Consider the following 72,089-nt stretch of genomic DNA (forward strand, 5'->3'; position numbering starts at 1 on the left):
TTTCTTTTTTTTTTTAAATACCTTGCTAGTCCGTCAACTTGAATTGACCCCCTTCCCATTAAATTATCCTAAGGGATTTTAGAGACATTCTAGTAAAGTTTCTTGAAGGTCTCAGTCCATGAATCTAATATTATTATTTTTTTGCCCCCCTTTCCGGCTCCCTATTAATGTCTGTTTGTGTCTCTGGTTGATTCAGTAATCTCCTGGAGGTAGGATTGGGCCTGGATTTCAGAAGTGAAGCTGCGTGTGACACCCTTGAAGTTAATTTTAAGGCGTGCTGGATTTTGTAAATATACCGTTGCTCCCGCTTGTTGAAAAGGGGTGAAGAGTTGTCTTAACCTCCACCTACGTTCCACTGTAGCATGGGAAAAATCGGGTCTGGTAAAAAACGTGACTCCATTGAATTCCCTCTTACTTGTTGGCCTTGCTAGATCAAAAAGTATCTGACGTAGTAGAAAGTTTCCAAAAAAAACTAGCATGGTGCGAGGGTATTGAGTTGGAGCTTGTGGGCGTTTGGGTATTGATAGTGGGAAGCGATGTACTCTCTGTATCTCTTTCTCCAAGTCCCAGTGCTGAATCTCGGGAAATGTGCCTTTCAATAGCGAGATCATATAGGACCTAGGGTCATTCCCTTCGAATCCTTCCGTAATCCCGAGAAAGCGTAGGTTATTGCACCGCATTCTGTTTTCTTGTTCCTCGACCCTCACCATTAAATCTTTGACTATTCCTTCATGTTCTCCCCCTTGAGTTTTCAGAGAGGAAACGTCTTTCTCAAGATTTTCTGTGCGTGCTTCGACTGACGTCATTCTGTCAGCGATTTCGGCACAAGTACGACCCACTTTCCTAATTGCGCCTTGTATTTTTTGTGTGGCTTGCCTATTTCTTCTATTGTCTGTTTTAACTTCTTCTTGGAAGCTCTTGATGGAATGTAGAACTTCTGCCAAGGTGGGATCACCCTTGCCTGTGACATTATTGGCCCCAGGAACCCCTTTTAGTGAAGAATTTACGCCGGAGCATACGGTGCATTCCGAGGGAGTCGTCAATTGGGACGATGAGTAGTCCCACCTGGGTTCAGAATTGCTTCCGTGTTCTGAATTTCCCCCACTCCTGCGTCTGCTTAGTCTTTTCTTTTTGTCCCATGATTTCTCCTTTTGCGCGGCAGTTTGCCAAACTGCCTCAGAATCCGTACTGTTTCCCCAATCATTTCCTGAGCCATCACTGGATGTAGAGAGGCCGGTCTCGTATAGCTCGGATTCATCGGTCACAGACATAGTTTTATCCTTCTTCCCCGGTGACTTTGACTGTAGACATGGCCCATCCTCGGAGTTCCCTTGTAATATGTCATCCGATTTTGGAGGTTCTTTAGCAATAGGTTCGGTTTCGGCTGTTCTTATATCTGGGTTTTGTAAATTCGCTAGAAGCATATTCTCTATTTGCACAGATCCACCCTCAAGAGTTTCTAAGACCGCTCCCCCAGCTCCTCCGTCTGCCTCTGAATTTTCTAATGGTGTAGAGTTTGTTGTGGTTGGATCGATGTCTAAACCTAATATTGTTGTTGAGTCTCCCAGAGGGTTCTGCAAACTTTCTTGGGGGTCCTGCGAGCTCTCTGATATTAGTCCCCCATTTAGCTCTGCGCTACTTTCTTTCCCTGCACTAGAGCAAAAGATATGGGAGATTAGAGGCTGAGAGCCATGCCCATGCCCTTGATTAACATTGTGGTGTCTCAGTTTTTGACTAGTGTTTTCTTTTAATTGTTTGAGTGCTGGGTCAGTCGTGTCAGGAGATTTCCTTTTTTCTACAAGCTCTTTGTTCTTGGCGCCACGAGTTTCTGGGCGCCTCTGCCTCCCTTCTGAAAGGTTTGACTGTGCATCAGAGGAGGAGAAGGGGGATGTAATATTAATATTCTTGCCTTTAACCGATTTAGTTGTTTTGCTCCCCCTCCCTGTCATTTTCTATTGCTTGCCTGACTTTCCCAGAGTCCGGTGTATCGGCTGTCTCTGCTTCCTGAAGGGGACCCGGTTGTAGAGGAGCGCGCCACTCTCGGTGCTTGCGCAGGTCAGGAGCTGAAGGAGAGTCGATAGGATCACGTTGAGGCTGCGCTCCGCTGCGGACCGCCGCAGGGTGATGTAGGACGGAGATTCCGGAGCCGATTGATTCTTCCTCGAAGTCATGGGCGGGCGTCCCTGCACCTCCCAGTGCTGCTGTCTCTCACCCAAAATCAACAATTGATGGACAGAATGCAGAACAATGTCATACATTCACCCCAGTACAGAGATCTGGGCCTAAATCCATCGTTTTTTTGCTCACCATGCCATTCCAGTTTGAACCTAGCCATATGCAAATCAGTCTTGACCCTGTGCCCCATGGGAACAGTCCAGCCCGAACTGCCAAGCCAGGTCCTCCCTGGACTGGAAACAAGCATCCTAGGACCGGTTTCGGGCTTTCAGCCCTCATCAGCCAGGATAGCCTGATTCCAGTGGCATGGAGAGCAAGGGACTCACGTCTGAGCATACCCTTCCCACTCGGGGTGACAAATGCAAAATCAACAATTGATGGACAGAATGCAGAACAATGTCATACATTCACCCCAGTACAGAGATCTGGGCCTAAATCCATCGTTTTTTTGCTCACCATGCCATTCCAGTTTGAACCTAGCCATATGCAAATCAGTCTTGACCCTGTGCCCCATGGGAACAGTCCAGCCCGAACTGCCAAGCCAGGTCCTCCCTGGACTGGAAACAAGCATCCTAGGACCGGTTTCGGGCTTTCAGCCCTCATCAGCCAGGATAGCCTGATTCCAGTGGCATGGAGAGCAAGGGACTCACGTCTGAGCATACCCTTCCCACTCGGGGTGACAAATGCAAAATCAACAATTGATGGACAGAATGCAGAACAATGTCATACATTCACCCCAGTACAGAGATCTGGGCCTAAATCCATCGTTTTTTTGCTCACCATGCCATTCCAGTTTGAACCTAGCCATATGCAAATCAGTCTTGACCCTGTGCCCCATGGGAACAGTCCAGCCCGAACTGCCAAGCCAGGTCCTCCCTGGACTGGAAACAAGCATCCTAGGACCGGTTTCGGGCTTTCAGCCCTCATCAGCCAGGATAGCCTGATTCCAGTGGCATGGAGAGCAAGGGACTCACGTCTGAGCATACCCTTCCCACTCGGGGTGACAAATGCAAAATCAACAATTGATGGACAGAATGCAGAACAATGTCATACATTCACCCCAGTACAGAGATCTGGGCCTAAATCCATCGTTTTTTTGCTCACCATGCCATTCCAGTTTGAACCTAGCCATATGCAAATCAGTCTTGACCCTGTGCCCCATGGGAACAGTCCAGCCCGAACTGCCAAGCCAGGTCCTCCCTGGACTGGAAACAAGCATCCTAGGACCGGTTTCGGGCTTTCAGCCCTCATCAGCCAGGATAGCCTGATTCCAGTGGCATGGAGAGCAAGGGACTCACGTCTGAGCATACCCTTCCCACTCGGGGTGACAAATGCAAAATCAACAATTGATGGACAGAATGCAGAACAATGTCATACATTCACCCCAGTACAGAGATCTGGGCCTAAATCCATCGTTTTTTTGCTCACCATGCCATTCCAGTTTGAACCTAGCCATATGCAAATCAGTCTTGACCCTGTGCCCCATGGGAACAGTCCAGCCCGAACTGCCAAGCCAGGTCCTCCCTGGACTGGAAACAAGCATCCTAGGACCGGTTTCGGGCTTTCAGCCCTCATCAGCCAGGATAGCCTGATTCCAGTGGCATGGAGAGCAAGGGACTCACGTCTGAGCATACCCTTCCCACTCGGGGTGACAAATGCAAAATCAACAATTGATGGACAGAATGCAGAACAATGTCATACATTCACCCCAGTACAGAGATCTGGGCCTAAATCCATCGTTTTTTTGCTCACCATGCCATTCCAGTTTGAACCTAGCCATATGCAAATCAGTCTTGACCCTGTGCCCCATGGGAACAGTCCAGCCCGAACTGCCAAGCCAGGTCCTCCCTGGACTGGAAACAAGCATCCTAGGACCGGTTTCGGGCTATCAGCCCTCATCAGCCAGGATAGCCTGATTCCAGTGGCATGGAGAGCAAGGGACTCACGTCTGAGCATACCCTTCCCACTCGGGGTGACAAATGCAAAATCAACAATTGATGGACAGAATGCAGAACAATGTCATACATTCACCCCAGTACAGAGATCTGGGCCTAAATCCATCGTTTTTTTGCTCACCATGCCATTCCAGTTTGAACCTAGCCATATGCAAATCAGTCTTGACCCTGTGCCCCATGGGAACAGTCCAGCCCGAACTGCCAAGCCAGGTCCTCCCTGGACTGGAAACAAGCATCCTAGGACCGGTTTCGGGCTTTCAGCCCTCATCAGCTGTCTCTCACCCAAGCATGCCGATATCACCACGATTCCCAGGATGTCCGACCCCACACGGTGAAATTCGTTCGACATTTGCATTTTAAATGAGGCTCAGCATGAGTTTGGCATATTTGTTTTGGTTTGCCATCTGCTTGGTGTCAGCCTGAGGGTCCGATCGGCGGAGCTGCATCAGGCAGCCAGTTACTCAGTCGCCATCTTTTTTCCGCACCTTCTAAAAACCTCCAGCGAGTCCTCTTGATGTTTTGGAGGCTCTTAATATTTTAATCCTGTGGTGGATACATCCATTTTCAATGACACCCAATAAATGGGGGAGGTGGGGGCACAGCAACAAATAACAGAACTTGACACCTTTGCTGAAATTACAACACATCAACAAACAAAAGATCAGATTGTAACATCATCGTGTCATTCATCATGTTAATATTTAGGTTCTACGTCATGGCGCCTGCGATATCATTTATGTAATTTGTGAAGTCATCTGTTAGGTCAAGGGTGACGTCAAGAGCATTGCATGCACAAGCCATATCCTCTGTCTCCTCAGCACAAACCATTGTTTGAAGTGAACTGCAATTTATATTCCTAAACTCAACGATGTGTCAGATGACGTCACAAATAGCATTGATGACATCATGAGTTGCATTCCACAATATTTAACATCTTCATTGTCAGTAACATTACTACAGAAACATCCTGCCTGCTGGGACTGCGCCCTGTAGAAAGGGAGACAAGCACGTACAGAGGTTTTTCGAACTTAAGTTGCATTTGCCCTACTTAAACATCAGGGGCATGGCCTGGAAGCCCCCCCCCCGCACCACTGGACCATCAATGGTGGATGCACAACCTCCTGAGACGTGCTCACGCTCTCCAGGAACTCTGGGGACGCGGGACTCCCTGCGCCGGCAGCGAATGGTGGGAAGCATTTTTAGGTCTCGCTGAGTCAGCGCGAATGCGCTGCACGGAGAGACATTTAGTAGGTGAGTTATCAAAGTGCTGGTGGCTGGCCTAGCGCTTGCGTTCACGCGAGCGTGCACGCGCGCAGCCGGCAGCTTTAGCACCCGAGGCACCATCTGGAGCTTTCACTTTTTCCGCTGTCGCGCACGCACCCCTGCGGAAATTGTTGGTGGTATTGACCATGCCATGTAAACATCTTGATGTAAGCGTCAGAAGCTATAAAACATGAAAGTGGTATTTTGAATTGTTGTGCAAAAATGTTGTACTCAAAGACGACTTGAAGCAAAGGAAAACACATTTTATGGCGCTATAATGTGCGAAGATCAAGCTCTGCAGAAATGATTATTGTGGCTCTAGCTAGGTGTTCCCGTGAGAACAGAGCCAACCAGGATGTCTCCAGAAGCGTGGGCAGCACCGGGTTTATGGTTTCCACCCTCGGTGGCTTCCTGGCATTGTTCTCGGCCGCTGCTCCAAACCTCCGGAGTCTTTTCTCTCTGTGCTCCGGGCGCCCGCGGTGGCCATTCGCTCGGGGAGAGGCCGGCCTCTGCTTTTCATCTGGCTCGCTGATTTCCCCAGGGGCTCATAAATTATGGCAACCACTGACAAACGGATCTGAGAACCGGAGAAATCTGTCTGCTCCGTGCCAGTGCATTCCTAAGCATGGAGTCCCACCCTCCGGTTGTAATGTATCCATCCTTATAGAAAGGGATATGAAATGGAGTAACTCGCTGTCTTAAGGTGGAGGGACTGATCTAAAATGCATGGAGCGCATACCTAGGCTTGACACAGGCTTGGACAGTCACACTTTGCATACAGTGCTGGAGCTGTCACCATTTTGGGTTGATAGCTGTATTATTAATACACCGTTCAGTAGAATTATCTTGCTCCACTGCGCACATCTTACATGGGACATACATTTTTAAGTTATTTTGCACTATAATACTCTAATCTGCTGCGCCTTCCTCCCTCCTGTGCTCTTGGTGGCAGATAGTAACCCAACATTAACTCACTATATTCAGGTCTGTCCAGTGAGGCAAAAGACTGTGCTGCATTAGCAAGCACTGTTACCTCATGCAGTGTCTCATGCTGTCACTACGTCATGAGTTTCTATCAACCTACTCCTACGCCTTTAGCCTTTTGTTCGCCTCCCCACTTCTAGGAGAAACGTGCCTTTCCCTACTAAGACCCTCGTGCAGTCCACACCATTCGAGTTCAAAGCACCTCCTTAAACTTACTTGTACTGCGCTCAGAAACAAAACTCATGTAGATGCTATTCACGTACATATGTGGCTTCAAGAGTCGTTGCACCATCGTACAGGTGCAAGGCAATCATTACAAATAAATATAATGAATGGAAGAAACTGGTGTTAATTCAATGGCTGCTTTTCCAACATTTATTGAATGTCCGTTGGCAAACGCCACATTACTGTACTGCGTGATGCTATATCATGCCCCATACGTTACCATACTGTTCTCAGTGTATTTTATACTAGCGTCCCGGCTTTGGCAATACCTGCAGAGTGCTTGTGAATCAGCTAGTAACTGTGTCAATTCAGTCACAATATGTCTCCTGAATTCATTGTTGTCAACTCCAAGATGGTGGACGCAAACTGAAACCAGCGCTGGCCATCTGATCAAAGTATTCAGCTGAGGAGAATGCAAGCGCAGGGCTACACTCGCAGGTTTTTCTCCCTCACTTGTTGACGTGAATAAACTTCGAGCAAACATGGATCCAGTGAGGTATGCATGGAGCTGCCGGATTGCTGCCCACTACTGTCCAACACTGGCTGCGACATAGCGAACGAGTCCAGCCACGCGCACGTGCCAACATGCTTAGAAACAGCAATCCCACAGCACGACCCCTGTGCTGATGGCGCCCAAGCAGAACACTGAGGGGCAATGGCGGCTCGTCGAGGGATTGCTGCGAGGCGGGGGAGGGGCAGGGTGAGGGGTAGTAAACTCTGGCATACGGCTGAACGGAGTTGAGTGAATAAATAAATAAACAAAAAGAATTACATTGCGCGCTGCATCGCCAATTTAATTTGTTTTATTTATTTATTTATTTACTCAACTTACTCCATTTGGCCATATTCCGTAGTTTACTACCCCCCACCCAGCCCCTGCCCCGCCTCACCGCCCCTAAGGGGTGCGCCTGGCTGTATGTTACTCCACTGAGCTCCGCCAGGACAATATACCACTACACCAGAGGAGCCAGTCGACTTGGCCACATTATATTGTAATTGACTACTGCCTCAACACATCACCTTGTCTTTACATCTACTTCTACCCTAAACTTAACACAAACTCTGACCCTAATATTACATCATTTCCTGAGCCTGAAACAAACCCTAGTTGTAACCCTAACCAGGCTCCAAATCTAACCACTCCAAACCCAACCCGCTTCCATAGGTATAACCCACATCATACCCCTTCCAGCATTAATATAAACAAGCTATGGCATAGCCAATAGGTCTCGCCTTTGGGACCTTATAAGTGTTTAGGCATGCAACAGTTGATTTTGTTGCACCAAGGATATTGTGCTGCATATCTAAATACTTATAAGGTCCCAAAAGCGAGACCTATTGGCTATGCCAATGTTTGTTAGTAAATGTGGAAGCGAAGAAGAAAACACTTCCTCCCTGAACCGACAATTCACTAACCCAACGCACAGGGCACACCTCGGTCTCCCTCTGAAACTGTCCAGCGTTCATGATCGCCCTCCCGCGGTGGCACTGTGCCACCCCTCGCGCTAGTCGGAGGTGGGTTCTTCTATCCCTCCCCCTCTGGAAACCTTGTTTGTTTTTTAAGAGTCCCATTAATGGTGAATAGCTTCCGGCCCAAATGTACGAGCGGCTCGTATTTTTTTCCTTATTTAAAGGCAGTAACACGACCCTTGCCACAAGCCCCGAGCCCTGCTTCACTCTGTGTCCCTGTGACTCTTTGGCAGGCCTGACGAGGTCTTTCCCCTGCTTGCCACAAGCCCCGAGCCCTGCTTCACGTGTCCCTGTGACTCCTTGGCAGGCCTGAGGAGGTCTTTCCCCTGCTTGCCACAAGCCACAAGCCCCGAGCCCTGCTTCACTCCGTGTCCTCGTGACTCCTTGGCAGGCCTGAGGAGGTCTTTCCCCTGCTTGCCACAAGCCCCGAGCCCTGCTTCACTCCGTGTCCCTGTGACTCCTTGGCAGGCCTGACGAGGTCTTTCCCCTGCTTGCCACAAGCCCCGAGCCCTGCTTCACTCTGTGTCCCTGTGACTCCTTGGCAGGCCTGACGAGGTCTTTCCCCTGCTTGCCACAAGCCCCGAGCCCTGCTTCACGTGTCCCTGTGACTCCTTGGCAGGCCTGAGGAGGTCTTTCCCCTGCTTGCCACAAGCCCCGAGCCCTGCTTCACTCTGTGTCCCTGTGACTCCTTGGCAGGCCTGAGGAGGTCTCTCCCCTGCTTGCCACAAGCCCCGAGCCCTGCTTCACTCCGTGTCCTCGTGACTCCTTGGCAGGCCTGAGGAGATCTTTCCCCTGCTTGCCACAAGCCTCGAGCCCTGCTTCACTCCGTGTCCCTGTGACTCCTTGGCAGGCCTGACGAGGTCTTTCCCCTACTTGCCACAAGCCCCGAGCCCTGCTTCACTCCGTGTCCTCGTGACTCCTTGGCAGGCCTGAGGAGATCTTTCCCCTGCTTGCCACAAGCCCCGAGCCCTGCTTCACTCCGTGTCCCTGTGACTCCTTGGCAGGCCTGACGAGGTTTTTCCCTGCTTGCCACAAGCCCCGAGCCCTGCTTCACTCTGTGTCCCTGTGACTCCTTGGCAGGCCTGACGAGGTCTTTCCCCTGCTTGCCACAAGCCCCGAGCCCTGCTTCACGTGTCCCTGTGACTCCTTGGCAGGCCTGAGGAGGTCTTTCCCCTGCTTGCCACAAGCCCCGAGCCCTGCTTCACTCTGTGTCCCTGTGACTCCTTGGCAGGCCTGAGGAGGTCTCTCCCCTGCTTGCCACAAGCCCCGAGCCCTGCTTCACTCCGTGTCCTCGTGACTCCTTGGCAGGCCTGAGGAGATCTTTCCCCTGCTTGCCACAAGCCCCGAGCCCTGCTTCACTCCGTGTCCTCGTGACTCCTTGGCAGGCCTGAGGAGGTCTTTCCCCTGCTTGCCACAAGCCCCGAGCCCTGCTTCACTCCGTGTCCCTGTGACTCCTTGGCAGGCCTGACGAGGTCTTTCCCCTGCTTGCCACAAGCCCCGAGCCCTGCTTCACTCTGTGTCCCTGTGACTCCTTGGCAGGCCTGACGAGGTCTTTCCCCTGCTTGCCACAAGCCCAGAGCCCTGCTTCACGTGTCCTTGTGACTCCTTGGCAGGCCTGAGGAGGTCTTTCCCCTGCTTGCCACAAGCCCCGAGCCCTGCTTCACTCCGTGTCCCTGTGACTCCTTGGCAGGCCTGAGGAGATCTTTCCCCTGCTTGCCACAAGCCACAAGCCCCGAGCCCTGCTTCACTCCGTGTCCTCGTGACTCCTTGGCAGGCCTGAGGAGGTCTTTCCCCTGCTTGCCACAAGCCCCGAGCCCAGCTTCACTCCGTGTCCTCGTGACTCCTTGGCAGGCCTGAGGAGATCTTTCCCCTGCTTACCACAGCCCGAGCCCTGCTTCACTCCGTGTCCCTGTAACTCCTTGGCAGGCCTGAGGAGGTCTTTCCGCTGAACTTTTCCAAACTCCGTGAACTAAACCCAGCCTTCGACTCGTTTAAAAGACCTCGCAGGGACAAACATCTGTATTTTCCGCCACCCGAAGGCTTTGGAAGAGTCTGCCCAGGGGTACCGCTTGATGCTGAGGCACGGGCATGTGTTTGGGTTTACAAAAGGTTAATGCCCGGGTGCCCACGCCTGATGGCAAGCGTCATGCTGGGCCTGCCTGGGCACACTTACATCAGAGCTGGCAGAGCTGAAACGCACCTGGCACCCAAGGGCCAAATACAACAGTCTGCCATAACCCACTCAGTCAAGCAGAAGCTCACGCCAAGAAACACTCAAGATACATGATTTTCCGTGCTTTCCCCGGTTTCAGACATATAGTATCGTCATTGGCATCCTTTTACACCCCTCCAACAATATATACATTTCCCAAGAATAAACACACAACACAGATATTTGTTTGGGTAAAATTGCTGCAGGTTTATTACATACACCGTCATGTAATAGGTGGGTTATCTTACGGGTGATCCAAGCGCAGGCAACCTACTGGGCCGCCTGCCCGCCTGATGAGCCAGGCAGCACCGGTGCGAACCCCGCATGTGCTGCCCTTACTAGTGATCCTCTCTTCAGATCATGTGACCGTTGGTACCTTCTTACTCACGCCCCTTTCAGGGTGGAGCGTCGCATAGCAAACCCCCTGGTTGTTCAGGCCCACAACCGCCCAAAGGACTAGCGGGGAACCGACACGGTTCCAAGGACCCTCCCATGAGGCTCCTCAGATTTGGCTCTGGCACCCCCTATGGTGCCGCGCAGAGGTACCCTTGGTACCGGCCTGCTTCCAGATCGCCCTGTAACTCCGCCACAGCTCTGGAGGTGGCCCCCGTCACCGCCAAGGCCCCCCACCACAGCTATGGTCCTACCTGCAACCTCTCCTGTCTAGAGCTTCCTGCAAATCTAGATGAAAGAGAACCATCCTTACTGATTATAGATGGCCCCATCTATATCCCAAAGCCCTTGACGCTAGCCTGGTCAGATAGTGTCTGATGAAACAAAAGGCCCGTTAGGCCTGAGAAGTTGTGCCAAGAACTATTCACCCCCATGCAGGAAAGTTCCACTGCATCACTTGCCTCAGTCCTGAGTCATGTCTGGGCGGGGTGGATGCCGACACCCAGGCTCACAATGCCCCATCTATTTGCTGATCTCACCTAGCTGCCGTCCTCCTAGCACCGAGTGTGCCTGAACACCTGCGTGCCCATCTATACGACAGCAGCCCGCTTGCTAGGTGACCACTCCCCTACCCGCCTGCCTACTTTGGCTATTGTGGCAAGGAGGAATATACTTAACCTTTGAACAGTCCCTGTGCTTGCCAAATGAAGGCACACAGGAATGTCCATAACTAGGCGTACTGTGACAATGAGCCAAGCTGCCCTCCAGCACTTGCCCAGCAACCCTTCTCCCAGCTGGGAATTTCACCAGCTCAGCTCCCTCTGGTGGAGCCCCTAGGCATGCCCGCATGGAGAATCGGTCTGATTCAATACAGGGCGCACTGTCTGTAATATGGTGCCTAACATTTGATGCGGGAGATGCCATGCACCGCCTAGGTCGTGGAAACCTTAGGGAGCACAGCATTTCCCCCCAGGCGTACCTCTAAATGGGCCTGGCTCCACCCAGCTGTAGTGCTCCTACTGGGCTGTGTAAATGCTGCCCAGGACGACCTTAAACAATCAGCTTGGTGCGCTACCACAAACCGTATTGGTCCTGAGAACCTTGGGAAGCACACAATTTTCACCTGGGCGTACCCCGCGATGAGACCGCCTCCACCCAGCTGTAAGGCCAGAGAGACATATATATTCCACCTATCTACTTGGTTTTTGCCCCTTGGTACCCGACTGGTTGCCGCTCAGTGGTTTTGTGAAGCGCGCGTGTGCCCCCTCACTGACTAGCCGGTGTCTGTTACCCACTTTGCTGTTACTTATCTATCGACAACTGCCCTTACTTGGATTGGCGGAATGCTGAGTGCTTCCTAAGGACTGTGGATTTAAAGCTCCAACCTGGTTTGACCCCCAAGACTTAGGGGAAACTCAAGTAGTAATCAGGCCCTTCTTGATACCTCTACCCCAGCATAGACTATCAACGTATTTGGGACACCGGAGCACGAGATGCCCCTTCAAGTCTCAGGTTCTGACCCATGGAAGGATAACCCTGGGGGCAGACAAGTCTGTGGGAACCAGACGGGAACATTCAGTGCAAATACCTGCCCTTTCCTGAATATTGAAAATGCTGAATGGTCAATAATACCCTGTTGCCATATGACTCTAACGTAGTGTTGACCAAACTTTTCTGAACCGCCGCACACTTGTTGGATGACAACTACACCGCCCACCTGCCACCCTGGCTAAAGCACGGGTGAATAGGTCTTAACTGAAGCAACCCGAAACCTGCCTTTGGTTGCAGAGGAATGCCCCCCAGTGTATATCTGGACCTGTTTCTATATGGTGCCAGCAAATGTGCCTCATAAAGGCCTAAGCTTTGGTTTGGTGCTAAGCTCAGTGTGCTGCCGGCTGGTATTTTGTGGCTTCTCACATTGCCTCCAGATATATAATAGAAGACCACACTACACCTACAACACGCCAGTACCAATGGCTTAACAATGCTTGTTAGTTGTATAAGATGACCAAAGCCAAAATTCTGGCTTCGCAGCGTAGCATCTTGAAAATGCTTCCATTCTGAAATCGTGGGACTGTCACCATACTGTGTTGAACAAGCATTAAGTGTCTCCCTTCAATGAATAGCAAGCTTGCCCATGGCTTGTGCAGCGGGCACTGCGTCGCAATGCAACCGATGCTGTACTAAATAATGTGGCATGTAGGTAGTGCCATGTTAATGTTCTCTCCCTGACACCCCACAGAGCGCTATGAGAATAGCCCACATCGTGCAAAGTTGTGCCTTCTAAAATTTCAGGCCGCATCCTAGACAGGGGTCGTCATGCAGTGCCCACTGCTCCTCACCGTGAGACCCCACCTCGCATGCAATAATACTTGAATCACAGGTTAATCTAGCGTCCGGTCGATTCCGTTTATACTAGAAAGTGTGGGAATGGGGGCCCTCCTATGATGACAAGGCTGTAGGCAAATTGTTGCCCGCGCAAGAACCGCCTGCAGGGAAACATATTCCCCAGTGATGGAGCATTGCAGAGTAATCGTAAGTAGGCCTGGGCGGTAAATTCCGTTCCGTTCGCAGAATTTGGGTAATTTCGCGTTCCGCGGAGAACGCGAAATTGCCCAAAAATCTGCGTTCCGCGACTTCGCGAAATGTTTTGCTTGTTTGCGTTCTCAATATGCGTGTTCGCGAGATATTTCACCGCGAGCACGCAAACAGCGATCGCGAACAGGAAAATAGTATCGCGAACAAGCAATTCCGCGTGTCCGCGGAATTTCTGCGTGTTCGCGGAGATTTTTTACCGTTTCGCGGAGATTTGCGTAACGCGATTCCGCAAATTCCGCCCACCCCTAATCGTAAGGCCAATCGGGTCAGCAAAGCACGGGAAGTGCAGTCCCTCCTGCCCTAGCGGCGCAGCCAATTCCACAGACATGAACGTGGTAGGAGGGGATGGGGTGGCGCGGCCCTCCCCGTCCTGCAACATCAGGCCTGCGCGGGCCCGAGCACAGGGCCCGCCCTGCTTAATGCTGCATTGCTTGGAACAAACCACAAAGCCAAATACATTTTGTGGGTTGCCGCCAAGCCGTGGTTGGTTCCCCTCACACGCACATCACGTGTGCAACGGCCGCCATTACTGCGAGCGAGCACATTGTGTTTAAATGCACGCATCGATATATTGCAAACAAAAGGATAGCCGACACAGCCGTGCCACATCCAAGGAGAACACGCTATGGTTTAAAGACCCCTGAGGGGAGATGTACAGTTCCTGCCTACTTCGAAACCCACACAACTAAAGAGAAGGTGGACCTCTCTGGAGGCCCCATCTTGTTCCCACTGACCTGCACGGGTGCTAGGGGGGGGAGATCAGGGAAACAATGACCAACAGAGTGGTCACTCGCGACCTGATTAGGTCAATTGCCCAGATAGAAATGGCATTGAACCAATTGAAACCTACATGGCCCACGATTTAACTCGGGCGCCATGAGGCAGTCTTGAACAAGGACCGGTGGACAGCGAGTCATCAGATTGTCACTGAACTATTGATGGATATGAGACAAAGGCACCGTCCAAACCACTAAAATAAGGTCGGCGAGAATAGTTCTATGAAGAAAAGCATTGAATGAATCGCTCCTCAAAGTCAAAGGACAAGTACCCTGTCCGGTTACCACCAAGGCAGACGTACCGCAATGCCAACTGAAGGCAGAGCAACACACAATCTCTGACCTAGAGCTAATCACGGCGACACATACATAGAGACACCCAAATTGCGCAAAACTAGAATCAGCATACGCCCACTCTACATACAGCAAGACAGTTCTACGGAACACCTGACAATTGTGCGACTATATGCCAGGACTCATGACAGGCGGCCACTTCCTATTGCACCACACCTTGCTCCTGCCATGCTGCCCATCATAGTAACACCACAACCAACCCTGATACCCGTGCAAGCGTGATAATTCCGCCTATTCCAAGCCCTCCAAAACTATACGAATGGCTTGGGCAGCTGGCAACAGTGATATTAATGCCAATTGCATTGATCCATGCCTGTTGGGTCCTCTCTACAATAGACAGACAGCGCCAACTCGTGGCAGACTGTCCCAAGTGCCAGTGAGCAATTAAGTCACGTGCGGCGCACCAGCAACCACTTGGTCAAATTACACCGTTAAACTTTGTGCTGTAATTTAGCCTTAGTGGGCGCTATGTAGTGGCCGCTTAGTATTTTGCCTCTATGTCATTGCCTGTATTCAACCCGATTGGGGCACTAAGCTACAAGTCCATCTTTTGGCATAGTCAATGCTTCTATTTGCATCAGATAAATAAGCCACAATTCAAGCTCAGTTGCGTAGCAAACCAAGAGCTAGCCGCCCCCCCTCCATAGCTGCCCCGGTTTCAGTTGGCTATGTGTGATTTTTCACCATATCAGTACAACTATAAGTGACAGTTAAAGGCCTATGACTGACACTTTCTTGCGAGCAAAACCAAACCATGAAGCTGCAAAAGACATATCGATATCAGTAATTACACAAACATACCCGTGTACGGTAGTCTATAGGCCATACAATTCATAGCTCTGACTAGTTGGACCATAGTGACCGTTACTGACAGGCCTGGCTAATAGTAGCCCCACAGACTGCGCCACTTGCCACACCCCGGGCTCATGGACCCCCCATGAGCCAACACATGCAAACGAAAGGACATACCGACTGTAAATTGCTCCATTACGTGGGAATCTCATCATAAAACCATGCTCAGATAGTGGCCAACATATGCACATTGGAGGGGCAGAGTTGCAGTCTTATAGCAAACCTCTTTTGGACTGTGGGCAGCGTTCCATGTTTAAACGTTTCTTAAACGTAGCCCAATGGCCGTTCTACGTTAGGACTATCCCCACTATGGTCCGCCCTGCCCAAGGACTAATGCAATTGGGAGCATGAGGCCTTGCGCAATGGGTGAATGTATGTGAAGAAAACAATAACTAGCCATGCCATGGACCATGGACATACCCTTAAATGTCTGAGGTGAGGAGTTGAGGAACACCAGACAGGTACTATGCAACTGGAGAATGTATGTACTTCTGCCGATGACCTGACAGCGGCCCAGCTGTGCCCCAAGACCTCACAGAATTCACACGTGAGTGCTTAATTGGTGGAAAACTGTATGCCAGGACTGACGCAGTTGGCCCCTTCAGTTTGCACCACATCTTACTCCTGCCAATCATAGTAACATTACAACTACTAACCCTGACAGTTGTGCAACTATATGCCAGGACACACCTCCTGCGGCCACTTCAGTCAGCTTCCATGTTGCTCCTGCGGTGCTGCCAAACATAGTAATTCACAACTACTGATCCTAACACTTGTGCAAGAGTGACACTTCAAGCTATTCCTGGCCCCCAAAACTATAAGGATGGCTTGAGCAGCACACAATAGTGATTTCCGTGTGTATGGAATTAATCAATAGCCCGGTCAGGTATGGCGCAGGCAAAATTGATGCTGGATAAAGCCTAGTTGTGGCTTCACTCCCAGGAGGCCACCTAAACCTCTGTGTCCCAAATCCTCTTACCTTAAACCACGTCTCCAACTGTGCGGGCCTGCACTTATCTCCTAGTGCCTGGCGAAGTGCCTCAGGGGGGAGATTGGAGCAGCTGAAAAGAAAGTGCGGGGTGAGGCAGGGCAAACAGGCATCGGGGGGGGCAGCAACCACCCCCAAAACCTAGGGATTGTGGCTAGAAGGTGAGCCAGCCAACTTGATAAATGCTGCTTCTGCCAGTGCATCAAGTTATAAGATACCCCTCACATCATAACCCAGGTGAAGCATGTGCTTTATAACCCTGCCACAATGTTCCACCTGTTACCCTCTGGCAGCATAGCACAGCAGTCAGGCTTAATTAGGAGTGCTGGTGCTGTACCCCTTGTTATTGTTTGCGCTCGAGGGATGCATGCACTGTGGGCCCCTCCCCCTTTGCTCATCGCACCACTGTTTCTATCGCTCTGAGTGCCAAATGTGAATCCACTAACATTGGGGAAACGACTGTTTTACATGTGCCCCCAGTCCATCAGCCCATTATTATTAGTCCAGCATATCCCCATCCTGGTGACTAGTTCTGGCATCCACCTGGTATTTCGTTTTCCAATCAGGACACCAGCTTGAAGGTGCCCCAACTTGCTCCCTCAGCAACCTGGACATTTTGCATGAACACCACAAATGCTTGCATGAGCACCAATGGCGTAAAAGACATGTATGTATCTAGTTCTTGCGTTGCAGGGGACGACTGTTATAGTGTAAAAATGCATCACTTAATCTGCAGAACTGCAGTGCAGCAAATCATGATCGCCCCGCTAATACATCAATGAGGTTAAATTCCGCGATTTGTACATGACCACCAATTGCGTCGCCGATGGGCACATACCTTCATTTTGTTGGGCACAGGGAGATTAAGTGATTTGCCCAGTATCACGGATGTAGCGCCGCCCTGCCGAGACTCAAACCCTGTGCCCAACCTAAGTATCAACCGCTCCAGCCCTTCTATTACCCAGTGTGGTGTGTGCCAGAGTAATGCAAGGGGGGGGCGGAGAGCCAAGCGACACTGGGACAGTCCTCGAAGTGGGGGTTTGGGCAAAAGGAGCGGTGGGGAAGTTAGGCGGCTCGCACATAGCATGCCCCTCGCAACGAGCAAAAGAATGAGATGCAGCGGAGGAGAGAGGAACCATCCGCCTCGCTGCCTTCACCCAACCCACCACTCCAGTCCTGCTCGCGGTGGGCTGACCCACCGGCACGAGGCTGCTCAATGTCACATCATCACAAGCCTTTGCAATTAAAAATAACTCACACATACCCATATTTAAATAAGCCATAATCCAGCAGAGACTTAACGGTGGCAATTGTGAGAAGGTGGCCTGATATATGCTGTCCACTAGTTCTAGTGGGCACCTTGTATCAGTCCAAACAACCCCTTATGGTGATAGGTTAAAGACAACCTTATGTGAAAGCTATCCTAGTGGTAGCTATGGAGAGCAGCCTTCAGGCTAAGTCTTGAAGGAATGTAAAGCTGCTTGTTTTACCAGTCTATAATCTCTTGAATAATCAAATGAAAAGACAACCACACCAGGTATATATTCAAAATATATGTATTTAAGATAAATCACACCCCTCTAGTCTCTTTTTGAGACTGGAGTTCGAAGTACTTCAGTTACAAGTGTTTAAGCATCAGTAAAAGCATAAATACACGTTAGGGCCCTAGGGGTGTACCAAACCATATACTAAAATAGTGGTATAAGAACCATGACTGAGATAGGCAAGGTGCCTATCTCCTCTAGAATCGCTGGGACCCCAAGGAACCACCCCAGGTAGGGACGTCGGGGACCCAAGGGAGCCGTATGCAGTGTGGAAACCCAACCGGAATTTTAAAGATTAGGGACACTTCAAATCGAACTAGGACCGAACCCTTTTGGACTTAGACAGTTCTAGGGCTAGCACCCTCGAGAGTACTGGAATACTGGAGTTACCTCACCCAGGGAAGCCGGGTGCATAGGTGTCTTTTGGTGTCGGGTTGCGTCATCGATTCCAATGGAAGCCTGCAAAGAACTGCTGCTGCAGAGAAGAGGACAAGTGTACGGAGAGATCCAAGCCTGGATCTGGGATGTAAGGAACCTGAAAGCAGAGGGGACAGAGTCTGGGTCACTTGCCAGTGACCTAGGGCAGGATGGACCAATGCCCACAGATGTCGGGTGCTTCAGGGGAGTTGTTGAGTGTCTTGACTCTTCAGCCATGAGGTCCAGGAGTCGTCGACGAAGTCCATGAGCCGGATTCGAGCTGTCCCACGAAGTCTGTCGAGTGCTGCGGTGTCGGTGTTGGCGACCAGAAAGGACCCAACAAGCCTTGGCAACGGCAAGTCTCAGGAAATCAGAGAAAGGACTGCGGTGCAGACCAGCAAGGTCTGATGGACTCACCCAGCAAAGGTAAGGAAGCACAAGTCTGGAGCAACCAGAAAAGCACAAGTAGAAGTGGAGTTGCCTTCGTGAGGACCTGCTAGCCAATGGGCTAGTGATCGCGAAGGAGCCTCCAGCGGTCGCACTTGAAGCTGGCCCACGGGTCACTCGTGGAGTGGAGGTCAACAATCTTCAGTGCAGGTAGGTGCTCAAGGCTGGGGCCACTCGGAGCCCAAAGCACAACTTCGAGGATGACAAGGAAGATGTTGTTGCTGCAAAAGTTCACGGAGTTCAGGGGTCACGGTCCCACGTTACCCACGATAGCCACGGGCCTCAGCTTTGCAGTGGACTCAGGGTAGCCTCGGGGAAGTCTGGAAATCCACCTCTGGTGATGCAGAGACTTCGGCATCCGGCGAGAGCTTCAGTAGTGCAGACCGGTCAGTTGCTTCTTTGGTGCCTGCCAAGCAGGGAAGTCACTCCTTGACCCTAAGGGAGATTTCTTCCATCTTCTAGTCGTGATAGAAAGTCGAAGGTCCAGGATATATGTTTCAGAGGTTCGTCCAGGGTAATCTAAAGTCCTAGGGACTGGGTTCCTATACTTATACTAAGTTTAGGGGATGGACTACCTCTAAGGCTCCAGCTATGGGTGGGCCTGGGGTGGGGGTGGTTACACCGCTTCCCGTTTGTCCAGTTTCGTACCAGAGCAGGGGCTGAGTGCCCTTGCAACCAGTTTAAACCGGGCTATGCACAGGGACACCTTGTGTGCCCCAGGCAGTGTCTCAAAAGCATTTACTAAATGCACCCACCCTGCCCCAATACGCATCAGCCTGTCTGGGGAGGTGGTTACACCTCCCTGCGACAGGAAACCTATTGTCCAGGCCTCCCCTGCCGGAGTTTCCCCCAGCAGCAGGCGGCCAGACCTCTGTCTGTGGCAGTGGCATCCATTTTGTGTTGCCAGGGCTTTGAAAGGATTTAACCGGGTTTAGTCAGTGTGAACATGTCTTTCCCTCTAGAAGGGTGGAATGCTACCCCTGCCGCCAGAACTGGCGGGGGGTAGTATTCCAAAGCGTTTGACATCAAACACGACATGTTTTGATGCAGCCATTCCAAAGTTGGCATTTACCGCGAGGTTATAAAGCACTTAAGAGTATATGGTATGGCTGCATCACAGAACAGGCATAAGGAAGTATTTCCGAATGCTGCAGAGGGGCTCAGCTCATGCTTGGGCACCCTCTCACATAAATCCAAGCACTCTGCCTTCAGGATTGTCAAGGCCTGCCATAGGAGTGGCTTATAGGTTTATATGTGTCTGTATAAGGTAGTGATATAGGTAGCCTATACCACAGTAAGGGGTGCAAGCACACCCTTACCCAGTTTGCAGTAGCAGACCTGTGGTGTCCTTTTGGAGTGCTTCCCAGGGGTGGCATACTACATGCTGCAGCCCCTGGTAGGCCTCTGAGGTACCTATGCCCTAGGTACATAGTATTCTGTATACTAGGGGCTTATAAGGCACTCCAGAATCCAATTAGATATGTACCTAATGTACATGGAAACCATTTTAGAGAGGAAGCAGCTAGGCTGTGGTCCTGATTAGCAGGGCCACAGCCAGACTAAAGTAGAAAAACAGTGAAACACCAGCAAAAAGTGGGGGTACCCATGTGAAGCAGATCCTACTCTCCTACAGCAATTAAGTACGCACGTGGTAGTGGGGCGGCTAAGCGTCCCCTTAGCAACGGACCACCAACCCGCCCACGGCGATCAGAATCACCCCTGCTCTGCCTTATTTCCCAACAGTGGAAAAAGACATGGAAATGCAGCGATTGTCTACGGCGGACAGGCTGCATTCTATTCACGCGTCCGCCTGGGACAAGTGCACCGGTAATTGAATCCCCGCCACATAAATTCAGTCTCTAGCACGAGTGTCCTGAAGCACGTGCACTGGGAGGATGCCACGCTGCCACACAACACGTGCACAGCCTCAGTGCCACAAGCAAGGCGAAGGCCTCCCAGTCACCAAGGGAAGAGCGAGGGAAGGGCGATCGGGAGCACATGCAGGCAAGTCCGGTACTAGCGGGGGAAGGGGAGTGAGTGCCCAGTGGTAGGCCCGGTGAAGGGCCTGCTACATGCGTGGCATGCGGTCCACCACTGCTGCATCCCCTTACAAGGAGCTGACAACCGTGGATCTAGAACCCCCCAACCTACCACGTTCACCATACTTCAACATGGCCCTGACCGCGGGCACACCCGGGGGGCCTCTGAATTTCCATGGACAGGGATCTACCCAGGTCGAGGCCAGCGTGGTGACGCAAGCTGCAGGGACGGGTGACCGAACGAGGCCGCAGGGAATGCCGCCACGGAATGCGGCCGGGAGTTGGACCCCCCCACCCCAAGTGCTGAAGCCGCCCCCAGTGGCACCACGTCCCGGGACGCACAAAAGTGGCGGGCCCCACACTGCCCGTGGCAGTATGGTGAAACGAGGGGAGAGGGGGGTGACCATTAGAGGTGTTGAGCTCACCTCAATTAACTCCACTCGCCGTCCGCACGACCTCCGAGACTCGGAGGAGTGGTTCGCAGCGGCTGCCAAAGGACAACCGCGAGGCGTGCAGCAGTCAGACGGCATGCACAGCAAACAAAGAGGTCACTAACATGGCGGGGGCGGTAGATATACCCTCCCCCAGGTCCAAGACGCCCAGGAAGTGATGCCCCTCGCATCACGACCAGACAGGAAGTAGGGGGGGACCCCAACCGGAGTCCCTGCCCCCCCAAAGGGGGCAGGGGGGTGTAGGGTGCCCAGGCGACACTAGAGCGCCGACCTCTCTAGTAGCCCCCTGTGGGTGCCTCGGTCAGCGGCATTTTCAGTACACGCAGCGCAAGGAACACAAAGCACTCGAGGCAGGAGCTAAGCTATCTAAAGTAAAGAATGAAAGATGTTAGTCTAGTAAAGACATACTTTTGGTTTCATTTCAGCACCAAGGATGTGGTCCGTCGGCTAGACTGCCGACTTTGGTGCTGGAAACCAGGGTTCGAGCCTCGGGGTCTCGTCCACATCCTGTGATTCTGGGCAAATCACTTAATCTCCCCATGCCTGAATATGTAATGTACACATGTACAGCGCTCCAATACCTTTGGGACGTGTTTGCGCTATATAAAAGATGCAAAAAAAAGACACCTTACTCTCCATTACGAAACAACACGTCTGCAAGAGATGCACCGTCAGCGGTTCAGCGTCCATGCGGGGAGGGTGGGGGAGGAGGGTGCAGCTGCTGGGAGTGCAGTGGCGTACATTCCCCCGTGATCCCAGGGGTGCAGAGCGCACAAACAAGCACCACACAGGGCCGGCTCCTGGGCCACTGAACTCAAAGGGGTGCTCTGAAACCCCAGGTGTGACCCCACTCTCCTCCTGGAACCAGGGCCGGTCAGAGTAAAACAACTACATTCAGGAAGAGAGTTTTCCTTTCATATAATGCTGACCGCGCAGGGGGTCTGGCTTTCGGTTTTATTGTGTTCTCAATAACCACATCTGCAGGGCTGGGAATCCTTAGCATGTATGTGCTGTGACACACCAGTAGTGAAGGCACTTATTCACAATCTGAGATACACCCTTCTTGTCTCCCTATTGGTGGGTTGTCTCTGCTCTCTCTTTGTCATTGGACTCCTTGTGACAGTCATCTGACTGGTTCAACAAGCTGCGTTTGGGATTAATTTCATGTGACCTATCTTATGTATTAGCAAAGACCATCACTGTTGCCATTGCCTTTAATGCCACAAAGCCAGGCAGCAGCTGAAGCAGCTGGCTTGGACCTCGGGTGTGTGCCTCCACGGTCCTCCTGTGCACAATGGTTGAAGTAGTAATGTGTATCACTCGGCTTCTCACCTCTCCACCTCATCCAGACACTGACACACAATCTGAAACTGGCAAGATGACCCTGCTGTGTGCCCAGGGCTCTGCCACTGCCTTCTACAGTGTAACCGGTTACATGGGCCTGTAAGATCCATTGTGGCTTCTAGAGTGTGACTTGTTACAAGGGCCTGTAAGATCCATTGTGACTTCTAGAGTGTGACTGGTTACAAGGGCCTGTAAAATCCCTTGTGGCTTCTAGAGTGTGACTGGTTACATAGGCCTGTAACATCCACTGTGGCTTTAATTATTTATTTATTTATAGAGCACCAGAATCGACCCCCGAAGGGGTATCTCTTTGCTGGAACGGGCGGCTTGTGGCAGGCAGTCCATTGTAGACTAGAAACAGAAGAGAAAGGTTTTGAGCTGCTTCCTAAAGAGGAGATGGTCCGTACACTGCCTCAGCTGTAAAGGAAGAGAATTCCAGTAGCGGGGGCCCAGATAAGAAAGTGACTTGCCCCCCAATCGGGCTCTTTTAATTCTAGATACCTCAAGTAGGAATTTGATTCAGAACGGAGAGACTTCCGTGGCTTAGAAAGAATAAATTTGTCCACAAGGTAAATAGGGACAGAGTTGACCAAGACCTTGTGTACAATACAGCACACCTTGAACTTCACTCGCTCCCGCATAGGGAGCCAATGAAGCTTGTAAAGCAAGGGGCAGGAAGCAGTCTTTGGAGGGGCGTTGACAATCAGGTGTGCCACAGTATTCTGGACAACCTGCAATCTGTCAAAGGCGGCATCGTTAGCGGAGACCAGCAGGCCGTTGCAGTAATACAAGTGGCTTAAGATAAGAGCCTGAGTCAATGTTTTCCGGGTCGAGTCAGGGAGCATAGGGAGGATACGGCGCAACAGCCCTACACTTGGAAACATGAACCAGCTGTCTGAGCGGCATGCTCTTTCATAGTGAGGGTCTGTTCAATGCGAACGCCGGGATTTATGACGCAGGTTTTCAGAGTGGGAGGGGAGCCCAAGTCAGTTGGCCACCAACTGGGGGTCCACAATAATTGGACCTCCCCGAAAAGCAGAATCTCCGTCTTTCCTACATTACACTGAAGTAAATTACACCTCATCCGTTAAGAAATAGTTCTCATTCCCAAGGAGAAAGTTTCCTGCACTGATGGAGTAAACTTTGCAAATGGAAAAAGCAGCTGAGTATCGTCAGCATAGGAGATGGGAGTGAACCCACAACTCCTTAACAGGTTGGCCAAGGAAACCACATAGATGTTAAACAGAGTCGGGCTTAAACAAGAGCCCTGAGGTACGCCCTTGGTCAGTTCTGTAGGTGCTGAACAATACGGCCCGAGAGTAACAGCCTGCGAACGACAAGAAAGAAAACTCGTCATCCACTGAAGGGCCAAATCTCTAAGTCCAATCTCCTCCAACCTCCGGAGCAGTATTTGATGGGAGATTGTGTCGAACGCGGCGGAAAGATCCAACAGCACCAAGATAGTGGAATGCACCCTATCTAGGTTCAACCTGATGTTGTCGGTGACCGCTGGTAGGGCTGATTCTATGCTGTGGTTAGGTCGAAAAGCTGACTGAGAGGAGTCAAGACTACCCGTCCATTCGACATAGTTGGAAAGATGTGTATTTATGTGCTTCTCTAAAAGCTTGCTCAGGAATGGGAGGAGAGAAATAGGATGGAGAATGGAAAACTCAGTCAGCGGGGCATTGGTGATCTTGCGGATAGGCATGACCTGTGCAGCTTTCCATTCTAAGGGAACATGGCCCTCTTTCAGGGAAAGATTAAGGCGATGCGTAATAGAAGGGGACAGAAAGCAGGCAAGAGAGGTGGTAATCTTAGCCGGAATAATGTCCCGGGGAGATCCTGATTTAACAGTGCGGATCAGTGACTCCACCTCTACCTGTGTAACCGGGGGAAAACTCTCCAATGGTTAGATAACAATCTGCACAGGTGTCTCAGGTGGTAAAGTAACCAAGGAGTGCTTCCCTGACAGGACTATTTTGTCTTAGATGAGCTCCATTTTCTGTGTGAAGAAGGTTCCATTGTCATTGGACAATTTTTGCGTGGGAGCTACTAGACTCTCACAGGCTATAGGCTTCTAGAGTGTGACTGGTTACATGGGCCTGTAACATCCATCGGGGCTTCTAGAGTGTGACTGGTTACAAGGGCCTGTAAGATCCATTGTGGCATCTAGAGTGTGACTGGTTACACGGGCCTGTAACATCCATTGTGGCTTCTAGAGTGTGGCAGGTTACCTGGGCCTGTAACATCCATTGTGGCTTATAGAGTGTGCCTGGTTACATGGACTGTAACATCCATTGTGGCTTCTAGAGTGTGTCTGGTTAAAAGGGCCTGTAAGATCCATTGTGTCGCGGACGGGCGCAGACGGGCTTGCCTTAGGCGCACCATCGGCGCGCTGCCGGCGTGCCCGCTGCGCTCGTCCGCTGCGCGTCCGAAAAATACACATAGTTATAGGCTAGGAGGGGGGGCGTGGCCTCACGTCAGTGGGCGTGGCCTGAGGGTTGATGGCGGCGAAGGATTTCCCAACCCGCGGCAGCGCTTACGTCCGCTGCGCGGGAGTATTCAAGGTGCTGTTGTTGGTGGGGAAGTGCCAAGCAAAAGAGAGCAATCAGGTAAGATCAGTGAGATCGAGATCAAACAATTTTAAAACACGGGCATTCTCTCCCGGCTTCCGCCTCAGGAGTGTCAATTACCTCGATTGAGATTGAGTGTAAAGAGGCATTGAGTTAGGATTCCATTCTCGGAAGAGTAAAGGAGTATATTGTGAGATGTTGGTCTAGAGAGAGATGCATGCCTCCTGAAATTCAGCCTTTTTGGAAAGTTGCTGAGGAACTGTCTATCGAAGATGGTGTCATCATGAGGGATGGTAGGTGTATTCCTCCTATGAATGTACGTATCAAGTTGGTTGATTGTGCACATGATGGACATCTTGGGGCGACGATGACCAAAAGGCGTGTCAGACTGCACTATTGGTGGCCTTCAATGGACAAGGACATTGAGTTAAGGGTCAAGGAATGTGTTGTCTGTTGTGGGGCAGAGAAAGGTTTAAAAGTTGTCACTCTACCTCTACAGCCTATCTCTTTTTCAGTAAAGCTATGGCTTAAGGTGGAGATTGATTTGGTGGGTCCGTTCAATATTCTTCCCTACACTTTACGTTTTGCGTTTGTGTTAATGGACTTTCACAGCAAGTGGCCTGAACTCAAGTTTTGTGCTTCTCCAACAGCAAGCAATGTGATTCTTTTTCTTAAAGAGATCTTTATGAGGGAAGGATTTCCAGATGTACTTGTTTCTGATAATGGTGTGCAGTTTCTTAGTCAGGAAATGAGTGTGTTTTTGAATGAATCTGGTGTAAAACATTTTAAGAAGCTCGGTTGGACATCCTCAAACCAATGGTCTGGTTGAGAGGATGAACAGGGTTGTGGTGGAATGTATTAAGTGGGCAAACGGAATGGTTTTGATATGAAGGGTGCTGTCAGATCCATGCTGTGGTTTTACTGCACAAAGCCACATTCTCTCACAAAGGTTGCTCCCTTTGTATCACTTAAAGGTAGAGTACCCACTTCTGCTCTATATCCAGCTTGGCGTTTAAGAACAGTTTGTGACAAAGTTTTGTGTTGGGTGGATCATGTTGCTTTGGAATCCTGAGTTGAAGCTGTGCAGAGGAAGATGTCCGACAGGTATAATCAAAAGAGGTCGGCTAAGACAGTCGATTTGCATCCTGGTGACTTGGTTTGCATCGGAAGCAAAAATTTTGTCAAAAAGGAGGTATGTCTTTTGATGAACCTATCTGTGTCGAGAAAGTTTGTGGTGGTGCCATTATGGTACGTGGTGGGCATTGATGGAAAGCTAGTAAAGTTGTGAAAGTTCATTCTGCTGCCCATAACTCTAATTGTACAAGGAGTGATTTTGTTATGCCTTCTGGACCAACTAATGTGCCTTCAGGTAATGCTTCTGAAACCTTTGTGACAAGTGAAGGGCCAAGGAGGTCTACTCGTGTTAGACGTGTTCCTTGGAAGTTACAATGATTTATTCTATTTTCATGCATTATTTCATTACACTAGATATTGAATTGTACTGTACTAGATACTATTCCTGTACCTCCATGTTCATTCATTTTTACTATTCTTAGTTATAGTTTCTTTGTTGTTTTTCTTGCTAGGTTTTATTTTATTTTTCTTTTCGTTTTAACCCCTTCTGTGCCCATGACGAGCTGGACTCGTCATGGGCCGCGGTTGCGCTGTGCCCATGACGAGTCCAGCTCGTCATGAACCCCGCCCGCTAATGCAACGCCCGGCACAGGGCGGGGAAAGGGCGTGGCACACAAGGGGTTAAACAAAAGGAGGTAATATGGTGTACTTAGAAATGCTTCTTCTAGGTTCTATACAGAACCTCTATGTGTTGCCATAGTATTGATATGTGGGGAGTTCCATGAATGTCAGTTGGTGCCTCTCTTCTGCCCTGAGAGGAGCGGTGGCTCGTTGTACCTAATAAATAGTAAAGTCTTACCAGCTGTCTCCTGTGATGTTATCCAATATAGGGGGACACAACATAGAGTGTGACTGGTTGCATGAGCCGGTAAGATCCATTGTGGCTTTGTGACTGGTTACAAGGCCCTGTAAGATCAATTGTGGCTTCTAGAGTGTGACGGGTTACAAGGGCCTGTAACATCCATTGTTATACACTGTGTTATTAAAATCCTTGCAATCCTCTGGCATTACTGGCACAGCACTTGGCTGGCTCGTGTCTTTTCTTGCCAAGCTGACATTTCAAGTTTTTCATCTAGAGCCACCTCTAAAATTTACCCCTCTTCGTATGGGGTGCCGCAGGGCTCTATTTTGAGCCCTCTTTCATTTAATTTGTATATTAAACCCCTGGCAACAATAGCAGAGGAATCAGGGCTGTTCCTGTTCTCTTATGCTGATGACACCCAGATCATTTTTTCCCTTTCTTCGGGACAGCTGTGCGGACTTTCGGTGCTTCAGACTGGTTTAAGTAATATTGCATCGTGGATGCAAGATAATCTCCTTAAGCTCAACGGCAAAAAGACAGAGGTCCTCATTTTGGGGAAGAACAAGGGTCTCTGGGGCCCTCAGCATTGGCCTTGTGAAAGGGGTGCTCTCCCTCAGCCTTCTGCTCTTGTCCGTAACTTGGGAGTTTTGATTGATGATAATCTATCTATGAAGCAGCAGGCTGTAAAAAAGAGTGGCATAGTGTAAAGTGGCATAGAATAGAGTCACTTCAAGTGCAGTAGAGTGGCATCTTGTGAAGTTGAGTGGCATAATGTAGAGCAGACTGGTGAGGAGTAAAGTGATGGGGAATGATGTAGAGTACTGTAAAATAGAGTGGCATAGAGTAGACTGATGCAGAGTGGAGTGGCGTGGAGTGGAGTTGCATGGAGTAGAGTAGAGCAGCATAGAGGGGCATAGAGAAGAGTGGAGGGGTGTAGAGTATAGTGGAGTAATGTAGATTGGCATAGAGTATACTAGACTAGAGTGGATTGGCATAAAGTAGAGTGGTGTAGAGTTGTACAGTTATGGGTGTAAGTAAATAAAATATCAAAAGAGCCAACAAATAGGGGGAAATCAATTTAAATAAGAAGTTGTATGCCTGTGTTAAAAGTAAGAAAGGACATTGTACGTCAGAATAATGCCAACACATTTACAAAAGTTAAAAACAATAGAGCATTGCAAAAAAAAAGCTTGGAAGATGAGGAAGAACAAATATACTTGGTCCATGCTGCAAAGAGGAGCTAACAGAAGAAAGAAAGGAAAGCCTACCAGAGCTAAGCAAGCAATAGATTGAAATGAGAATGACAACAAAAACAGCCTCTGGTATGCTGTGGGCAGGTTGTAAACAATTGTCTCACAGCATAGTGCATGCACTGTGTGGGTGAGAATTTAAAATGTACACTATGGTAAAAAAGAAACCTCCTGAGACCGTAAGGGTAATTTACACAGTTAAGTTAGAACTCAGTTTACTTAATTTTGTTGTCAAGGCCATCCTACACAATATTTCAAATAAAACGCTTTGTGCCCTTCAGTTTTAACATAAATTAGCAAGATGGTGTTATGAGGCATGGACAGACCACCACTGCATACACTTCCTTGTCAACGAACACACACCGCCCAAACCTGCACCACGCTCTCCACAAAGAAACTGGAGCAAAGTCACCGATGAGCAGTTCAACTCCACCCTCAACCGTGATGCCCCCTCCACCTCGACCGACACCAACCTCGCAGCCAAAGAACTTCACAGATGGATCTTCCACTGCGTAAATGAGCTTGTACCCCAACTTAACCCCGACAGCCAGTGCCCCAGATAGGCCACCTGGTTTACCGCCGACCTCCGAGAATCCTGACGCACTTGCTGACGTCTCGGGAAAAACTGGAGAAACAGCAGAATGGCGGAAGATCACACCACCAAACAAAAATGCCATGAAGGAATACCACCAACGCATCAGATTCACCAAAAGGACCTTCATCCAGAACAAGAGCCTTGCCAACTCCAGCAACTCCAAGAAACTCTTCAGCGTCATCCAGGAATTCACCAAGCCCCCCAGCGAAACCACAGACATCACTCCTTTCCAGGACCTCTGCAATAAGCTCAGCTCCTACTTCCACCTGAAAATCAAAGGCCTCTACAACAACTTTAAAGGCCAGACACCTGACTCTGAAATCACTTTCTACTCCAGCAACGTCAGTCAGCCCACCATCTCCTCCTGGACCACAGTCATCACCGAAGACACCACATCGACCATGAAAGGCATCCACTCAGAAGCCCCCATGGATCCCTACCCCCCACACATCTTCCACAGAGCCGCCGCCGCCATCGCTCTGAAACTACGACACACCATCAATGCCACCTTCGAAACCGGCATCTTTCCCGATGACTGGAAATGCACAGAAGTCAGACGCCTTCTCAAGAAGCCCTCAGCAGATACCACGGACCTCAAGAACTACCGACCCATCTCCCTCCTCCCCTTTGTGCCCAAAGTCACAGAGAAGACCGTCAACGCCCAACTAACAAAATTAATCAAAGGAAACTCCATCCTCGACCCTTCCCAATTTAGATTCCGAAGCAACCACAGCACCGAGACCGCTCTAATCACTGCCACAGATGACATTAGCACCCTCATCGACCAAGGACACACCACAGCCCTGATCCTTCTTGACCTCTATGCAGCCTTCGACACCGTCTCCCACCATACACTCACCACCAGACTCAACAATACCAGCATACAGGGAAACGCCCTCGACTGGCTCTGCTTCTTCCTCACCAGCAGAACCCAAAGAATCAGACTGCCTCTCTTCCTCTCGGAAGCTATGGAAATCAACTGCAGAGTACACCAAGGATCGTCGCTCAGCCCCATGCTCTTCAACATCTACATGGCCCCCCTCGCCGCCATTGTCAGACAGCACAGACTCAGCATAGAATCCTACACCGACGACTACCAGCTCATCCTGTCCCTCACCAAGGATCCCATCACCACCAAACTTCACTTTGAGGAAGGAATGAAGGACGTCACATCCTGGATGAGCAGCAGCTGCCTGAAGATCAACTCTGAGAAGACAGAAGTCCTTGTCCTCGGATCCTCCCCATCTGCATGAACAACACCTGGTGGCCCGCCGCCCTCAGCAGTCCTCCCAGCCCCACGGACCATGCCCAAAACCTCGGCATTGTACACGACTCCTCTCTCTTCATGACCCAACAGGTCAACGCCGTCGCCTCCAGCTGCTTCAGCACCCTCTGCATCCTCCGAAAGACCTTCAAATGGATCCCCCTTGAATCAAGGAAGACCGTCACCCATGCACTCATAACCAGCAGACTGGTCTACGGAAATGCCCTCTACGCCGGGATCAGCAAATCTCTACTCCACAAACTCCAGACCATACAACCACAGCAGCCAGACTTGTCCTCAACATCCCTTGACACAAACACATCACCCAACACCTGCGGAACCTCCACTGGCTCCCCGATGAGAAGAAAGTAACATTCAAGATACTCACCCACACCTACAAATGCCTCCAAAACACTGGACCCCAATATCTCAACAGTAGAATCTCCTTCCTCGTACCCAAGAGGAAGCTCCGATCCACTGACCTCGCACTCGCCGAACCGCCGCACATCCACAGAGCATGAACAGGCAGAATAACTTTCTCCTACATCACGGACAAGACCTGGAACAAGCTCCCAATCAACATCAGATGTGCCCCCACCCGCACATCTTCAGGAATACCCTGAAGACCTGGCTCTTTGACTGACCGCAGTTGCGCCCTCTCCAGCGCCTTGAGACACTCACGGGTGAGTAGCACGCTTAAAACCCCCTGATTGATTGATTGATTGATTGACAGAGACTGAATATTCCGAATCCAAGAGTACTCAACTTAATCTATGTCCCATAGTACCTAATGCTTCTTTATGAGTAGGGGAAGGCCGTTGAAGGCTTATTGGATAAAGAATTTACAGATAGGACAGAAAAACATGTTTTTGTTTAGGCTTTTAATTTGACCCACTTCAAAGCATGCCACTATCTAACTCATTGTTAGATCTGTCAGCATTAGGGTGGTCTTCCTCCAAACGTTTTGCTGCCTTGCCTTCAAACTGACCTATTGGAAAATTGATTTTACATGTAAGTACCTTTTAAAGTTGTATATCATATACCCAGGGCCTGTAAATTAAGTGCTATCAGTGGGCCTGCAACTTTTATTGTGCACCCACTTAAATAGCACCTTAAAACATGTCTGAGGCCTGCCATTTCAGCCTGAATGCAGTTGTAAACTGCCATGTCAACTTGGCATTCAAGCCCTCTTGCCAATCCTTAAACTTCACTTTTATTACATATAAGTTACCCGTAACGTTAATGTAATGAGATTTTCAGTGTGCATGGCTGCTTTAAACAGTTTCTCAGCACTAAACGGTATAGTCCAGGCCCTAAGGTAGACACTAGGCAGCCCATAGGACAGGGTGCTGCATAATTAAAAGTTTGGCCATATATTTCTAAATTATACTTGTCCCTTGCTCCATCACTAGTAGTAAAATTTACCCACATTTGTTTTTCTCTACTATGAGGCCTACTCCCCATAGGATTACATTGGAGATTCCTTAATACATTTATTAAGCAGGCAGATAGGTCATGTTTGGAACCTATAAAAATGTAATGATAACCCTCTTTAATGGTAAAGCAAATTGTTCATTACAATTTAAAAAATGCCACTTTTAGAAAATTTGCATATAGCCTTTTGTACCTGCAGCCTGTCTTGGGTCACATGACTGGGTGTAGCTGAGAGACTTTTTGAATTCCTCCCATAACGTCACACAATAGAGGGATTAGGTTTGCCTCAATAGGCCATCTGCTGGCAGGATGGGGTGGTGGAGCTGAGCACACCCCACTTGAATAGCCTATGCTCTGCTTTCGCACAAAAGGCCTAACAACACTTTATTGTCACTGCAGCCAGATTTGAACCAGGGCATGGGAGTCAGGAAATTCCATACACTTCAAAGAACCTTTACATAAGTTTCTCCCACCTTCCACAAGAAGGGCATCAGGGAATAAAAATAGGAATTCCTAAGCAACAACGGACGGGTAGGACGTAGGCTTCAACAATACATAGCACGCCGGGGAGGTCAACTATCTATATATCCCTCGAGCGGGTCACCAAAAAGAGTCCTGTGAGGAGAGGTATCCACAAAACCTCCTAAGAGGATTTTATTTCGAAGTGGTGGGAAAAACACCCACAGGAATACGGAGGAATACACTGATTAACACGCACGTAAATCAAGGAATTAGGATCGTGCAGAATAAGGAAACATTTATTTGAGAAAACCTTATCATTTGTCTTGAAAAAGATGGAATAAATTGGAATGATCCATCGAAACACGTTGACGCAATTTTAACTCACACAATCTCTATTGGAAGATCGTCGGGTCATTGTACAGTTAGAAGTTTTTAACAGACCATTCATTCACTGATATAGATGATGTGTTGAAACAAAGACCAACGATAGTAGTCTGTGATTCTGTTTTCTCTTTATTGTTTATGTTTTGATACCCATGTACTTGAAAATAACAATTTGTCTTGCATGTCAATATGATTAGTATGTTGTGAACTGAGTGTATGTACAAAGCAAAAATTGTTTATGTGTGAATCTACAAATTTCTATGCAATTTTAAATAAAGAAATATATTTTTAATACAAATTTTAGTTGTTGTGTTAAAATTGATCTTAGGTTTTGGAAAAATTATGTTTATTTTCATGTTGTGTTTAAATGGTAACAATTGCAATTACGAATTATTCCAGAGGGAATTTATATCTTACTTGTATCTTACTTATCTTACTTATATCTTAATTATAGCCTGCTGCTGTGACCTGCTATCCATTCTGCCGGACTGCTGCTGTACCTGGTAGGACTGCCATTCTGATTGAAGCCTTCCTTGAACCCTCAGAAGCCAGATCTTCTAGTAAGCCCTTCATCTTCACCTGCACGCAGGACTACCAGAAGTGTCTCCAAAGGCTAGTGTTCTAGTCTCCTGTTCGGAGCCACAGGAAGATACAAGGCTCTCACCATCTTGAACCTGCACCTGGACCCAGCCTCAGTGAATAAAGAACCCACAAAAAGTGTCTCACCAGTTCTGGACCCATGGATGTGACACTAAATGTTTCTAAATGGTCAAAAACCAAAACTGAGGACTTAGACACATTTTGTCCCAAAAGTCCTCTCAGAAGCAGCAGGAGACTAGGACTAACCTGCTCGCCTATCCACCCGAAGTGCATCGCCGGATTGACTTTCAGCTTCTCCCACGGCACTATTCTCCGCGACATCTAATCCTTTTAGGTGGTCCTTCGCCAAATGGATATCTGACCTTTTGGGACTGTTTTCTATAACAGCCCTCTGCCTCATCCCACTGGAGATTTTCAACTTCCCTTTTGGTGAGTAAATCTCAAAGTAGAAATCTTTACCGTAGGTTTGACCTAAGACCATCATACAATGGTGCTCCCTTCTTGAACACCTCACGCAGCTTTGCCCTGCTTAACTTTACCTTCTCAGACACATTTTCTCAGACCTTCTTCTAAGTCTGAAAGTTAGCACTGACTGGGCTCCATCAAAGTTGGCCTTAACCTTGCGCCACTAGATGTCAGTGGTTGGCGCTTAGTACTTTAAGGCACTCTTTTTCATTAAAACTTTAAAAAATCATATCTCTGGTTCTACTTATTGGATTTTTGTTGTTTTACTCTATTTTCCTAAATTGGTTTTGGATTTTTACTTTGTTGTGTTTTCACTTTATTAAAGTTTGTGTGCTGCATAAATACTTTACAAATTGCCTCTAAGTTAAGCCTGACTGCTTTTTGTTCCAAGCTACCCAGAGTTAAGCACAGGTTAATTTTGTGACTTTTTGTGGTTCAACCTTCAAGGGGTTATGGCTGCTGCTTTAGCTGGGCTAATTCCTCAGTCAACCAACAACACAATTTCTCATACTCATATCCTTGTTTCTGTTGCAATATTTTTGATGTGCAATGCATACAACAACGACATTTAGAAGTTTCTAAATAGGATTTTTTTATTTTTAGGTTGTGGTTGTCAAAGATACTTTGGAATAAAGATATCATTTCTAGAATGGCATATTTCTATCTTTGCTTCCTTAAATAAACAGATAGATAAAAACAGTAGTTAACTTCACACCTCTGTAGTACATGCATAAAAGAATCAAACATAAGTATTAATCCCTCAAACTCTTTTTACATTATCTGCCTACAAAACATTAATTGTGAATTACAATCAACATCACTATAGTTTATTCCTGAAAAATGTGCTTTTCTCTTATACTTCTTATTGTATTGCCATAATTGAAAATCATAAAGTCCTGACATCAACCATTCCGAACCGGTAAGGTTACTCACCCTGACAGATGACTTCACAGATAACTGTCCAGAGGTAGACACACAGCAAGAAAGAAACACCACATATTTTGGCAGATGGAGGGTACTCCATTGGGATGATTGAGAACATTGACTCTACCATTCCGCAAGACCTCCAACTGAAAAATATATAGTTGTCTGTCAGCCCCATGGACAACTATGGACAACTATTAAAATTTGCAATAACCTGCAATAACCTGCAACACAATGGATCTGACAAATCGGACGGCTGTCTGTCAAATGTTCAACTCCCGAAGTGAGAGTTTTTGTTTTAAATTACTCCCCCCCATTATGTTGGGTCAATATATACTTTTCTATTGTCCCTCAATGCCAGGTTTTCCTTGGTGATGAAGTACTGCACAACTATTTTTAATCAGCCATTCGTTTGCCCACTCTAAGTTATGCCTGCAGTCTGATTAATCAACAAATCAATCAACTCGGATTTGTAGAGCACGGCTATTCACCTGTGAAGGTATCCAGGTGCTAGGGTCTATTATTCAAAGATCCATGTCTACAGTCCTTACCGAATTCAGGGAGAGAGGATGATGTTCGAAGATGCAGGGATATGTTGTTCCAGGACTTGGCAGCGAGGTAGGAGAAGGAGCCTCTTTCGCTGTTGCTTAAGTGGATGGAGAGGTGAGTGAAGGCAAAGGAGGCTGAGTGCAGGTGTCTAGAGGGTTGGTGGAAGTTCAGATGGAAGTTGATGTATGCTAGTCCTTGGTAAAGGAGAGGCTGATAGGTGTGTGTCAACGTCTTGAATTGAGTTCAGGAGAAAGTGGTGTCTTGCACTTTCAAGTTGGAGGTGCGCACAATTACACTTTGACCTTTTGAGGTCTTATTTTCATTTGATCTGTTTCTTGAAAAAATTATATCCAATTCAATCCAGTTTTATATTCATTCTTTTATTTCGTATTTTTTATCATACTATAACACACTCCATATATCTTTCGTGAAGAAGCATATTCATTTTGCTTATTTACACAACCCAATGCATTTCGGGTCAACAAAAGAGACCCTTCTTCAGGGGTCTAAAACGGAAAGATAAAGAAAATATATTGAGCTATTCAGTAATATCCTCTGTTTACATGTTAAACTCAGTCCAATACATTAATGAGTGAATATATACAATAAACCTTAAAACCAACAGTTCTCCAAATCTCATGTTCTACGTATCTCATTGTGTTTTGTTGTCTCAACTGTTATGGTTCATATCTGTATATTAACAAAAAAGAAGAAAGTCGGGTACTGCGCTACCTTGTGAATTGTCAAGCGAATACTCAAAATACTTAAATAAGGATTTACATATTGTACTCGATGTGTCCTGAAGTGCGTGTTAAAAAACGTCAAATCACGTACTTGTTACGTTTCACCAACGGCTTGCTTTTAAATACTGTCGGTGACAAACTGTTTAATCTAAGTTAGAACAATATTAACGGAACCTTTCAGTTACTTACTTCCATGTAAGGCAAAACTCCCGCGTCCTCCTCTACCAATCAGGGTTCTGTTTGTGAATAAACATGAGCCTACGTTATTTATGTGCTGCTTAATTGGTTGAGAAGCGTGCTGATGAGTCGCGCCTCCAATCAATAGCGTGGCAGTATTTAACGGAACCTTTAGGTTGCTATGTTTCCTACGTTTTTTATGTGTTGTCTCATTGGTTAAACTCGCGCTGATGACTCGCGCTCGTAACCAATGGAGTGGCATTTAATGGAACCTCGGTTACTTAACTACCGTTGTAAGAAAAAACTCCCACGTTTTCCTCTGCCAATCAGGGTTCTATGTCTACGTTGTTTATGTGTAATTTAATTTGTTAAGAACGCGCTGACGAGTCGCACCCTTAGCCAATATTTAAAACAGTAACCATGTACGTGATACGTCCTATTGGTCCTCAAGAAAACCTTAGTGTTGATTAAACATGTATGTGAGAAAAAATAGTTTTATAAAAAATTGTTTTATAAAAAATACTGTTCTATGTTCTAATGGAAAATTTACAAAGAAACCAGAATGGATAAAATAAATGAGAAACAATAAAATATACAGATAAGTGATACCATCATTGAATAATTTTGTCAGTTCAATAAAGTTGCTTACAAATATAATGTTCATGCAGGAACTCCAAATCACTTTTCCTCAATGGTTTATAAGAAACAAGATAATTCTATTCTGTCATTAATTCCTGTTGGTTGCATGCTGCCCATTTTTCTAATCCAAAAGTATTCTGCTCTCAGTCTCTGTTTATGGATGTCCATCGATAAATTTGGTTTGATCACTTCTAATATGGTAAATTGTAGCTGTGCAATATTATGACCGGCTTCTATCCAGTGCATAGCAAGTGTGGATTTTCGATTTTTGTTTCTAATATTGCTTTTATGTTCAGTGATTCTGATTTTTATTTTGCGTTCTGTCTGGCCCACGTATAATTTACCACAAGGACATTTAATTCCGTAAATTACTCCTTTCGTGTCACAGGTGCTAGAATGCAGAAGTGGAATCATTTGCCCAGTCATGGGATGTCTAAATTGTTGACCTGTTATCACATTATTGCAATGTGTGCAATTTTCACATCTTTTCATGCCTTTGTAGATCATCTTCTCACTTTGATCCGATTGTTTCTTAATTAGTTCTTTCAAGTTCTTTGATCTCTTGTATGCAAATGTAATCTGATTAGTTACAAGAGGTTGCAAATCTGGTTCTTCTGTAATCAGAGACCAATACTTTCTCATTATAGTCGTGATCTGTTTGGATTGTGCAGAGTATTTAAGAACACATACCGTGAGTTTTTTTTCCAATTTCTCTTTTTTGTTAAGTAGGAGTTCTCTGTCCATGGACATCACTTTATTCTTTGTATCTTGTAGTTCACTTTCAGGATATCCTCGTTTTAAGTATTTCTTGATCTGATTATCGATGGAGGAAACTAAATCCGTCGGGTCTGATGTGATCCTTTTGAATCGAATAAATTGAGATAATGGTAAGTGTGTTTTCAATGAGTAGTGATGGAAACTCGTATAATGTAGACTACTATTCCTGTCTGTTTCTTTTGTATGCACATTGGTTATTATTTTTCCATCTTTAATGGTTATTCTCACATCAAGAAATGCTAATTCACTAGTGTTTATTTGATGAGTGAACTTGATCCTATCATGTGTCTGATTCAATGCATCAATGTTCTCAATTAGTTGTTCTTTAGCTCCTTTCCAAATTATGAATATGTCATCTATGTATCTTTTGAAGATTATAATGCCATTCATCCATTGTGGGTTATTCAATATGTGGTCGTGTTCAAATTTTGCCATGAAGGTGTTGGCGTAGGAAGGAGCCCCCGCAAAACCCATGGAAGTTCCACTACATTGTTCATAAAAATCATTCTCCCATTCTAAATAGCTGTGAAATAATGCAAAATGTAATAACTCCATCAAATTTTTTTTTCAGTTCCTGTGATATCATTCTCAAGTAATCTCCATTCCATAGCTTCTAATCCCTCATTGTGGGGGATAGAGGTGTAGAGTGCTGTAACATCAATGGAACATAACCATATTTGCTCATTTTCTGGAATTATCACTTTGTTTAGAAGATTCAGAAAATCAGTGGTGTCTCTAATGTAGGTGCTCCAATTTTGAACCATTGGGTTGTGTAAATAAGCAAAATGAATATGCTTCTTCACGAAAGATATATGGAGTATGTTATAGTATGATAAAAAATACGAAATAAAAGAATGAATATAAAACTGGATTGAATTGGATATAATTTTTTCAAAAAACAGATCAAATGAAAATAAGACCTCAAAAGGTCAAAGTGTAATTGTGCGCACCTCCAACTTGAAAGTGCAAGACACCACTTTCTCCTGAACTCATTGTCAAATAAAGAGTGTTCTTAGACAAAACACCAGGAGAGAGCAGCACACCGGAAAAAGAAAGAAACTGTACAATTGGTTAAAAAGAGTGCCAGATGGAAAACTAAATGATTTATTCAATTTCTGTCTACCCCCCATCGGAGCACCACGAAAAATGAATCTTGAAGAAATAGCGCAAATCACAAAAAAAAAGGCAGAAACCTTGGCTTACAGCACAGAGGAAGCTGAACAAATCTACGGATTAATAAAGGAAACAAGAGCATTCAGTCCACAATTGAACACTGTCAGCCAATTATTGAAACAATTAGAATATGTAAGTAAACGAGAGATTAATCAGCGTCTACACGCAACAACCTTAATTCATTATCATAAAAATCAACGTATCCCCAGAGGTCTCAGAATCGCTTTAAAACCTATGTTATGCAGGAGCAACAAAGTTTTCCTCAATAAATGGTATCAAATACTGAACAAATGCAGTCTTGATCTGATTTTATTAATCGTGGAGGAACTATCTAAGGAAGTAAAGACCTTGGAAGAAGAACTTGAGACAATTAAACGCGAACTTAACACACATGAAGACTTAGCAACGACATTGGATGACATTAATATCAAACTAGAGAAATATGCTAAAGAAATAGAAGAAAGGAAAATTAAAAAATACAAAAGAGACACTATAGATTATAAGTTGGAAGAAGTCTATAGTTGGGCAGACGTTTATAATCAAAGAAATTGGAGGAGACCACAAGCAGAAGTGAGTTCATCACAAGAAAGTATTATATCAGAATCTGAGATCGCACAAAACAGGAAACCTTTAGGCAAGAACACACAAACAGCACGTAGAGACCAACAGAACAAGGTAACTTTTTTGGAGACCAGTCCGGCCGCCAACAATGCCCCCTCAGGCTCGACAACAACGGTAGAGTCCCAAAAACAAGGAGGGGAAAAAGAAAAAACAAAGGAGACAGAGACAGAAAGAGCACTTCGATCAACCAAAAAGAAGACAACCTTGTCATAAATATATCAGATGTACAATTAACATCAACTCAAACCAAACTTTTGAATAAAGGTTTCACTTTTGTGCCAAATTATAAATCAAATCCTCAAGAAACAGAAATTGCAATCTTCAAATTTTCACGCACTTTGCGGCTAAAAAACTTCTTTTCGAATTTACAACCGTCTGAAAAACCTGAAAGTAAATTGAGAGAATTTAAGGTAAAGAGCACATTTTGTGCTCCTACTTCACATAAGACCATTGATGCATATGAAAGAGTGATTACTACTGAAATGAAGAAAATTAACTATTCAGGAGGCAATAAAAGAAATTTCTCGAAAAAGGATTGGAACACACTGAAGTCCTTAAAAGAAATGACAAATATCACCATACAGAAAGCAGACAAAGGAGGAGCCATAGTAGTGATGAGTACTGAATTTTACATTGAAAGTGTACGCACACATCTACAGGATACTAACACGTATCGTAAAATTGAACAAGATCCAACTGACGTCTTTGCAGAAACACTGAAATCGATCTTAGAAAAAGCTTTAGAATTGAAATGGATAACTGATAAGACTTTTCAATTTTTGAACACTAAGTATCCAAGGAGACCACAATTTTACATGCTTCTGAAAATTCATAAGCATGCCACTAAACCACCGTTTAGACCCATTGTGTCAGCTTGTGGATCAATTTCAGAACCACTAGGTCAATATCTAGATTGGTTCATACAAACATTGGTTCAAAATTGGAGCACCTACATTAGAGACACCACTGATTTTCTGAATCTTCTAAACAAAGTGATAATCGCAGAAAATGAGCAAATATGGTTATGTTCCATTGATGTTACAGCACTCTACACCTCTATCCCCCACAATGAGGGATTAGAAGCTATGGAATGGAGATTACTTGAGAATGATATCACAGGAACTGAAAAAAAAATTTTGATGGAGTTATTACATTTTGCATTATTTCACAGCTATTTAGAATGGGAGAATGATTTTTATGAACAATGTAGTGGAACTTCCATGGGTTTTGCGGGGGCTCCTTCCTACGCCAACACCTTCATGGCAAAATTTGAACACGACCACATATTGAATAACCCACAATGGATGAATGGCATTATAATCTTCAAAAGATACATAGATGACATATTCATAATTTGGAAAGGAGCTAAAGAACAACTAATTGAGAACATTGATGCATTGAATCAGACACATGATAGGATCAAGTTCACTCATCAAATAAACACTAGTGAATTAGCATTTCTTGATGTGAGAATAACCATTAAAGATGGAAAAATAATAACCAATGTGCATACAAAAGAAACAGACAGGAATAGCAGTCTACATTATACGAGTTTCCATCACTACTCATTGAAAACACACTTACCATTATCTCAATTTATTCGATTCAAAAGGATCACATCAGACCCGACGGATTTAGTTTCCTCCATCGATAATCAGATCAAGAAATACTTAAAACGAGGATATCCTGAAAGTGAACTACAAGATACAAAGAATAAAGTGATGTCCATGGACAGAGAACTCCTACTTAACAAAAAAGAGAAATTGGAAAAAAAACTCATGGTATGTGTTCTTAAATACTCTGCACAATCCAAACAGATCACGACTATAATGAGAAAGTATTGGCCTCTGATTAAAGAAGAACCAGATTTGCAACCTCTTGTAACTAATCAGATTACATTTGCATACAAGAGATCAAAGAACTTGAAAGAACTAATTAAGAAACAATCGGATCAAAGTGAGAAGATGATCTACAAAGGCATGAAAAGATGTGAAAATTGCACACATTGCAATAATGTGATAACAGGTCAACAATTTAGACATCCCATGACTGGGCAAATGATTCCACTTCTGCATTCTAGCACCTGTGACACGAAAGGAGTAATTTACGGAATTAAATGTCCTTGTGGTAAATTATACGTGGGCCAGACAGAACGCAAAATAAAAATCAGAATCACTGAACATAAAAGCAATATTAGAAACAAAACTCGAAAATCTACACTTGCTATGCACTGGATAGAAGCCGGTCATAATATTGCACAGCTACAATTTACCATATTAGAAGTGATCAAACCAAATTTATCGATGGACATCCATAAACAGAGACTGAGAGCAGAATACTTTTGGATTAGAAAAATGGGCAGCATGCAACCAACAGGAATTAATGACAGAATAGAATTATCTTGTTTCTTATAAACCATTGAGGAAAAGTGATTTGGAGTTCCTGCATGAACATTATATTTGTAAGCAACTTTATTGAACTGACAAAATTATTCAATGATGGTATCACTTATCTGTATATTTTATTGTTTCTCATTTATTTTATCCATTCTGGTTTCTTTGTAAATTTTCCATTAGAACATAGAACAGTATTTTTTATAAAACAATTTTTTATAAAACTATTTTTTCTCACATACATGTTTAATCAACACTAAGGTTTTCTTGAGGACCAATAGGACGTATCATGTACATGGTTACTGTTTTAAATATTGGCTAAGGGTGCGACTCGTCAGCGCGTTCTTAACGAATTAAATTACACATAAACAACGTGGACATAGAACCCTGATTGGCAGAGGAAAACGTGGGAGTTTTTTCTTACAATGGTAGTTAAGTAACCGAGGTTCCATTAAATGCCACTCCATTGGTTACGAGCGCGAGTCATCAGCGCGAGTTTAACCAATGAGACAACACATAAAAAACGTAGGAAACATAGCAACCTAAAGGTTCCGTTAAATACTGCCACGCTATTGGTTGGAGGCGCGACTCATCAGCACACTTCTCAACCAATTAAGCAGCACATAAATAACGTAGGCTCATGTTTATTCACAAACAGAACCCTGATTGGTAGAGGAGGACGCGGGAGTTTTGCCTTACACGGAAGTAAGTAACTGAAAGGTTCCGTTAATATTGTTCTAACTTAGATTAAACAGTTTGTCACCGACAGTATTTAAAAGCAAGCCGTTGGTGAAACGTAACAAGTACGTGATTTGACGTTTTTTAACACGCACTTCAGGACACATCGAGTACAATATGTAAATCCTTATTTAAGTATTTTGAGTATTCGCTTGACAATTCACAAGGTAGCGCAGTACCCGACTTTCTTCTTTTTTGTTAATATACAGATATGAACCATAACAGTTGAGACAACAAAACACAATGAGATACGTAGAACATGAGATTTGGAGAACTGTTGGTTTTAAGGTTTATTGTATATATTCACTCATTAATGTATTGGACTGAGTTTAACATGTAAACAGAGGATATTACTGAATAGCTCAATATATTTTCTTTATCTTTCCGTTTTAGACCCCTGAAGAAGGGTCTCTTTTGTTGACCCGAAATGCATTGGGTTGTGTAAATAAGCAAAATGAATATGCTTCTTCACGAAAGATATATGGAGTATGTTATAGTATGATAAAAAATACGAAATAAAAGAATGAATATAAAACTGGATTGAATTGGATATAATTTTTTCAAGAAACAGATCAAATGAAAATAAGACCTCAAAAGGTCAAAGTGTCATTGTGCGCACCTCCAACTTGAAAGTGCAAGACACCACTTTCTCCTGAACTCATTGTCAAATAAAGAGTGTTCTTAGACAAAACACTAGGAGAGAGCAGCACACCGGAAAAAGAAAGAAACTGTACAATTGGTTAAAAAGAGTGCCAGATGGAAAACTAAATGTTTAACGTCTTGAATTGACATCTTTTCTGGATATGGAGCCAATGGAGGTCAAGGATGAGTCTGGTGACTGAGTTCTGTATCATCTGCAGACTCTTCAGGAGTTGGGTGGTGAGTCTTCCATAGAGCATGTTGCGCTAGTCGATCCTGCTGGTGACTAAGGCTTGAGTGACCGTTTTTCTGATGTTGAGGGAGAGCCATCTGAAGATCTTTCAAAGCATACTAAGGGTGTGGAAGCAGGTGGAGGAGATTGCGTTGATCTGGTGTTTCATGGTGAGTTTGCAGAATTATGCTGAGGTTGCCGGCATGGCCCAAGTTCAAAGGGCCAGTAGGTGTTGTTCCACGAAGGGGTGTTGCTCCCAAAAATCAGCACTTCTGTCTTGTCCGTGTTGAGCTAAGAGCAGCTGGTCTTTATCCAGTGGGCAACGCTCATCATGCAGTTGTGGAAGTTGGTCCTGGTTGTGAAGGGGTCTTCCTAGATCAAGAAGATGAGTTGGGTGTCATCTGTGTAGGCTATGAATAAATGAATGAAATAAAATGTATAAAGCGCGATGGCTACCCTAAGACCTCCCAGCGCTACGGACAGCACAGCCAGGACTGAGCAGGTGAGAGTTAAATGCAGTTCTTGTAAAGCCAAGTTTTTAAGAGCCTCCGAAAGGCAAGCAGATTGGATTCCTGTCGGAGAGAGAGTGGTAGGGTGTTCCAGAGAGTAGCTGTGTTATAAGTGAAGAACCGTCCGCCACTTCTAGTTCTCTTTATTCTAGGGGGAAGAGGGAGGAAGGCGGTAGTAGAGGGGACGTCTCTTCTGGGTTGGTAAGGGGTGATCAAGGATTGGATAACCGAAGGGCCGTTCTTCCAGAAGGCTTTGTGGGCTAAACACATGGCTTTAAACTGGATCCTTTCTCTAATCAGCAGCCAGTGCAAGGCCTTTAGGGCTGGTTTCGCAGACTGCCGCCGAGGGATCTGTAGGAGTAGGCGGGCAGCACAGTTTTGAATAGTCTGGAGCTTGCTGATGGTGTATTGAGGGGCACCCAAATAGAGGACATTCCCATAATCCAGACGAGAAAGGATGAGTGCCTGGACCATGACCCTTCTGGCCTGGAAAGGGAGAAGGGAAAGGATCTTACGCAGCATTCTAAGTAGGCCAAAACAGGTGGATGATAATTTTACAGACTGATGATTGAAGGTGAGGGACGGTCTAGCCATACTCCCAGGCTCTTAATCTGGTCTTTAGGGGTTGGGGCGGGCCCAAGGCAAATGGGCTACAGCAAGCCGGAGTTGAAAACATTGGAGTTGCCCAGGAGCATAAGCTCCATTTTGTCCCCATTGAGATTGTGGCATGAGAGATCCATCCATCTGGCAATCTCCTCTAGACAACAGCCTAGGGTGCTAGATGACCGCTGTGGTTTAATGCCACCAAGAGCTGAGTGTCATCTGCATAGGTGACAATTTTTGCACCAAATGGATGGACGATCTCTAACAATGGTCTCATGTAAATGTTAATCAATGTGGGGCTCAGGGAGGAGCCCTGAGGAACCCCACAGTTAAGCGGCAACTGATTAGAGACAACATCTCCTTCAAAAACCCTAAACGATCGTTCACTCACAAACGATTGTAACCAGGTTAGGGCTATACCGGAATTTCCTAGATTTTTAAGTCTGAGGATCAAGGTGTTATGATTTACAGTGTCAAAAGCGGCACTGAGGACAAGGAGGATAATTGCAGCATTACCCCCTTGATCCGGGATCCTCATAGCCTCCTCCGTTGCTGCAAGGAGGGCAGTTTCGGTCCCAAACTGGGGGTGGAACCCCGTCTGGGAGGAATGGAGTAAAATATTGGATTCCAAGAAGTCCACCAAGATGGTGTTTATGTGTTTCTCCACAATCTTGCTCACCCAGGGGAGGAGAGAACTAGGGCGGTAGTTGGAAAAATCGGCCTGATTTAGTTTTTTTTTTTTTAACAGGGCTTTAACAATGGCACATTTCCAGGCCAAAGGAACTATGCCAGAGGAGATGGAAGAGTTCACCAGGTCAAGGATAACAGGATAGATGGTTTCAGTGGCTAATGTGAGGATCTGAGGAGGGGCCGGATCGGTGCGAGAACCAGATTTGAGTTTAGTTATGATAGGATCCAACATAGCAGAATCAATGAGTGGAAATTTATCAAGAGAAGTTTGAGTTGTGAGTTGCGATTCTGGCATGGAATCTATAGAATGGGAGTTCTGTGAGGTAGGGAAGGGAGGTAGGGAAGGACCAATAGATGTTTTGAATTTTATGTGCAAAAAAATCTGCCAGGCTGTTACAACGAGTGAGGGCGCCCTCCAGTGAGGGTTGTTTCATAGGTTGTTTGATTAGGGTCTTGGCAATACGAAAGATTTCCTTTGGGTAATTAGTAGAACAATGATCTTATCTTCATAATAAACTGCTTGGGCTGCCCTAAGTTCAGACTTATAGCATCTGTTAGCCTCCCTATATTCGACTTTAAGGAGGACAGAATAGTCTCTTCTCCATTTCCTTTCGAGCCTTCTGCAGGATTGTTTAATCTCTCTCAGCTTAGAGGAGAACCATGGGGCGGTGTTCTGTCTGCTAATTATATGTTTAGATTTTTTGGGAAGTACTGCATCCAGGGACCCCTGAATCCAGAAGTTAAAATTCTCGGAGGCCCGGTCGAGATTTAAATCATTAGCAGGTCTGGTAGCTTCCAAAACTTGCTTCCATTGGTCCGTAGGAAGTTTCATCCAGTTTCCTTCCTGGACGGAGTTTATAATAGGAGGGGAGGATGGTCTGGGCATTTCCCAAAAAAGAGGGCTCAGAAATCTATACAATTACTAAAAACGGGGTCCAATAGATGGCCTTTGGAGTGAGTGGGTGTCAGTACTTTCTCACTGAGCTGAAGAGCCAGAAGATTCTCGATCGGCACCTTATCAGAAGGATCATCTAGGTGGAGATTAAGGTCACCAAACACCGTGAAGTTGGAGGGGGCGAAAGCCAAACTGGCAACCATAGTGGGAAGTGTATCAAGAAATTGCCTGGGAGTGCCAGGAGGTCGGTAAATGAGGAGGCCAGAAAAGGTACTAGTCGGGGAAACATCAATGGTGAAGGTGAGACTTTCGCAGTCTGGTAAAGAGTCTGCTATAATGCAGCAGTTAAATGTATTATTAGCTACGATAGCTATTCCTCCACCTCTGCCACTCTTGCGGTCCACCCTGTGGATCGAGTAGCTAGAAGGGAGGGTTTGAGCAAGGATAGGGCCAGATTCATTGTGCAGCCACGTCTCTGTCAGAAAGAGAACGTCGGGTTTAAGATCTTGCAATAGAATTGATAATTCTGTGGCGTGTTTTGAGAAGGATCTGAAATTTAAAAGAAACATCTTTAGAAGAGATGAGTTAGTCATAGGGTCTGCACGTTGGAGGGATAACTGGAGGGAAAAGCCACAACATTTACAATGGGAATCACCGTTAAGGACATTTAGACAGTGCAGACAAGAATTGTTGGACACACCTCTGAGTGAGTAAAGATGCAGAGCACTATAGGATACAGTTTTTCCATGAAAACGGCCAGGGGTTGTGGCCCCTGGTCCCGACCGGGCGCAGACGGGCTTGCCATTTGCACGCCTTTGGTGCGCCACTGGCATGCCCGCAGCGTGCGTCTGCTGTGCGGGAGAAAGGGCATGGGTTAAGACTAGTGGTGGAGCTCCTCCCCATCTGGTCTGCAACCCGGAAGAGGGAAGAGAAAGGTTGCCGGTGCTCCTTCCACTACAATGGGAAAACCCGAGGTGGACCGGGGAGCAGTGTGGCAGGAGGGAGGGTGCAAAGACAAGTAAATAGTTCAGTTTGAAAAATACAATATGTCTAAAACCAGCAGCAATACAATTAAAATGAGATTCTGCTCAGCGCTAGGGAGCACAGACACTCAGCTCGCCTGGCCCAGCCGCGTTGGGTGAGTGCGTTCTGATGATGCCTGCCAGGGGTGTCATGTATGTGTTGAACAGGGTGGGGCTGAGTGATGAGCCTTGCGGGACACATCAGATGATGTTCTTCAGTTCCAATGTGAAGGGTTGTAAGTGAATCTTTGGGTTTGTCCTGTGAGCAAGGTTGTAATCAACTTGAGGATACTGATGTGGCGGTCCTCTGGTGAGGGTGTGGTAGGATATGATGTCAGACGCTGCTGAGAGGTCGAGGAGGATCAGGGCCATTGTCTCCTCACTGTCGAGGAGGGACCTGCTGTTGATGTTGGTGATGAGGGTGGTCTTGATGCTGTGGTTGGCACAGAAGCTGGTTTGGGAGGTGTCCAGAAGATTGTTGCTTTCTAGGTGTTTGGTGAGTTTGTGGTTGATGGCCTTCTCCAGGACATTGGTAAGGAAGGGGAGCAGAGAGATGGGGCAGTAGTTCTCAAGTTCGGTGGGGTTGGCGGAGGTTTTTTCAAGAAGGGATCTGACCTTTGCATGTTTCTACTTATAGGGAATGAAGGCAATGGTTATGGATGCATTGAGAATGGAGGTGAGTTTGCAGCTGATTTCCTTGCTTCCAAGGTTGAAAAGGTGGTGGAGGCAGAGGTGCGCAGGTGCTTCAGTGTGGATGGAGCTCATGACGAATAAACCTCTGATATTCCATACTCAGGCCGGCCATCACAAGGAGTATGTCGGCAATGGAGCTGAAGTAGGCTCTGTTGTTGCCATACTTAAGTTCCACTCGCCTCTAAATCAGGCAGGCGGAACTTCATTTTGGCGTAATTGGTACTCTGTCACCTTTGCGATGGAATACCACGTCCATAACACTGAAAATCAACTCCTTCCTGTCACCCTTTCACCAAAGCACAGTAAATAATTAAAAGTTTATCACTCACAAAAGAACTGTAGATAAACCTACGATAGCTCTCACAAGACTGTGCATGTTCTTGACACATAGTCAGCTACTAAAGTAACCACTTAGAGTTATGAAGACAGCAGTGTAGGCAATGTAGGCTGCACCAGTATAATATTTCTGATATATGTATAGATAGATGATGCTCAACTTCCTGTGAACCCACCACTCAGAAGTCACACATACAAGAGAGAGAATTTCTCTAAATATTCAAATATTGAAAAGGAGCATACAGTTATACATAATTCATTTGTAAATTATAAATAATTTCTCAGGATCAATGAACTCCAAACAATATATTGTGTAAGGAGTCTTGAAATCTCTTTTTTCAATTATTCTTTATTTGAAGTCAAATGCATCAGCCCAGGCAACGCGTTTTGTCCAACATGGACTTCCTCATGGCTGTAAAAACAATTAGATGAACAACATTTAGTTTTTAATATACACAAAAGGTTTAAAAGAAACCTAAGTTGAAAATACCAGATAGACATAAAAAAGAAAGGAGCAAAAACCATTCTTGGGGAGGAGGCAGGGTTAGCGCGCTAGTCGCTCTCCTCAATAGTACTACAAAAGCAGAGCTGGCGCGAGCGCACACATCGATGTCCTCCTGAGGCTCAGCCGGGAGAGACCACCGTTTTTAGGGTATATCTGTTATTCAAGTTGTCTGACTTTGCTGCTTCATTGCTCCCAGCATGACGCTGGTTTTAAAAATCATTTTATTTGCGTATTTGCACAGTGCCTAGAGCCAGACTCCCTGGGTCAGCTTTCTACACGTGACCGCCATCTTGGGAAGGAAGCAGGGATAGCACGCTAGTCGCTCTCCTCAATAGCACTTCAAAAGCAGAGCTGGCGTGAGCGTGCAGCAGACGCGCGCAGCGGGCGCGCCAAAGGCACGCAAAAGGCGCGCCTAATGCAAGCCCAACTGCGCCCGTCCGCACACGGCCCGTGCACAGCACCAGCCCCCCTGCCCGTTCAGATGTAAGGTACTCCAGGTTGGAGCCTTATTTTAGCGGTAAGCTTCACAGTCTTAACACTTTCAAGCACAATCATAACTGTTTATGTATCATGCCCAGCACAGAGCTTGCCGTAACGAAGGAGGCAAGAAGGATATTGGATCAAGGTAGCTCTGCGGCAATCATCCTGCTCAATCTCAGTGCCGCTTTTGACACTGTAAACCACGACACGCTGATCCGGACTTAGGGATCTGGGTATATATTGCAATGCCATCGCCTGGTTACAATCCTTCCTAGGTGAACGATCCTTCCAAGTCTTTGAAGGCGATGATGTCTCTAAACAGATGCCCCTCAGTTGTGGTGTGCCCCAGGGCTCTTCCCTGAGTCCCACACTATTTAATATTCACATGAGTTCCTTATCAGAGATTGTTCTCCCATTTGGCATAAAAATCATCACCTACACTGATGACACTCAGCTTGTGGTGGCATTAAACCACCCCGAAAAAATACCTAGTAATCTTGAAAGCTGTCTCAAGGAGGTGGCCAAATGGATGGAGCTCTCTTGCCTAAAACTCAATGGGGACAAAACCGAGCTTATGTTTCTCGGAAACTCCCCCTCTCTTAGCTCGGAGCAACTTTGGCCAAAATGCCTTGGCCTTGCCCCAGTACCCAAAGACCAGATCAAAAGCCTTTGTGTATAGCTGGACAACTCCCTCAGCTTTAACCACCACTCCCTGCCACCTGCTACAGACTGCTGAGGATGCTACCCTCCTCCCATTCCAAGCAAAGAAAATCATGGTGCAGGCTCTTATCCTCTCCTGTTTGGATTAAGGGGAGCGCACTGTATCTAGGGACCCCACAAGCCACCATAGGCAAACTCCAAATCATCCAAAACTATGCAGCCCGCACACTCCTCCAGATCCCCCACCAACAGTCCTCAGCCCCAGGGCTAAGGAGCCTTCACTGGCTACCGGTCAAGGAGAGAATACAATTAAAGGCCATGTGAATTGCGCACAAGGCGTTTTGAAAGACCGGCTCCCTAATCAGCCAGCCCTTGATAATCCCCTACGAGCCTAACAGGCACGTCCACTTCTTTTGCCTGACTGCCCAGAATAAAGAGAGCCAGATGCGGTGATCGCTCTTCTTCCTACAACTCTGCCAAGCTTTGGAATGCTCTCCCCCTCCGCTTGCGGACGGAGTCCAATCTCCTACCCTTCCGCAAACTTCTGAAAACATCACTTTTTAACTAATACCTCGAAACCCTGATCCCTCCTTCTGTTTGCGTCCGTCTACAGCGCTGGGATGCCTCAGTGTAGCTATCGCGCTAAATAAATGTTTTTTCATTTCATTATAACTATATTCTTTCCAAGACTGGCATTGGCACTGCTATATTACCTCAAAGCATTATCACCTCACTTACCTCCAGAATAAACATTTGTCAAGAGTCAATTAGAATTTCATACAATCTATAATCTTATGTAGACAGAATTTCCAAGCAAATTACACTTGCTTAGATAATTGCAGCTGCCAGGACTGTTCTCTGACTAATTCGATAATAATTTGCAGCACTTTCTTTACTTTAAGCAGTTAATTCTTAAATTGTTTATTACCACACTATCATAAACTCCATATATAAAGATAAACATGTTTCATTTGTACAGATGTTATTTGAACATAACCCTTACACATTGTGGCCCATTGGCAAGCTGAGGTGTTGGTCAACTTACTGGTTTTGAGCTGAAGTAATCGACAACGTATGTCCCTCAACTCACCCAAAACGAATTGAAACTAAACTGAGCACATAAAAAAACCCGTGAGAGACTGTCAAGAGTTATACGTATTGTTTTTCAGTCAAAAGTTTTTCACAATTTCACAACCAAGAGAACAGCACTGTTATTTCTCATGCTTTAATTTTAAGCTAATTTTTGTTAAGAATACATAAAAGAGTATAGCTACAGTAAAGGCATGATCACGATGTCTGACGGACTCGCATCTACCTGACACCGTTGTGGTCTCTGGACCGATTGACCTCTGTTCAGCGGTCCCGACACCGCAATTACAATGCGAACCGCACATGGTGCTGTCGCATGCTCCCATTTCTTTATAGGAGCTTGTGCTGCGGCAATAAACCGTTCACTGGGAGCTCCTCTATTGCTTGATTCACATGGTTGTTCGTGAATGTTGCAGTACTAAAGCACATTTTTGTGATGTTGGGAAAGGGGATTCTTTTTCTCAGTGCGGAGTTGGGGTGGCTGGTGTGAGGGGCTTGGGTGAAATGTCAAATGCTTGTGGCTCCACCATGCCATCTGTGCTGCTGAGGTAAGAGGTGCGGACGAGGGGGCCTGACAAATGATAGGTTAAAATATCACTGGTTTAAACACACAGATGGAAAGGGTGAGGTACAGCCACCATACATCCTCCCTGGACTGAACACACCAAAACAAAATGGTACAGTAGCTAAAGCTAGAAAGGGACTTCTTCTTCTATTTGAAAAGCAAACTCAGAGTCCTTTTTGAATGTCACAGGTGTTCTGTCAAATCACGTGGGAAGACCAATCTTTTGGAAGAGAAAGCCTCATATACACCTCTACCCACTCAGGTACTACAGTGCCACCAGAGCAGACTCAATGCTTGTTTATGGTTCAGGGAAGACCTGGCTTAGCAGTTTGGGCTGTACTGTTCCATGAGGCACAGGGTCAAGACTGATTTGCATATAGCTGGGTCTGAACTGAGGAAGAAGACCGCCCCTGGAATTGATAAAAATATATAAGGCAAAATGTATAAGTGTAGGAACATATGGGGCAGGGATATGGGGCCATCGGAATGTTTCCGAACTGCAAAAAGTGGAAAACGCTCTCCTTAGATATTTACTGGCGGTCCCGGCTTCTACGTCCACCTACGTCTGCCATGCTGAGTTGGGAGTTTCATATATTACGGATATTATAAAAATCCAACCCCCAATTCTCTGGCATCGTATTTGGAAGTCTGAGTCAAACTACCTTAATCAGGCAGTCCTTCAAGACGCCCTTAAATTGGACCATTGTCTCGACATAAAATGGATCAAATATGTGAAGGATTTCATGACAGACATTGGCAACCCTGAATATTTTAATAACCGTCCTTCCATGTTAGCTATTGCTAGGAAAGATTTTAAGAAACGCTGTATGTATCACATGGAGAGCCTGGGATTTGCGAGTGAAGCCACAAAACCGTCTGTTTGCCAAAATCTTATGATATCAACCTCATTTGGCATGCAATCGTACCTATACAAATCTGACAAAAGATACGATCGATTTGTCCTCACTCGCTTTCGATTGAACATTTTTCACAGGCTGGTGACATTTCCAACTGTTAATAATTGGTCAAATGACTTACCATATTGCCCGTGTGATTCTGGCTCCACGCAATCAACTATTCATGCAATTTTATTTTGTAAATTTTATGAAGATTTGAGAAGGAAATGGATAAAACCAATACTCAAAATTTGGGGTATCCGCCAATGTCGTCCAGCATTTCTGGCCCTACAATGTCTCGATAATGACTGTGTAAATTACAACATTACTGCTTTTCTAAAAAGTTTGATCAAATGTCGAAATAATATTGATTCAGGTCCATTGTGATAAGAACAAAAAGCAGAACGTTAGACTAACGAAACCAAACGTTGTTTTGGATTTACCCCCCAAAGCATCATAATAATGCAGTAGGGGGTGCTCGTTTCTTCTTTTTGCTCTAAAGTTGTAATCTAATCTCACTGCCCTAGGAAAATGAATGCTAAAATATGGGATTAACGTTTTGTATTTTTTTGCCATTGTCATTGCTTACGCATCATTTTTAACTGTCTATCTATCAAAATGAAATGCTGTCCTCTTTGAGTTTACTTGCTGCTATATTCTGCATTTTAATTAGAACCATGGAATGAGTTTTCGTGGACAGATGGTGTTTAATAATATTTTTATAAACTATTTGTTTTTAAATGTTTAAGACGATCTGTTAAATTGTAAATGCTTTTATGGATAGAAATTAACTTTCCGAATAAAGCTTATTCTGATTCTGAACTGAGGTGGCGAATGGAGCTAAAGAATGTTGATTGATTCAATCTAGAATTGTGACTGAGGGTGAGCGCCTGAAAAAATCAGGCACTCTGTCCATCATCTCCTTGTGTTTACCAGGGCAGACTCAACCTCCTGATGAACTCAATAGGAAGAAGGGAGTTCTTAGATAAAGTATAACTGGACAGATCGAGGGATCCATTTAATTTAAAAATACCTTGGGGTACCTAGGTATATCACCTTTGTATACTGGGGACACTGGTATATCTAAAAACAAAATGAGATAGCCAGTCAGGACAATGGCTCTACCCATCTCTCTAAACCAACATGTTTCTGCCTGTATCACTAGCCTACACAGGTCATGATCATTCTTCACGGCTAAGGATCCCTAGTGGACTTGCCAGTCCGTCAAAGAACAAAACTTGGTTAGACCAAAACAACCAGGTGAATCCTACTTGAATGTAAATATATTACACCTATTAAATTGAAAATCACATAGAGAAAAAGGTTTAAAATAGAAATTGGAAATACTACCACTAGCATACATAGACAGTCTTGTCTCAGTGTGAGAACACAAGTGGCACTGAGACAACACTTGTTGGGTGGGGAGAGGTTGCTTATGATGAATCATAACACATCACACACAAGAGACTTTGTCTTCCAAAAGATTGTTCTTCCTAATTACTTTGAAAGAGCTCCTGTGACATCCAAATAGGGCTCCAACTTTACTTTTCAAATAGGAGAATTCCCTTTCTTGCTTTACCTACTGCACCATTTTGTGTTGAAGTGTTTAGTGCAGGGAGGACATACGGTGGCTCTACCTCCCCCTCTCCAGCTGTGTGTTTAAAGTTGTTAGTACAGCAGTCTATGCTGCAAGAGGTCTTTATTTTATTTCTATTGACTATTGACATTTCTAATTTGACATAAAATCCTGTGGCCATCCTGTTAATATTGGCGGCGCTGTGATTTGACGATGAGGAGGTGTCCCCATTCTATTTTCACCTTAACTTTTGAGAGACACAACATTAGCACAGACCTTCTCCCAGCTGGGGAATTGGGGCATGCTGGTTGAAATCAAGAGATCTCCGATAAAACTACTTCTCCATGGGGCAGTAATGATTGAGTACCTGTGAGGCAATGCCTCGCCAGGAGGACAAATAGTCACCAATGAACCCAGGATTTGGCAGGATGATAAAGAATTCATGAGGGATTAGTCACTCATTGTGTGGCCATGTACTTGAGATTGTCTGGTCTTGATAATTATAATATCAAACGGAAAAAAAAAACTCTCAGGTGAACTAGGAATCAGTCAAGATAGGTGAGAACAACCGAAAGACTGGCCACAGGACGGCTGTTTTCAGGAAAAAACAACATTCTAAAGTCCTCTACCACTTCAGATGCTTCCTCCAGGAGCAGCATCTCACCTCATTCATAGAAAGACTTCTCGATAGAAGGACAACAAAACAGAGGTAGGAGATGGAACCGTTGTGTGTTCTACACCCCTCAGATTCCATTTTGACCTCTCCCCAAAATGTTAATGCCAGGGGCTGGCCACCTAACTATGGGCCGCTTGTTTTTCACCCCCACAGGGTATCCTGTGCTTTTACCCAAATAATTCCATTCTATAGAGAGGTTGGGGAAGAGTGAGAAAAAATAGAAAGGGTGTGTCTTTGCCAAAACAGGGAGACCCAGCCCAATCCAAACACCTCAAAGGAACCAACCCCGAGCATAGGCAAAACCTAAGCCCTCTACAAGATATTACGATGAACTACAGTGAGCATATTCTGAGACTGAAAAGAGGGTACTTAACAAAGGCTTAGGATGTGTACCAACACCTAAAGAGGATGTTTTCAAACTAAAATTAGAGACTGCAGAATTCTTACGGAAGGTAAGACCAAGGGAATTCTTCAGAGGCCAACACCAGTAGCAAAACATGAAAAAACGTAGGATTATGTCCAAAATCCTCGTAAACCCCTCCCTCCTTGGAAATGCCAGAAGAAGTATGGGCATTTGAAAAGGCAGTCACTCGAAAGATTGAAGCATTGGGGAACAGCCATTATGGGAACTTTTGCAACACCAGCAAAGATGGGATGAAGGCACTCAACCAACTGGCAGCTGAGAATCCATCATGATAAAACCTGCTGACAAGGGTGGGGCAGTTGTGATCCTACCCAAGGTCATGTATAGGGATAAGTACTTAAGACTACTTAATGACTCCCACAACTGCAAACACCTAGCAAGTGATCCCTCTCCTGAAGTACAGGAAGAATTTGCCTTCCTGGTATAAAGGGCCAGGAGAAAGGGTGGATCACAAAACATGAGTCAGAATTCCTCATCTGGAAGCAACCCAAACTACCCCATTTTTCCATCCTCCCAAAGGTACATAAAAACAAATTTCCTCCACCTGGGAGACTAATTGTTTTAGGGATTGTGACCACTCTTATTGTATTGCATTTGTATTTGTAGAGAGCTGCATTAATTCCAAGGAACATCATGGCGCTTGGATAAATGGAAACCTGTTTGGGGAGGTTTTGTGACACATGACATAAAGCATCGGGACTGGAGCAATAATCCATGGACATCAAAACCCTATCACAATTCTGTGATGTATTCTTCGGAACACTGGTAAGGAAAATGTCTACCATCCTGCAAGAGACCAAGGATGTTCTCAACTTATTAAAAGACCTGCCCTTTGGCAGTGAGGGGAGCTCCGGATTAGCCTCGAAGTGAAGTCCTTGTACACCAACATTCCTCAGGAGGCAATCCTTGAGGTAATTGACAAGCGAAACAGAGTGGAATTCTATGACACCACGTGAGTTTGTACTTGACCTCACCCACTTGACTCTAACACATAGTTTTCTTGAATACAAAGGGGAATGTGTTCTTCCAAGTACAAGGGGCATACATGGGGGTCACTTTTGCCCCAAACCTTGCATGCCTGTATGTCCAATCCAAATCTGAATACATATTGCACAATCTCAATCTATTCCTACCACAATAGGAGGAACTGAGCTGTCCTTTTTTGAGCTCCTGATTAAGGCAAGAGACAGACACTTGAAAACAGAGATATTTTACAAGTCCACCAACAGGAACAATCTCCTCCACTCTGAGAGTATCCACCCCCTGAAGAACCGGAACCTTTTGGGTCCGGCGGCGCAGGGTACGCCTTAATCTCCTGGGTTCTCCTGCTCAGCTACACAGAGACACGGGGACACTCCGTCGGCGTAAAAGATCAGATTTTCTTAGCTGCAGCTAGTTCAGTTGTCCTAGAAGAACACACGGTATGTTCTCAGGAGACTGCCACTTCACTCCGTGGCGCACAATCTTATATTAGTCATATGTGAAATATACATTAACCAAGAACACACCTAAAACATATAGAAAGAGCAATAAGAAAGGTTGAAAAACAGAACAGAACCAATAGGAAAGGTTTGAAAACAAAGTGTCGGGTAACTCGAAGAACCTCTCCTCCAACTGTGTTTGTCACCCCTCCCCAAGAACTAATTCATTAACAGGTTTGCGGTCGACTCGCAGGTGACGAGATACGTTTGTGTGTTTTGGAGGACAGTTGTGAAACGAGAGAATACGAGCAGAGGACAGCGAAGGCCAGACGATAAGATAAAGTCAGAAGAGAATAGTGTGAACCAACAGATAGTTGAGACAGGGATTAGAAAAACCAGACGGGGATTAGTGTACTCGGCCAGTGCTAGCGTCAGCTTTGTAAATAGAGGCAGAAGGCTTATTTCGAAACGAAGCTGCAGAAAAAGCAGAAAAGACTATGTTCGCCGTGCTGCCTGAGTGAGGGCAACACAAAATGGCGGCGGAGCACAAAATGGGGGGTCGATTCGATCACGATCCAAAATCGAATTTTTGCCAGAACTCAGGCAAGATACATAGACTCACGTTAATCTGAGTCAATGTCGATGGCCATGAGGTCATCGAGCTGTTGCTGTAGCATCATTCTAATATTCTCTGTTACTTGTGGTTTGGTTTTAGGGACGCACATAGTAACATACAGGTCGCAGACGGCGGGACCACAGTGCATACAAAGGCAACAAGAGAAAATGATGGTCAAAACTACTCCAAGGAATGTCAATACCTTCCAACCCCATTTGGACAGTAGTCCCCAAAACCACTCCAATAATGACCAATCTCTTTCGTCCTGATGAATCGACTTAGAGATTATATGTAACTTAGAGATAGCTTGGTATACTGTTGGAGCGTCATCAGGTATGAAAATACAGCAACTTGACCCGATCAATTTGCACACTCCACCACGATCCGCAAGAACAAAGTCTAAGGCAACTCGATTTTGTAACGTCATAAGACGATCTGCCTGTAGTTATGCCGTGATATTACTTAAGGCTCCTACAGTGATGTCTATAGTGGTTTCTACACCACGAACCAGTTGCCTTATATTTCTGCTGTTGGCCATCGGACCCCAAAAAAGAAGAAATCCTTTGAGGAAATCTCCTCCCTCTTGTCCTGCTGTGTCTTTGGAGTCAATAATCCCTCTGCCATATCTGTTTCGATGATGATTTGCAGAAGCGGTGTATGTAGGGGGAAGAAGGAAAGCTATATAACAGGTACCAGAAAAACCAGGAGGCAACCACGTGTAAGCCCTATCGTGGCAGATAAAATACGTGCCTTGAGATGGTACTAGAGGAGGCGAGTTCTGAGAGGAGTAGACGTATGTGTGGGAACAGTTGTCTCTTTGTACGGTGTCAGTAGACGGACCATTAATTTGCAGACAGAAATTTCCCTGATGAGGAATAGTCCAAATCGGTGAAGATTTTCCTTGTCTAACCTTATCACTAAGGCTAGTGACATAATGGGTGACGTTCCAGTTGGTGTACGCTTTTCTTTCGTCAACGGAAATCTTACTATTCTCCATGATTTTAGCCATAGCTACCATTCCCTTTATCAATGAACTATGACTGAAATGCGGACCACCAATATATGAACTAACGGGTCGTCTAAATTTGTTTTGGTAGGCATAGGAGAAGATAACAAAATAAGCCCAAACAGAACCCTCATAAGAAAACGGAAGAACTAAATACGGCATTCCTTTCTCTGTGGTATGTGGTATAAGTCCACACACCCAACAGTCAGTTGTATTGATCACTAATTGGTGTTGATGTAATAACTGGACAAATGAATTGTTGTAATACTCGGGTCTTCTAATGAGTTCATGCTGAGGAAGGGTATGAAATAGATGTGGAGAGACAGTAGAAGAAGGCAACGAGGTAGAAGGAGAGACAACTTTTTGCTGCAGAGCATTAATAATCCAACTTATACACAACAAAATAATACACAATAATATTATGACACACAAGGTTATACTAAAACGACTGTACATTAATTTACAGAATTTTTTCTTCATTTTATCCTTTCTCTCTCTTTTCCCTAATGTAGTTTCCATCTTTCTAATGGATGCTCACGGCAGTCTTCCTTAATCACTTAATTATGATTATCTGCCATCCTATGACACTGCAAGTCCTGCAGGCCTATTGCCACTACTCAGGTCACAATCAAGACTCCTACCGTGACCCTGCAACCGGGATAAAATACTACATAGGAGAGAGAAAATCTTAATTCTTCAGTCTAGGTCTTAGGTTATACTGTTCTTTGTCAGGTACAGTTTGGTCTCGGAACAATGTTCTCGGATTTGTCGTATTCAAGCGACGATGTGGTGTTATTGCTTCCGGAAGAATGTCGTCGTCCTCTTTCTCAGACAATGTTCCATTCAGGCGTGCATCACTGAAAGGTACAAATCGTGGAACCTTCTCGCTCTCGGAGTCACTAATGCCCTTACGCATCCATTGATCAAAGGGTAGGGGCAAAGGCACTTTCTTACAATGCACGCCGTGAATCCAATTTTTCTTTCCTTCGACCTTCACTGCTGTTCTCGTGGTGAGGAGAACCAACCGAGGCTCCCTCCACCTGGGTTCCAGATTTTTCGTCCTTTGGAAATTCTTTATGCAGACCCAGTCACCTGGTCGGATGGAATGACCTGGGTCTGTGGAGGCCTCCGGCAAAGCACTCTGAACCTGTTGATGGAGAACACGCAATTTAGTTGTAAGTTCATGCAAGTAATCAATCAATATTGGATATGGCAAGTCTGAGTATTTCTTAGGGCGAGGGACTCCCCATATATTAGCTGGGCGTCCAAACACCACTTCGTAAGGGCTAAGTCCCAAACGAGAGTGTACAGCAGTTCTGGTGGATAGAAGAGCCAATGGTAAAGCATCAGGCCAATTAAGTTCTGTACTAGCCTGTACTTTCGCTAGTTTTAGCTTCAAAGTTCCATTGTAGCATTCCACTAAACCCGCTGACTGTGGATGGTTTGCCGCAAGAAACTTTTGCTTGATACCAAGTCCAGCACAAACTTTCTGCATGACTTGGCCCACAAATTCGCTGCCATTATCACTCCAGACAATGCGTGGCAAACCAAACCTGGGGAAAAATTCTTTCAGTAGAACTTTGGCTGTGGATAAGGCTGTATTGTCTTTTAGAGGGTATGCTTCTATCCACCTAGAGAAGGCGCATACTACCACCAGAACATATTTGAGGTTATTGCATCGCTCCATATGAATGTAATCGATCTGCAACACCTCAAATGGATATGTCGGAGGAGCAAAGTGACCCGCTGGAGTTTGGGTTCCCTTTCCCGGATTGTACATCAAACAAATAATACAATGTTTTACTACATTGTCTGCACACTTTGGGATTCCTTCATTTTGCCACACTGGAGCCAGAAGCTTGCATATACCTTTTGCACTTAAGTGGGCTGGACCATGCGCCATAGTAACTACTGGGAGTACATAGGCATCTGGTAACAGCCAACGTTGGTGCTCAGATAATTCCACCCAACATCCCATCTCATCTAACATTCCTGTACTTTCTTTCCACTTGCTCAATTCTTTCTCTGTAGCCTCTTCCTGAATTGACCTTACACTTTCTACTGTATCCTCATACATTCCTCTCTCTTTAACCCAATTCGCAGGACACGCAAAACATACATTCGACTTGTAGCATCTTTGGCTGTCTTTTTCGCTACTTCATCTGCAAATGCATTTCCTCGACCAACATCATCTGTAATCTTCTTGTGTGCGCTACACTTCACAATTGCAATTTGAGCAGGTAAAGAAAGTGACTCAAGAAGATCAGTCACCAGCTGACCATGTTGTATTTTAGTGCCATGTGAAGTAAGAAATCCCCTCTCTTTCCAAAGACGCCCAAAATTAAACGCCACACCAAACGCATACTGACAGTCAGTATACACATTCACTCTTTTTCCTTTTGACAACACACATGCTCTTGTTAAAGCTATCAGTTCTGCTGCTTGAGCTGAATTGTGTCTGATACGGGCTGTTTCCACAACTGTATGTAAAGTAGTAACAGCATAGGCTGAAACTGTATCTCCATTAGGAAGCTTAAAACAAGAACCATCCACCCATAGAATTCCATCCAGATTCTCTAGCGGCGTATCTTTCAAGTCAATTCTTCCTTTTGTCTCTTCCTCAGTACGGAGGAAACAATTGTGTTGTATTTCATCGTTTTTATCTACTGGAAGAGGCAACAAAGTAGCTGGATTTAAAGTGTTACATCGTTTGATGTGCACATGACCAGCCAAAAGTGTCAACTCATATCCAGACAAACGAGCACTCGTAAGATGCTGTGTTTTCGTTCGGTTTAGTAAGGTATCCACTGCATGCGGTACCATAACAATAAGTGTGTTGTCTAACACCACTCCAGCAGACTGTTGAATAGAAATTGCTGCTGCTGCTGTCGCTTTAAGACAACTAGGTAATGCTTTAGCTACCGGATCTAACGTAGTTGAAAAATATGTACATGGTCGCTGTTTGTCTCCAAAACGCTGCGTTAAAACTGACAACGCACAACCTTCTTTTTCATGAACATATAGCGTGAATGGCTTACTGTAATCGGGAGTAACCAATACAGGAGCAGAACATAGCGCAGCACGCAAGTCAGTGAAAATCTTCTGACATTCGTCAGTCCATGGAAGGGGCTGAGGCATATCTTTCAAAGTAAGTACCAATAGAGGTTTAGCCAACAGGGAGAAGTTAGGGATCCACTGTCTACAATAGGAAGTAATGCCCAGGAAGGCATGGACCTCCCTTTGTGTGGATGGCACAGACATTTGCGCAATAGCTTGGATACGTTCTGGGGTTAATCGTCGTCCCTCCTTTGATAGGAGATGACCCAAGTAGGTAACCTCTCGACGAACATATTGTAATTTGGAAGGTGAAACCTTATGATTCAGATTAAACAAATGGCGTAACAATGCAACAGTCACATTTTTGCAAATATCCTCTGAATCAGCAGCGATCAACAAGTCATCCATGTATTGGATAAGAGCAGAACCAGACGGCAAATGAAAAGTATCAAGATGACATTTTAAAGCTTGACTGTAAATAGAGGGACTTTCACTATAACCCTGAGGTGCGCGCTTGAACCGGAAGCTTCGGCCTCCAAGAGAGAAGCCAAAAATATCTCTACTCTCTTCTGCAATGGGAATACTAAAGAAGGCATTCTTTAGATCAATAACAGAAAACTAAGTCGCTGTGGAAGGTATCATTGTCAACAGAGTAGTGATATCTGGGACAACAGGAAATTGTGGTACGACAATTTTGTTTACCTCCCGAAGATCAATTACGAAACGATATACAGGAGGCTGAGAAGGATCAGTGCGTTTAAGAACAGGAAGAATAAGACTATTGCATATTTTTCCTCTCGTTTATTCAACCACATCCTTCTGAATCAAATCATGAATGATTTCAAAAAGCGCTTTTTCACCTTCAGTGGAAATTCTATACTGTGGAATACGAGGCATTTCAACATTAGGCTTGAGAGTAACAACATAAGGTGGAATCTCAAGACAGCCCACATCATTCGGACCCGTGGCCCAAAGCGTTGCCGAAGAGAAAGCAATTCAGGTGGAAACTGATCTTTGGACAAATACATTGGAGAAATTAATTTCTGACCTAAAGTAAGATGTACACCAGTAGGAGAACAGTATATCATAGCATGCATTCTTTTCAATAAGTCCAAACCCAACAGATTCTCACTGCAACCATTTGTCAAAAGAAGCGGAGCTTCCAAATCATAAGGGCCTATTGAAATGGGCAAAGGGCAAGAAACCGGGTTATGAACAGGGGCGCCAGAAAATCCTACAGATACATTCGTTAAGCCAGACAAAGGTGCCCCAGGGAGTTTTGAATGAATGATAGAACTTCTCATCGCACCAGTATCTAAAAGAAATGGCTCTGAAACACCCATTGTAGTGACTTTAACATAAGGTCCATTCTGATCTACTGGAATCAACACAACTCCCTTACTTTGTCCATGGCTGTCCTAGTTAGCATCAAGACTTTCATTCCCGTCTTCAACGTAATAATCCTCATTGTAATATTGTGTAGACCGAACGTTTTGCTGATCAAAGTAATTCACGGAATTAGAAGGAGGAAGGGAAAGATGTTCTTGGGTCAACATACCCCGACCTCTACCTCTGTTTGCCGACTGGAGGCCAGCACGACCTCGTGAAGCAGATGGTGTCCCATTTCGCTGCAATAAAACCGGACAACTATTCTTGAAGTGACCTTCCTCTCTACAATAGGCACATTGATTAGGTCCCAACGAAGGTCGCGGAATATATGGCTCAGGCTTTTGATACACCTTCTGAAACTGCAGAGGCTGTTGAAACTGGGGCTGAGCATAACGAGGCGGATAAGCCTGTTGCAAGAGAACTTTAGCTTTTAATTCTTTAGTCTTTTTCTCTTGCTTATCTCTTTCTTCTTTATTTCTACTTTCATAATATTGAGCAGTAGCCAATATCTGGGCTGAAGAAGAAACAGCCCATGAACTTTCGGAGTCTTTCAACTTATGCGACAGCTCGGGAAGCAAATTAAATACGAACTTATCCACAAATAACCGCTGTCCACCTTCAGTAGTCATGTCCTGACCACTGTGATCAATGAATGTCTCCTCGAAACGAGTAAAGAAATCGGAGACACTCTCATCTTTCTTCTGTTTACACGCGGCTAGTTTATCCCAGTTAACTCTCAAGGCAGGCATCATCGTTTTCATTAAGGTAATAATCCTACCCTACCAGGGAGTTCTGAAATCAAAGCATCAGGCTTCGCACCACCCACTTGGTTTCTATCTGCGGCGATGATAGCATCCCAATCTTCACCCAATTCTTGGGCATGATTTTCTTTACGAATCCTAGCCCATAATGCTTGTGGAATTACATTCCCCATCAACATATCAATATCTGCTAAATTCATGATGCAGGCTTCAACAGTTTGTGACAACTCTTTATAATAACCTGCAGGATTTTTACGAGGATCCGGTAGAGACTGTTTAAGGGCTAAAACTTCAGATCTTTTCCAGGGGACATGTACCCATATTCGCTGGAAGTGAGCAGGAATAGCTTGATTAGCACCTGCTGCTGGAACCGCTTCTCTCCATACTGGAGGAACCTCTCTCATTGGATAATTTTTCAGTGTTAACCTAAATGAAGGATCGGAATTTAGAAAAGTCTGTGAGGAAAATAAGGTTCTAAAGGAAACAAGTGTCTTTACAGCGTCCTCAACCTTAGAACCCACAATGAGACCTTTATCAAAATTAGCCTGAATGTCTAACAAACCCTGAGGAACCGAACCCAAGTCCATATCCTCCCATCCTTTAATAAGAGTATCACACATAGCATTGAAAACATATCTCTGCGTAGGCGCATTCCATTGTGAGAAGGTAGGCATAATATCAGGTACACTCTACCGAGGACCCTTTTCGATCCATTTACGAGCAAGAGAGTCCAACATTTCTCGTTCTTCGGAATCTGGGAACTGACTACGAGACTGTCTTCGAGAAAATGCCGGAGACACATTTAACGCCTCAAAGAAAGATGATAAAAGACCAGAGACCGTTTCTGTAAGTCGTTTACGCATAGATGGAGAATTGGACATAAGAATAGGGGACAAGGTATTAGGCGAACTAACGGAAAAGGAATTGATAATTACCGGAGGAGCAGAGGGAAAAGAAGACGAAGGCAAAGGAGTCGAAGGCAAAGCCGGCAGAGGCTGCAATACTTGAGGGGGCAAATGTGGAAGAGCTGGAGCAGGCGAAGGCGCAACTGGCGGCTAAACAGGCTGTAACAACGGGGGTGCATTAGCACCTTGTGCATAGGGCGGAGGCAATCTCAATAGGTGAGACATCAAGGAATCCTCTTCTAAATCCTTTCTTTTATCAGAGGGGGAAGCTGGCAACATCGGATAGCATTTATCTATCACCATACGATGCTGTCTCTCTGAAATTTCCATCGTATTATCGACTTCATCATCTTTAAACTGTTGAGCAGCCTGTATAATGGTCATACCCTGTGCTTTCTTATCTCATTTTTCTTGCTTAATTTTCTTCTGTTTGGCTTCCTTACGCCAAAGGCGGAAAGAGTCAAACATTGCCGACCGGGCTTTTCTTTTGAATAAAACTGCTTCCAAATTATCTAGTATGTCAGGCTCAAAACTACCATTTTCTGGCCATTTTAAAACACCATCATTCTTTGTGTATCGGATCCATACCTCATTAAAGGCGATGGGGCCAACACCATGTTTAGAGTAGAGCTCATAAGTGGGAGTTCCAACCGAAGGAATCGGACAAGAGTCCTCAAGCCGGGAATCCCTATTACAACCAAAGCAACACATTTTTCCAAACTTAGTCAGACCAGGCATCTCGTGATTTCACCGGACTGTTCACAAACATAAAGGGGGAAAACTCAGTTTACGCAGCACAAATGCACTTACCCCTCGGCTTTGGCTATTGCAATAGTCAAATCTAAGGACCAGAGGAACTAAGGAACCAAGAAACAAACAAAGGACCAAAAATTGTGGTCGCGACCCACCAAATACTTAACTAAGGATGTCTTCTTACGCCAACAGAGGCCCCGTCTATCGTCTCGCCTCACCATACATCATCGAAAGAGGGCCAAGGCAGGGCAGCAGTCAGAGCAGCAGTCGTCAGTAGCCGTCAGGAAGGAGTAACCGCGCTGCAAAAGACCTTCGGACCACTTTCGACTTACAGGGGTCGCTTAATGTGGCTCGCGATTCCTCAGAATTTTCTTGCGGGGTTCCTTACGACCTTCAGGCAGAACCACTACCTCTGAAGCCGCCCCACGTTGGGCGCCAGTTGAAGAACCGGAAACTTTTGGGTCCAGCAGCGCAGGGTACGACTTAATCTCCTGGGTTCTCCTGCTCAGCTACACAGAGACACGGGGACACTCCGTCGGCGTAAAAGATCAGATTTTATTAGCTGCAGATAGTACAGTTGTCCAAGAAGTACACACGGTATGTTCTCAGGAGACTGCCACTTCACTCCGTGGCGCACAATCTTATATAGGTCATATGTGAAATATACATTAACCAAGAACACACCTAAAACATATAGAAAGAGCCAATAAGAAAGTTTGAAAAACAGAACAGAACCAATAGGAAAGGTTTGAAAAGAAATTGTCGGGTAACCCGAAGAACCTCTCCTCCAACTGTGTTTGTCACCCCTCCCCAAGAACTAATTCATTAACAGGTTTGTGGTCGACTCGCAGGTGACAAGATATGTTTGTGTGTTTTGGAGGACAGTTGTGAAACGAGAGAATACGAGCAGAGGACAGCGAAGGCCAGATGATAAGATAAAGTCAGAAGAGAATAGTGTGAACCAACAGATAGTTGAGACAGGGATTAGAAAAACCAGACGGGGATTAGTGTACTCGGCCAGTGCTAACATCAGCTTTGTAAATAGAGGCAGAAGGCTTATTTCGACATGAAGCTGCAGAAAAATCAGAAAAGACTATGTTTGCTGTGCTGCCTGAGTGAGGGCAACACAAAATGGCGGCGGAGCACAAAATGGCGGGTCTATTCGATCACGATCGAAAATCGAATTTCCTCACCCCACTTGCTACATGAGAACGTACAACTGTTCTGAAACAAAAAATTACAAATACCACACAAGTAGGCTGTCAAAGAAACTGTTGGAGAAAAACTACCCCCATACTTGATAACAAAGGCAAACAAAAGGGCTCTGAAGAATAATAGATCTACCGATTATGATGTGCAAAAGAGGTAGAGGACAGACTGCCTTTAGCCCATTATCAAATAATTCCCAGAAGATTGTGAATAAGAACTGGCGTGTCTCACAGTTAGATGGCCTGTGATTAAACACACTCATGTAGTCCTTTAAAAGAGACAGAAACATCAAAGACATACTGGTACACACCCACCCAAAGAAACCAGAGATGCCGTGTTATGTAATTACCCTCCGCAACCTACGTCTCCAGTAGGACACTCCCCACATGGGGAATGTACTGTGTGTCCCCTCATAAAGGGAACAGAAGAGATAGACTTGGTTCTTAGAACCAGTGGAAACCCATGACTCGTACCAACTGTAATTCTGAGAATGTGGTGTATGTTATAAAATACCACTGTAACCTAATCTACATAGGCATGACTACCATGTGGGTACACACTACAGTCACTTAGCATCATAGTACTATCAGATGCAAACGTGATGTCACAACACTCACAAGACACTAAAAAGGTGAAGGACATAGCATAGGTGACATGGAATGGCATGTCATTGAAAAACTAAACACCTCAAATGACAACATTCTTCACATTTTTTGGCAGAGTTTTGTAGCACCACCCACCATTACTATTTTAGTATAATACAAACCTCTGAACAGACAGTGCACACACAACTCTCACTAAATACTGTAAGAGCCAGGCTATCTCGCCACACTGTACTGAAATGTGCTGGATACACACACATCTCAGCAGAGTCTATAAATCCATAAGCTAACCACCACACTCCTTCCTGGTTGAATGTCACATAAGATACAAAACATTGAGCTTGGATACCGAATCCTCAGTGTGGGCATAGAGCTGGAGGCTAGCTGGAGCATCTTCATGCGCAGTGATGGTGCTGTTGTAGTGCAATGTCTGGGATGGTAACGCCATAGTTCCTTAGCTCTTTCTACGAAATCACTATACGTGTTCACTGTGAAAATGACCAATTGCAATGTAGCAACTGTTTTTGGGACAGAATTGAACATCTCAATGATTTTCGGGCTTTTTATGTTTTATACTTGTGATGTTGAGAAGTTATTTAAATGTTGTCACAGTGTCTGACCTTTCCATGGCTGCTGTTCTGGACTCGTACTTAACAGTACTTCCTAAGATTCAATATGAACATGTGAAATAGAGGCGTGAAATGCAGCGTTTTCTTTGCATCCCCGTCCCCAACTCGAAGCAAGTGGTGCTCTTCCTTCGGGTCCGAAGTCTATGGTGTTTTGCTTGCCTATTGAAAGACATTTGGGGCATATTATCAAGGGCCTATCGCAGCATTAGCGGCACTTTTTTGCCGCTAAAGTGACGATATTTCTATCCCCCTAGCAAGCTATCGATAGCAGCTGGTTTTTCTATCGCCGTGCATGCCAGCGATATTTATCGCTAATGACATGCAAGGTAGGCGTTCCTTCTCTAAATTTCGCCTGCCTATCCTTGTGGCACTGCCTCACCCTCATGGCTGCCATTAGGCAGGCGGAAGGTACTGACGCAGTATTGTCCATGAGTGGTGCCCGAATGTTGCCACTGTTGGAGATCCATCGATGGTGGTTGCGTGTTGCGTTGTCATCGTTTGGAAGCATTGGTGGAGTGTTGGTGCGAAGGGAGTTGACAAGATGTTCTGCGGTGGCCCTGATCCAGCTGCGAGGGGTGTGATGATGGCGGTGGCGTCCGGTGGGCAAGGTGAAGACGTGATGTTACAAATGATGGGCGGTCCAGGAGAGTCTGGTGATGTTGCTGAAGTCGAAGCTCCCGCTGGCGGAGGCGACGTGCTTGCCCGTATGTCCTGCTATGTGGCCTGTTGAGGTGTGTTGCAGCTTGCTTCTGATGCTGGGGACCTTCCCCAGAATGTGGCGGTGTTCTGCTCACTGGGGTTGTCCAGATGGAACTTGAGATAACTGAGTAGGATGTCGTTGGTGGATGGGAGACCCTGGGGTGCTATTAGGTCAACAATGGTATATGACAATGGGGGGGCTAATGGCTGTGGGGCCTGCACATGAGAGTACCGCTGTGGATGTGCTTGGGCTTGGTCTGGATCTGGGAGTTGAGGTGGTCCATGGTCACTGTTGAGTCATTAGAGTGTGTGGTCAGTCGGAGTGTGCCTCTGTAGGTGATGGCAATGCCTTGTCCTCGAAGGATGGGCAGCTCCTTGCGGGTGATACTGCATCCATCAGTGACGGCAATGGCGACGTCCGGTCCGGAGCAGAGGTTGGTCCTGGCATGCGAGGTGGCGTCCAGGGTTGATGGTGAGGAGGGTGCTGGCGTTGTAGTGGTGGGGTGTCCAAGAGGAAGGCTCCTTGGTGCTAAGCGCGATCCAGGGGCAGATGGACGCAGACCGGCTAGCCTATGGTTTGCCTTTGGCATGGGAGACGTCCAGTACAATGCAGGCAGTACATCATTAACTACGTAACTCCGGCAATGCATGTGCCTTTACATTGCACTTGAGTACAATGCATTGCGAGGTCAGTAATGTGGTAATTTAAACTTATTCAGGTGATTATGGGTTTTGGAAGTGAAAAAATGAAAAATGGTATATTTCTTGTGTAAAACATGAACAATGGGGTGTTTTCTGGGCTAAAATATGAAATATGGGGTGATTATTGGGGTCAAATATGAAAAATGTGATGTTTTTTGTTGTAAACTTTGCAATTCTGGGGTGTTTTTTGGGGACGAATTTCAAAATCTTTAGTGCCAAAATAAAGAAAAATTGGGGGGGTGTCTTTGTCTCAAATGTGATCTTTTGGGTGTCTTTTGGGGACTCAGAAAGGAATTCCAGGACTCACGGTTAGGTTTGTTGTGCAAAGGTTATTTTGGGGTTGCACTTACTGTGGTGACAGTGATCTTCATATCTCCGCTATGCAGCACCTACTCTACTGTTGCAATGTGCCTAGTATTAGTATGTATTGGAATGGAATGCAATGTCATGGCATGCATCGCAAATACGTATATGCCTTTGGCACACAAGTGGTACGCCGGCTGAGCATCGGCGCACCGCGACCACCATTGAGAAGTGCGGGGGGGTGTCTGGACAGCTGTGAGGTGGTAAACCCCATAAAGAAAACTGGATGGTGCGTTGACCCAGGGATGTGTGTGTGAGCGTGTGTTGTTAAAAATGTATTGAGGGAAGTCTTACCTCAAAGCCATGTCTCGTGTCTTCGTAGCTCCTCTTCTCCTGCGTCTACTTCCAGGAAAAGAAAGTAGGCAGCCAGGCTTCCTCCCCTGAGTCAATCACAACACTGCAATGCGGCGGTGGGATTGTTAATTGACAATGGTACAAGTCATGCAGCCAGGGGCCAGAGGGGTGGGCATGTTCTCCATGCAGGCTGTAATGCAGCCTGCATTACGAACAGAGAAGTGTGCATGTCTGCATTGGGCAGCCTGCGTGGGCCGGCCAAACAGTCATTGCGCACTTTAATGTGCATGCCAATCTGTACATTCCCTGCCCCGTGTTTGGAGCAGTCCTAACCAACCGCCCCCCCCCTGAGGATACATAGCATGATCACATCAGTAAATTATCCCTTGTTTTTCCCTTATTGAACAGTTTTTTTGGCTTCTCTAAGCCTGGACTTCCCCCTTCCTGCCGCTGCTGCCCCTGTGGCCCGCACCCCTGTCCTCGCACATTCCCGCCTCCCAGCTGCTCATTACTCTACCCTCCCCTATTTAAAGGCAGACGCTGCATGATTGCGCAGCGGACACGCGCAGCTGGCGCACAGAAGGCACACCTAAGACAAGCCCATCTGCGCACACCTGTGACTCAAACGCCACCAGCGCCAGGAAGCCTGGAGCACGGGCCACCCACTGCTACAGCACAGCCACCCTCTGCTCACTCAACCCCGGGAAAGTCAGAGACTGACAACAGACCCCAGCAAACATGACCCAAGGCCAGCTCTCCTGACTCCACTGCCACCAGAGCTTAACCACCACCCCGGACTCCAACACAGCAGATGCTAGCACCGGCCACACCCGAGGATGCATCCTCCTCAATGGGCGCTCCGTGCACAAACACGCTGGAAATCTAGAACCTGCTTGACTTTCTCTCGCCCAACATTGCCTTCTTCACGGACACCTGGACCAACGCCTCCTCCGATATCACCACCGCCATCCCAGATGGATACAAGATCCAGAGGAAGGACCACACCAACCATCCAGGAGGGTGTCTTGCCATTAGCCACAAGAGCCCCCTCCGCCTCACCACCTCCAGCGAAACCTTCCCCTCTGCCGTAAACCTGCACTTCCAGATCCAGACCAGCCACAACTCCACACTCCGAGGAACCCTCCTCTATAGACACCCCAGACTCCGTACACACTAGCCAGCCTACCATATCCACCTGGACGCCAGTCACAGCCGAATACACAGCCTCAACCATGAGAGGCATCCACTCATGGACCCCCACCATCCCATGCCCTCCCACATCTACCAAAGAGCCATGGCTCACATCACAAACGAACTGCAACACACCATCAACATCACCTTCAAAACAGGCACCTACACAGATGACTGAAAGCGTGCAGAAGTCTGGCCCCTTCTCAAAAAGACCACAGCTGACCCCACCAACCTCAAGAACTACCAACGCATCTTGCTCCTCCCCTTCGCGGCCAACGTCGCAGAGTAAACACTCAACTGGGAACTGACACGATTCATTGATAACAACGCCATCCTCGACCCAATCCGGATAGCGAACCAACCACAGCAACAAGGTCATCCTACTTGCCGCCACAGACGACATCCCCACATTCCTGGACCAAGGCCACTCTGCAGCCCTCATCATACTCGACCTTTCAGCAGCCTTCGACACCGTCTCCCACTACACAATAGTCGCCAGACTACACGACACCGACATACAAGGAACAGCCCTCGACCTGATCCGATCATTCCTCCCCAGAAAAAGTCAAAGCATCAGATTGCCAACCTTCCTCTCTGATCCCATGTAAATCATCTGCGGAGTCCCAGAGGGTTCATCTCTGAGACCGACCCTCTTCTACATCTACATGACACCCTTTATGCCATCGTCTGACAACACAGCCTCAACATCGTATCCTTTGCTGATGACACTGAGCTCTTCCTCTCCCTCATCAAAGACCCCACCACCACCAGACTCAACTTACAGAAAGGAATGCAGGACGTCGCAGTCTGGATGACCAACAGCTGCCTGAAGCTCAACGCCGAGAAGACAGAAGTCCTTTTACTTGGAACCTCACATTCAGCATGGGACAACACCTGTTGGCCTTCTCCCACGGAAGCCTACCTACCCCCTCGGACCACGCCAGAAACCTCAGCATCGTACTCGACCAATCCCTCACCATGAACAGACAGGTCTATGCCATCACCTCCAGCTGCTTCAACACCCTCCGCATCCTCCGCAAGAGCTTCAAATGAATACCCCCAGAGTCAAGGAAGACAGTCACCTATGCACTCATCACCAGCAGACTGTACCATGGTAACGCACTCTACCCCGCCATTAACAAGTCCCTACTCTGCAAACTAACGATATTACAGTACATGACCGCCAGACTCGTCCTGGGCTTCCCCCGGCACTAACACATCAGCCAACACCTACGTAGACTCCACTGTCTCCCGTGGTGTAAAGAGTCACCTTCAAAATGATCACTCACGCCTACAAATGCCTACACAACAACGTAACCAAATACCTAAATGACAGAATCAACTTCTATGTACGCAAATGAGGCATCCGATCTTCCAACCTCGCACTGTCCGAAACACAGCGCATCCACAGAGCCACAGCAGGCAGAAGATCCTTCTCCCACATTGCATCCAATACCTGGAACGAGCTACTGGCAGACATCAGAGGTGTCCCCTCCCTGAACACCTTCAGGAAGTCCCTCAAGGCCTTGCTCTTCGGCTAACAGATCTGCAGCCCCTTACTGCCTTGAGACCCTCATGGGTGAGTGGCATGCTTACAATTACCATGAGTGATTTATTGATTGAGTCATCCTCATGTGATGATAGTTCCTCTTCTGCACTGCATGAGGTGTTAGGGCAATGCTCTTCCTGCATAACTGTAGAGCTGCCACTGGGGGTGCATCATCTACGTGTGATAGGCACAAGTGACTCCACTTCTGGCCCTCCTGTGCTACGCATCCCACCTTCTCCTTACCTGGACATTAACCCCGTGGCGCAAT

The sequence above is a fragment of the Triturus cristatus genome, chromosome 2_1, assembly GCF_964204655.1.
Source record: "Triturus cristatus chromosome 2_1, aTriCri1.1, whole genome shotgun sequence".
Taxonomy (NCBI): Eukaryota; Metazoa; Chordata; class Amphibia; order Caudata; family Salamandridae; genus Triturus; species Triturus cristatus.